Consider the following 72,089-nt stretch of genomic DNA (forward strand, 5'->3'; position numbering starts at 1 on the left):
TGAAGGAGATGCAGTCAGGTACAGTCAATGGACTTGTGGTATTATCATAGAACATAGAACATCGAAAAATACAGCGCAGTACAAGCCCTTCGGCCCTCGATGTTGCGCCAATCCAAGCCCACCTAACCTACACTAGCCCACTATCCTCCATATGCCTATCCAATGCCCGTTTAAATGCCCATAAAGAGGAAGAGTCCACCACTGTTACTGGCAGGACATTCCATGAACTCACGACTCACTAGACTGTTAATCCAGACAGCTAGGTAATATCCTGGGTACCTGGGTTTAAATCACCATATTGGCAGATAAAGGAATTTGAATTCAATAAAAAAAAACTGGGATTCTGAGTCTAATGCTGATTATAAAATTATTGCCAATTATCAGAAATGTCCTTCAGGGAAGGAAATCTGTCATGCTTTCCTGGTCCAGCCTTCATTCATAGGATCCCTTCAGTGTGGAAACAGGCCACTTGGCCCAACTAGTTCACACTAACCCTCTGAAGAATATTCAACTCAGATCCATTCCCCTATCTCACTACTCTATATTTACTCCTGACTAATCCACATAACCTACACTATGAGCAATTTAGCATGGCCAATTATTTGGACTGTGGGAGGAAACCCATGCAGGTATGGGATGAATGTGAAAACTTTGCACAGACAGTCACCCAAGGGTGGAATTGAACCCAGGTCCCTGGCACTATGAGGCAGTAGTACTAACTACTGAGCCACCATGCCATTCATGTAACTCCAGATCACAGTAATATAGTTGAATGTCAACTGGAAACTACTAGCCTGGCTAGTGAGGGTCACATCTCCCCTGAATGAATAATAAATGTGTTTCCTGAGGAAGTCATTATGCATTGTCAAGAAAATTCATCTGAAATTCACAGTGAATTCTTAAGTGCATCGGAACTATTGAAGTCTGTTGGATACTCCAAGACTGTTATCATAGTCAACTATTAATCGTCAAGATGTGGGGGTGTCGGTGTGGTATTGGGGTGAACAAACTTAAAAATCACACAACAGCAGGTTATAGTCCAACAGGTTTATTTGGAAGCACTAGCTTTTGGAGCACTGATCCTTCGTCAGGTGGTTGTGCCAACCTGCTGAAGGAGCAGTGCTCCGAAAGCTAGCATTTCCAAATTAACTTGTTGGACTATAACCTGGTGTTGTGTGATTTTTAACCATCACCAGGGAGACATGCTTCAAAAGAAGCTTAAACTAAGAAATAAGGAGCTGATGTTCATGAGCCATTTACTTGGATAGTAAAGATGGTTACTAGCATGTTTACACTTTTAATAGGAAGTAACTGGTTTTATATATGTGCTGCTTAAAGATGTCAGTCTCTGGATCAAAGAAAACTATTAGTATATCTGGACAGTAATCTCAAAATATTCAGTTCCTAATAGGCTTGACTTCATCAACATTATATCAATAAACATGGTTCGGTTAAGCAGAGGGTTAGTGTGAACTAGTTGGGCCAAGTGGCCTGTTTCCACACTGAAGGGATCCTATGAATGAAAAGGACATGAAGGGAACAAAACTTTTCGAACCCTGCATTGTCAGGAAAGTCCAACTAAAACGCAGTGGATTGGACTTCTGACCACCTGCATCTCTCAGCAAAGACATTATCTCAACTTACAGAGATGGTGTCATTAGCACTTAAAGAGTAGGTGCACTGAAAAGGCACATCAGCAATAAGCACCCCAATAGAAGGTTGGACTGGTTTCATATTGTTACAAGAAGTGGAAGTGTGAGAAAGGCTTCACCATAAAGCTCTTCAAAGGAGCTACTGAGTCATCTCCTGAAGCTACTGAATCCGATTTTGGGATTGATTATTTATTCCTTCAGTAACTTTGAGGTCTTTACTTAGTCAATAATAAACCTTCTCAACAGATCAAGGCTCTTTTTTAGCGAGTACACCGAGGATATTTTTCTGGGGAAGCCTGTGAACCTCATAAGGCACAATTGGCACCTCATTCCATGTATAACATGCATAATGCTTTGAGAATGAGTGTCTATTTATGGGATCTGTCTTTTCTCCTGTGAACACACAAAAAAAATCATAAAATCACACAATTGTCACAGTGCAGAAGGAAACCATTTGGCCCATCTAATGAATACTGTCTTACTGAATAAGCAGTTGCACCTAGTGTGTTTATCTTCCCTTCTTCCTATAATCACTGCACATTCTTAATTTTAAGATTTTAATTTCCTTTTGACTGTAACAGATTTAATATCTCTGTTAAAACAGCAAATAATAGAAACTTACAGAAGCAAAAGAAAATTCTGTTGCCAAAACAAACCTTTGCATTTTTAATTACCAGATACCTCAATTAAAATAGCTGTCAGTGGAATGTCAGTCCAACTTTAGATCTTTCTCAGCTAATGAAAAGTATAGCAATTTGTAGGGGCAAGTAACCAAGGCTCAGCTATATTCTCTGGGCACTTTTGAGATTGACTTGCACATATCAGCTGTTCTCAGTCTTTCAAGACTACAGTCAGAGAGTCATGGTCATAGAATCACACAGCATGGAAGCAAACCCTTCGGCCCAACTTGTCCAAATCGTACAGATTTCCAAAACGGAATTAGTCCCATTTGCCTGCATTTGTTCAACATCCCTCTCAACCTTTCCTATCCGTGTTTCCGTCCAAATGTTTCTTTAAATGGTATAATTGTACTCACCTCCACCACTTTCTCTGGCAACACGTTCCATATCCACATCATCCTCTGTGTGAACAAATTGCCCCTCAAGTCCTTTATAAATCTTTCTCCTCTCATCTTAAACCTATGACCTGAAGAAAAGACCTTGGCACTCACCTTATCTCTATCCCTCATGATATTATAAACCTCCATGAGGTCACCCCTCAGCCTCCTGGGCCCCAGAGAAAAAAAAACCCAGGTTATCCAGCCTCTCCCTTTAACTCAAACCCTACTGTCTCATTAACATCCTTGTAAATCTCTTTTTCTAGTTTCATAACATTCTTCCTATAGCAAGGTGACCAGAGTTATACGCAGTAGTCCAAATGTGGCCTTACCAATGTCTCATACAACGTAATATGGCGTCCTAGCTCCTATACTCAGTGCTCTGAACAATGAAGGCAAGCATGCCAAATGCCTTCTTCATCACCCTGTCTACCTGTGATACCACTTTCAAGGAACTATGTACCTGTACCCCTAGATCTCTCTATTTGACAACACTCAACAAAGACCAACCATTAAATATACAAGTCCTGCTATAGTTTGTCTTATCAAAATGAAATATCTTGAATTTATCTAAATTAATGGCCTACTGACCCAATTGATCAAGATCCTATTGTACTCTTAGATAATCTTCTTCACTGTTTATGTTACCACCAATTTTGGTATCATCTGCAAACTTACTAACCGTATCCTTTATATTCTCATCAAAATCTTTTACATAAATGATGAATAAAAGTAGACCCTGCACTGGTCCTTGCAGCACACAGTTGGTTACAGGCCCCAGTCTGAACAGTAACACTGTGACACCACCCTCTGTCTACTACTATCAAGCCAATTTTGTATCCAATCAGCTAGCTCTCCCTGGATCCAGTGTAATCTAATCTTACTACCCAGTCTGCCATATGGAACTTGCTTTATTAAACTTTAGCCTTGCTAAAGCTCTGCTTTCACCTATTTCTTTGGTCAACTTTTCAAAAAACCCAAGTGAGTTTGAGAGACACAATTTCCCACTCACAGAGCCATGCTGACTCTCCCTAATCAGTCCTCGCCATTCCAAATGCATGAATGGGTCATTCTGCTATAATGCACAATTCATTAATGCAAATTTACTGTAACGTGATTGATGAATTGAGGACACTGTTTCTAAAGAGCAGGCTTTTAAAATGTGGGTTGACTGTAATGCGATTATATCGTCAACAATTTAAGTGCTGTTTTAAAGCTTGATTTTTCTGTAATGTTAGGTTGTATAAGATTGCAATCATCACATTGTAGAAGAACTACCTGTAGATCCTGTTTCTCATAGTCCCCTCCAACAGCTTACCCACCACTGACATTCTCAATAAATTCAATACAATTCAATTCAATTCAATTCAATTTCTGGCTTTTTCTTGCAACCTTTCTTAAATATAGGCACAACATCATCCACCCTCCTGTCTTCTAACACCTCATCCATGGCTATCAATGACACAAGGGCCCTACAATTTCTTCCACGGGTTCCCACTTTGTCCTGTAATACATCCAGTCACATCCTGGTGATTACATTTGGCCCAATTCACTTCTGTATACCACAGAGTGCAGAATAACTTCCCACTTTCTTTTCATATTCATCAGTTCTAATCTGCATCAGCATAGCATTGCTGTAATTAGATGTCTTCTCTGAAGGACAGTTCCACAGCCCTGTATACAAATGCAGGTTCAAGCTAAGTGTCACAATTTGCAGCACATATTATAAATAAATAATTTGATTTCAGCAAGCAAAAAACATTCCCAAACTGTCCAAGTTATTCTGGCACCTAATGTGGTATCATCACTGTCTCACTCACAGTTAGAACAATTACAAGAATTCATAGAAAGCATAGCCCCTCAGAAAGTCACGATGTTGGGTTTTCATTACAAAATGCTTGTTTATTCTTGAAATTTCATCACTGATGTGCTTTGATTTCAAACACTCCGCCTCAGGGAGGCATTAAACAAAGGCGAAGTCAATCTGTGAAAAAGGAAAAGCAGAATCTAACAAATGCTGCCAACCGGTCACTTTTGCACCTTCCTTATGGGTCCATTATCGAGTGATATTGTCAAAGGCTTGCGAGCAAGTCTTTAACCTTCAATTTCCATTGAGGATGCGGCAGGGAAATTAGGGTTTTTCAATAAAGGGAGAACCAATGATGAACTCATCATCAAAAAGAAGCATGTTTACAGCAATGTTAGCTGCTGTGTCTGCCAGAAATTCATCATGTTTATCCCAAATATTTTATTGCTTGCACAAGAATTGAGGGTAGTTGTGTTGCTAATGAGCAACAATTTGCCAGATGTTGTTGATGGTATTTCAAATTATGGATAATGACAGTGTTTGCAATGGTAAGAGGTCGTTACACAGTAATTCTCCTTACAGCGTTCTTGCTGGAGCAACACATGTTGGATGTGTTTATCTGAAATGAGGAGATTGATATTAAACATAAACATGCTGGGGAGGAGAGAGGAAGTGAAATTAGTTCTGTTTTACCTTTTCCTGATTTTGGCGATGGACAAATGTGATTTATACCAAAAGAAAGGACACAAGGTAGCAACAAAAGAATGCTTGAAAGGATGTGACAAATAAGGAGAAAAGAACAGATAACAAGGAGAACAAAATCTAGTTAAGAAGAAAAACTATGTATGAGTAAAAGAGGCTGTCAGGAGGTTTATTTCTTGAGATAACTATATAAAGCCTTGTGATCCTTTGCTGGTGTGATATTCACTTTGATAAGCAAAGTCGACATTTATTTACACTAGATGAACCCAAGGTGAAGACAGTCAGACCTTCTGGGTTGTTTCTGGGGTTATGTTCACCAGAGTTGAATGGGATTTGTCAGTTTGGTGGGGAAACAAAAACAGGCTGCCACAAGGGGTATTTGTTTTTTAAGTGATGGAGCACTGATTTAAAATATTCATAAAGTAACTGTGGTTAATCATAGCTTATGGTCCACCATAAACTTTCAAGAATGCAAAGAGTATTCTTTCAGTTAGCTCAAAAAGCTGGAATAATGAAAAGTCATTTTCCACAGATCTTCCATTCCTCTTGTAAAGTACCTCAGAAACAGCAAATCTTTCACCGATGAGAATTGGACAGTTATTAACAATCCTCCGAGTGCATTTGCCCAAAAGAAAATCTGCAGCTCTTTCTGACACAGCACAGTGCATCAATGCAGCACCACTCATAAACATTTTACTCCAACCATTTGTCCGAGTTGCCCCAGGACCTTTTATACAGTTTGTTAGGACTGAGATTTCTAAACATGATGGTTATCTGCGGTGAATTTCAGATAGCTGATTGGAATAGAATAAACTTTTATCAAGCGTGAACCAACCTTAACATTTCTCATCTCATCCATTCATGGCGGTAATATTTGATTGTGATCTTAAAATCTATGGAGCAGGTGGAGTGGAAAGTGATGTGATGTCTTAACTTGAGTTTGGGCATGAGATGTATTCATTACTGTCATTCTCCAATATAGGTTCAGTCACAACTGTAAGGTCACCTGCCTGTGCAACTGAAGAATAATTAAAGACTTTAAAATGAAGATGTAATCCATTGCCATATAAAAACAGACAGAGGAAATCCAGCTGATACAAACACTGATATGGAGATGCAGCCATAGATAATGCAAAGACAATCAAACACTTAATTTGAGAACATGACAAATATCGCAATTAATTAAATTATGATAATTACTTTGTAATAAAGGGTAGACAAAGAATGAATAATTTATGTGAAAATGTTTCACCTTTCAAATTTGCCATTGCCATTTCTAATAGATTAGTAAAGTGATCTGGTTAAGAACTGATAATAACAACACCTTCCCAAAATGTATCAGGTTCATCAGTCCTCTGCCCTTCTCTACTGCTCTCCAGTTTTCAATATCATAAAGCAATTTGTAATGGGCTGCATTCCTCTCCTCTAGGCTCCTTTACTCTGTTCAGTTACCTCCATGCTCAGCTTTGGCATACACTTCAATCTATCACACAATAATCCTTGACACACATAACAGTTTAGATAGTAGAATCATTGACACAGCAGTTCATCCAAAATCCCTAAATATTTTTATACCAGACTCAATCACGTAGTGCAGATTATGAGCACCCACATATTACGTTCCAGCACCATAAACAGCTTCGAACTGGAATGAGTCACCTGCCACAATCATATGTATATTGCAACCTTTCACATAATGCCATCATATGTTACATCACAGTTTTTCACATACCGCAACCATGGATACATCAAAACCAGACAAATATATTGATCAGCTGGACACAGGCGTCTGCACTAATAACAGGCACACACCACAATTATTTGAATACCTGCAACTACTTGTAAACTGCAACTGCAATTTGTATACTAGCAAGAGACACATAGCTATTACTGTATACCAGAAAGGTTCATAAATTGAAATTACCTATATATCTTTTTTTAAACCAACCTGTTGCTACATGTTATGCTTTACCTCTGGTGCAGATGGGGCTTGAAGCTAGTCCTTCTGGCTCTGAGGCAGGAATACTGCCTTCTGCCACAGGAGCCCATCACTAATTTATCTTTTGCTCTCATTTTCTCTATACCTGGAAGTGCTGTCACATGCAACTGAATGGCTTTATCCAACAGATTTGAATGGAATTTCTCAAGACAGACTCATGCAGATTTGTGGGGATTGATTTTCAGCTTATGTCTGGGAGCCCAATGCTTGGTTAATTTCTAGGCCCTGACCCTGCAAGGCAACCTTAAGATGTAAATAGTCTAACTTGGTGACTTGGTATCAGTTAGCAGGGAATTGAGCATTACAAGGAGGCAGAAGTTACCTTGACTAGATCCATAGCAAGGGCAGACAAGCTAATAAGGTAGCAAGCTGTCTGGCTTTCAGGACAACTCCATACAACCCTGTCATGGTAGGCGCTGCAAGACATGTCAGAGTGTGGACATGGATACCACCATTACATGTGGGGCTCCTTCCACCATGTACGTGGCAGGTACTCATGTGACTCAGCCAACGTTGTCTATCTTATGCGTTGCAGGCAAGGATGCCCTGAGGCATGGAACATTGGGGAAACCAAGCAAAGGCTACGGCAACTGATGAATGGGCACCGCACAACAATCAACAGACAAAAGTTTTCCCTCCCAGTTGGGAAACAATTCAGTGGTCCAGGACATTCAGACTCAGACCTTCGGGTGACCATCCTCCAAGGCTGACTTCAGGACAGGCAGCAGTGAAAAGTGGCCGAGCAGAGGCTGATAGCTAAGTTCCATACCCATAGGGAGGGCCTCAACTGGGACCTTGGGTTCATGTTACACTACAGGTGACCACCATTGCACTATATACACACACAGACATTCCAACACATACATGCGCGCATACAGGCACTCCAATACACACACACACACACACAGGGACATGTACACAGACACTCACACACTCTCACATGCATCCTCTCACAGGTTAGACACTCTACACTCACGCACACACATGTACACTCTCTCTCACAGACACTCACAACCCCCCACCCCAGACACACACAGACACTCTCACACTCACACATGCACCCTCTCAAAGACTTAAAACACTCTACACTCACATACACACACATATACACTCTCTCTCACACTCATACCTCCCCCAACTCAGACAGACAGACACACACACATACATATAAAGACTCACATGCACACATATACGTATATTTTGTTGGGTGAATTTGTACTTGCAGAGTTTCATTGTACTTTGCTCAAAACCTGCATGAATTCATGTAAAACTCTGTTATCTCACTTTTTAGATTAGAATCAATCTAAACATCATGGCATAGACAGAGAAAACAGGGGGCTAACACCTTCAACATATTGTCTAGCTAACACCAATTGTTATAGTTAACCTGAGAATGCAACTATTTAAAAAAAGTTTTGCGATTTACACATGAAAGAAGTGAAACTATCATGGCATTCGAACAGATGAAAGACTCAACAGACAATCAAGGTATTTTTCAATGTATAATTTCAGTTACATCACACTGTAAATTTTTGCTATAAAATCTGTGCTTTATGTTTGCATCCTCCACAACCACCTGATGAAGGAGCGATGGTCAGAAAGCTAGTGTGCTTCCAATTAAATCTGTTGGACTATAACCTGGTGTTGTGTGATTTTTAACTTTGTATACCCCAGTCCAACACCGACATCTTCAAATCAAGGTAGATTTGATTTCAGTTGGCAAGGTTGTGGTTTTTTTTCTATGGTTAATCATCATCTACCATGAGGAGACATTCGCTACTTCATGAAATTGAAGTCTGTACAATTAGTTGGTCATGAAATTGGTTCATTGGCCAGTGTACAAACTTTACAGGTAAAAGTCAATTGCTACAACATTGCCCTGTATTCATAAATGCTTGACCATCTTCCTAGTATCTCTGTTGGAATATATATCTTCAGATGATCTCATTTTTCTTGGTTTCAAGATAGTAAATATGCTTGAAAACTGCCACATCAAATATATCTTCTGTAAACTGCTCAAACATTTGTCGATCTTGTGCTCTAAGACAATGCAAGTGTATTTTATTTTTGTGGACTATTCTTTCATCTAGACTGTCCATCCCTGTAGGGAGCAAGTAAGTCTTGAAAATCCATCAAACCTACCACTATGTGAGGACCTGTTAGAACTGATTATGGAAATAATTACATACACCAAGCCACCTTTTATTTACATGTGGAGAGTCCTTGATACTGACCCAGCTCCTTCAAAGCCAGCTCTCAGGGCGAACAGAATGTTTGATACGCCTGTTCTGGTCTATCAGCCAGGGGTCCCTGATTGGACTCAGTTAACAGCCCCAATCAGGGAACTCATATTCTATAAGGTTCACCTGGCTGACCTCGTTACATCTCTCCAACTCAAAGTCCAAAAGTATAGACCGGTTCTTTTTTCAGTAACTCTGCCTGGGACATTTTAACACCAGGTCAGGTTTTTCCAATTCACCTCTGATTTGGGTGGTGTGTGACACGCAGTAGCTTGCTTCTTGTGCCCGGACCATCTCGGAAGAAATTAATTCTCTTCTTCAGGCAGCAAATGCATCGAGGCTGCAACATCCGCCATGTCCATCTCAGATTCCGAGGTATCTTCAACGCTTGATAGAGAAGGATAACCCACAGGTTTCGGGACAGTTGGAAAGGTTATCAAAGATCAGGGCACGTTTTGCTCCTGCACTACTTGCAAGTTTGTGGCTTTCATATGGTCCACGTGCTTGTTCGGACCTGGCGCATCTACCCGAACTTTATACATCACTGGACCTGACCTTGCGTCGACCACACCTCTTATCCATGCAGGGCCATTCCCATGATTAGTTATTAAGCCTGCATTACCCATTACTAGATCAAGGATAGCCTGTTCCCTGGTTGGTCCCATGGCATTACTCGAAGACTGAGGAAACACTTCAAGGATTTCTTCAAAGCAACCCTGAACATATGCAATATTCCTACCTTCTGAATCTCGGGTCCAAGACCACCAATTTGGAAAAGAAGCATCTGTGAAGGAGGCAACCACCTGATCATTTTTGACAGGCCGAGATAGAGGCCAAGGACCGACAGTGAAAGAAGAATGCAGAATCCAAGCAGCCCACCAACTCATTTCAACAAACACCTGATGGCCCACCTGTGTCAGTGGATTATTCAGTCAGCACAGGACCCACAATACCAGAGTGGAAGAAACATCATCTCCAATCCCAAAGAACTACCTGAGAAGAAGTATTCACTGGTTTGTTGTGTATTTCATGTATTTGACTTAATTCACAGAAGGATAAAGATGACATTAGTTCGAATCTACAACAGGCATACTGGGAGCAGTTTCGAATGTCTCAGCTATCACAAGATTTCTACATACATCATCATAACTGTGAACATTCTCACAGCTTCTATTTGCTTTAGCTCTCAGAGGCTATTCTCAAGCTTATTCAACCAAATGTGGTAAACACAAATCAGTCAACAGTCTCATGTCATTAAATGTAGACCAATTAAACCATTAAACACTGTACGTGTGGCTTTGAACTCTTCCTTATTTTGGATACACACAACAAGGAAGTTAGCCTAATTTTTAGAAACAAGCTGTCACTTTGGCAACAACTTTCTGCGTGAGGATATAAAAAAGCAGCAGCTTGCTGAACAAATGGATCTGCCAAGGATATAACACAAAATATAGAGGGACTATTCTGTTTGGATTAGATGTAGAAGCTTGCTCAGTCACAGTGCCATTAGTTGCTCCAATAGGTGACCCTGAGTACCCTACTTCTCTGGATATTGACTCATGCGCTCCCAGAACTGCAGAAATAGAAACAGGGAAGTAGCAGTGAAACTTTCATGTGATCTTTGTGGAGAAATTGTTGATTAGCAATAGTCTAACCTCTATGAGATAGATAGAAGTGATGTTCCAGGCTCTTCAGATAAAACTTTCTCACTGAAATGAACTCCCGACTGCAGCAAGTATGCTGCCATAAAATTGAGGGGTGAGGCCCATTAACCATCCATTTGTGTTGCTTTCACACATTTTCAGCCAATGTCAGGAAGTCACTGATATTAGCAAAACCCTGTCTAACATATCTTTTTCATGTATCCTGATAATCGACACATTCTGCTCCCTTTTGCACTTTGCTTGTGTATTCCATATGCTTTCATACATTGTTTTACCTGCTTTGTGGATAATTTGTAGTTCAGAGATAACACTGGAGTATTTTATCGTATATAGAAAAGGGAGAGTATTGTGTTGACAGGTCAGCTTTATAATGTTGAAGAGATAATGAGTCAGTATTATTCTGAGGCAGTATTAAACTGATAGGTATTCTTCATAATAATCAAACATTTCTCCAAAAGGTACAAATAAATATGAGTGATATGTACTGATGTGTAGAGTAGCAACCATGAATTCTCAACTTTTATGTACATTTTCTGAGATAGCAAGAGTTAGGGAGCTGCAAGTATGAAAGTCAAATTTGCCTATTGAGTCTATTATTTCTATATTACAGCCCTATCTTTAATTTCATGGTGGTTTTCAGATCATTCAACTTCACAGACTCTAGCAATCAAAGGAAAACCCCCATGCTGATTAACTGAAGGTTACTCCAGTTACTATTAGTGATTAAGTCACTGAAGCTTTTTTTTTAAATCATAACCTTCCAAACTCAATCTCTGACACTTATTTTCACACAAGGACTTTGATCTATGTTCTTAGCTGCGGTTTAAAACCACATACAATGTTTCATTTCTACCATATTTAGAACAAAGATCTTCTTTTACACAAAATTTAAACCACTGAGATTTAGACCCAAGATTGCAAAAATTGAACAGTGAAGTCGAAATAGGAGAAGTTTAAAGGAACTGGATTGTCTTTGCAAAAGATAAACGCAGTCAATATGGAGATATATCCCTTCAAACAAAGCTCAACAAAGCTTTTGGTATAATTATGCTTTTGAATATTTCAAAAATACTCTAGAGTTTTCACTCATAAAGATGTTTGAAATGAAATTGTTCTAAAGATTATAATATACTTTGTAGCCACTGTTATAATGAATGCTAACATAGTCTGCACTGAGTTTTGTCTTGAATTCTTTCTTGAAAGCCTTTTTGAGTGAGTTTAAAGAAAGAAAGAACTTGAATTTATATATGGAGATGTTCACAAACTCAGATGTCCCAAATGTGCCAGACAGCCGTTAGATTTTTAACATAAAACTGGGGCCAATTCCTTGCTCTTTTTTGAAATAGTGCAGTGTAATTTTTTTACCCCCACCCAGGAGGGTAGGAAACCTTTGTTTCTCACCTCACCTAAAGGAAGGTGCTTCCTGCAGTGTGGTGCTTTATCAGTCACATGCTCATTATATGCTCAGGCATCTAGCATGGGACCTGAACCAACAACCTTCTTTAAAATCTTAATATATTGTGACAGCTCTTACAACAAGTTTAATGAATTGAATATATCAGGTCCATCTCCACTGAGAAATTAATATGCATCGAGAGAATATCATAATTGAAAATCACATATGTTAATAAAAACAGGTGGCAAGTTCCATTAAGTATAAAGGTCACTCTACAAAGGAAAGATTGATGACAAGGAAATTCTTACCAGAATGAAAAGACTGCTGTCTACTATGAGTTCTTGCCTGAATGTATCCTTTTCAAACCCAGAAGATCTTTTTGACTATGCTTTGATAAAATTCACACTTAGTGAGAATAAGAGCAGTCAACTTCCACAATCGAGACGTTATCTCTGATGATGATATTACCATGACATAATGGAGGTATTGATTGGACCCCAAGGTGTGTATTACTGATTTACCTTTGTTAGTCCCATCAGCTTAGTTTGAAACACGCACAGGAAATAATTAGAAAAGAACAGAAGTAATACAAAATTAAATGCTGGCATTTGGTTTCTTACATGATACCAGATTACTGTGTCCTTTTATGAAACTTAACTTTTGGTCTAATTTCTCTGACTGGAAACAAATCTCTACCTTGCTGTGTAAATGGTTCAATTGAACAAACTTGACTGCAAGAGTGGCTGATAGTTATAGAATCTTAAAAGAGATGTGTCGGTGCCTGAGTTGTGGGAGACATTTACAATGTCAGTCAGCATGATGTCAGGGAGGAAAGTTTGATGGTCAGTTGTTCTTTTGTTGTTCAGTTGGGAATGATGTTAAGTGAGCAAGGAATAAATCCTATGGATCAGAAAAACTTGGAAAAAATAGGAGAGGAAATGTGGGAGAAACTAGAGAGATTTGAAGTTCCTGTTTGTAGCCTGATTTAAACAGATATATGCATGAGACACCATGACTAAAACAAAAATATTACAGTCAGTTTAGATTATTGTAAATTGATCAATGAGATCTGAATTTTAAATAAAGTTGAGGCAAACGAAATCAATTTGTTTTTCTTGCTGCTGGCTGTAATAGTTCCACGTGATTACCTGGAGTTCTTATTTTCCAAACTAGTGCACTCTTCTAAGCTCTTTTAATATGAAATGTTTTGACTTTAAAATACTGCAAGTTAAGACTGATCATGATAATAAACAAGAGGCAGAAAGGTTATCCTATGCTAGGTTTGACTTTAATCCACCAAAGACGACACATTTTTGCAAAAGTCTTGTCTTTAAACTATCAAAATTCCTTTTCTCGTATGGCAAAATATCTCAACTCCAATACCATTCTGGAGGGCTAGGATAGCTCTTGTCTCCCTTTAGAACCATATCCTTAATTCAATCCCACTCAACCCACACTCCAACAACAACTGATGACGTCCATTGAGCTGTTTTTACCAAAATTGCCTTTTTTTTGGCCCATCAAGCCAACTATCAGAATGTTTTTGATAGCAAATTTCTTCCACATTTTCTCTTCTGCCCTCTTCAAACTTTTTCATGGAATCTACTTCCTGCTACTTAATGTAATTCTCAATATATAGATGACCATCAAACCCTCCCCCGGCACAAAACGGGTTGACAATGTGAATGTCCCCTACTTCTCAGGCACCGACATCTGTCTTTCAAAAATTATAGATTTCAACTATTCCCTAAAAGAGCATCATCTGACCCTAAAACTTCACTGCCATTTCACTTCCAAAGCATATTGCCCATTCCTAAATTTATGGTCAACTTTCCAAACATGAATTACACTAATTAGGTTTCCATTCCGAGCATAGGTTTAAAATGATCTTAGTTTAAATGACATCCACCTTTGCTGATGTTGATAAGATCTTTCTGTCTCAAGTTCTCTCCTCTGTTCTCCAGCTCACTGAGAATGCCTCACTTGGTTCCTTATCTTACTGTAGCCAGAGGATCTCCAGCATTAACATCTCTTTGCAGCTCCACAGCCATGCTGAAGGCAGCATCGCCCTTTCCCCAGATGTTTTGCCGGGGCAGCTATTTGGAAATCTATTTTTCCTGGAGTTCACAGTTGCCAAAGCAAAAATCGATAAAATATTGCCTGCCATCATATTGAAAAAAAATCAGACTTTGTAATATACAAAGCTCTAATCACTATTATGCTATCTACAAGAAATGTTACATAGTATTGCTCAATGATGAATACTATAACATGGAATTAGACAAGCAGTGAAGATTCATGTACTTATTGTATTTTCAAAGCACATTACAATCCAAATTTTCTACCAAATCTTTGCAACATTTCTCACAGGATTAATGTCACAGGACTATTCTGCTCAACACCTACCTCAAAAAGCATACTATTGTCATAAGTATACGTTGATGGTAGACTAAACGGACACCACCAAGAGTGTAAGATTTTACATTTCTAACATAATAGAAAAGATGGTCAGATGATTCTCTTGCCTTAAGCAATTACAGCAGGTACTACAATGGAATAGAATCAAATAGTGATGTACTGTTACAGTGAATTGTGATGTTTTTGATAACAGCATACAATGGTTATTAATAAGGTCCAAGTCCTTATATTGGAAGGGAGCAGATCACCCTTAGTTACGACTGTCAGCCTTGCACATATTGCATTGTCAATTCTTGTTGATTTTCACTGTAAACTGGTTATCTGTACATCCCCCATTGCTAAGGAGCTGACACTTGAGAGCAAGGCAAGCTGTGCTTGTGATAGAGGCATCAATATTTATTGATTGAACTTCTCGGATAGGTGCAGGAGTAAGTTAAGTGAAATTCTTCCAGAACATACTGTGGGTGTGCTGTAAAAATAGGGTACAGCTTGTTTATCCATGATACCTATCTCATGTCACATCTATAAATCCCTTATGGTGCAAGCTACAGGAAAGTCACAACTTTGTGATAACAATGAGACTGTATAATAAATGCTTTTCTCCTTTTTCTCCATAAATCGCCTGTTACTCTGCCACCAAGCTTTTCCATATGGATATTTACACAACCTCCAATTCATTTTATCTTTCACACTATATCTTTATTAAGTTCTCCTCCACCTGCCCTAGTTATTACCCTTCAGACCCTGATGATTCCTTTCACCTTTAATTAAGTTCAAATCAATCCCCAATGGTATTGTCTTCAAGCATTAGACTTCTGTCCTTTCATTGTGCTTTTAGTGGTGTGTGTATTTCTCTTTGATTCCCTGCATTAAAACTTTGCATCTACAGTCTCGATCACACATTATTGTCGCACCATGTAATACTGCAGGGGTGGGTGTGTCAAAAGCACGAATCGTATTTTTAGAAACCAAGGCATGGTTGGAAAAAAAAACATTGCTGCACCAGCAATATCAATTGGTGCACAGTCTCACAGTTTTAATGAAGAGTTCCAGAAAATGAATTAGAAGTTACTTTTGTAATTTATCATGTTTAATACTATTCATCAAAATGTGGAAAAAAAGCTGATAAACTGGGAGAGGTGCTGGTATGATTTTAATATGTGGGAATCCATTCATAAGGAATTAGGCTTGAAAGCATATTAATCTGAGAAAGGTGTAGGGAAATACCAGTTGCAATATTTGTAAACTGGAATTTTAATTTTATGTTGTTAAAATTAAATACTAATTTTACATTTATGCATGTTGTAAATAATAGTGTTATGGGGTTTTATAAGGGAAAAATTATTTTTGAAATTGGACAGAAATTCTCTGTCATAATTCTATTGTGCAACTTCCAGTGTGGCAGTTCCTAATTAACATCTGTGGGAGGATTTAAATGAAATGCTCTAGACGGCACACCATTATGAGAGAAGGCATGCCATTTGGTGAAAGCAGCATCTTGCAACAATTATAACATTCACCATGCTATCCTGAGCTTTGCATAGAGGAAGGAAAACAAAAAAAACATTGCAGTTTAGAAATTAAAGGTAAGATTGAAAAGAAAATCTTGAACTTATATAGCAACTTTCGCATCCTCAAGATTTCCGAATACTGATCGTATTTAATACATAGCATTTGAAGTTTAGTTGGCAACCAGTTTAAGCACTGCATGGTCCCCGAAATGGCAATGAGATTAATCAGTTTTTTTTTATTGTATTGCTTGAAAAATTTATAAATTTAGGACAAATTAAAGCAGAAAGTAGCAGATGTGATTCAAAAATTTGACAAAGGATAAAGATAGCCAACAGTAACTTCGTGACAACGAAGAATTTGTTAATAACATGAAAATTCAAGCTTGTGACAAGAGAAAAGTTCATAAAGTGCTTCATTGTCTCCACATTACTGAGTGCCTCAGAAATTTGGACAAGAAACAAAGGTCTTTGGAAGAAAACAGTGGGCTTTGAAATGTAGATAAGATGCCAAATTTCTCAATACAAACCATGAGACACATGAAGAAATTGCAAATATAAAACAAACTCTAAAAAGTGGCAACACCCCCCCAGTAAAATCTATATTACGTGCATATAATCTGAGCTGAAAGAAAAAACTATGGAGTTTTTTTTATTGGGTGGCGTGGAGGACATCAGAATGAGGCATCAACTTCAAAGTTGCAGAAGAACTACAATGGTATGTGAGGATGATGCAAGACAGACAATTGTGGCACAATGTCAGCATATCTCCAGCAGGAGTAGTTACAAGCTGCAGCATTGGTCAAGGAATATATGTAAATCAGAAGGACGAATGAAATCAAAAGAAATATACTGCAAACGCTGAAAGTCTGGTATAATAACAGGCAGCATTGGTGTAAAGATTGACTGTTAATATATCAGTTCACTGATTTTTCATTTTATAGCTTCTTCTTCTTCTATGAAGGAAGCAGTGATGTAGCAGTAATTTCGCTGGATTAGCAATGCAGAAGCCCAAGTCAAGTTCTAGGGTCATGAGTTAAAATGCCACCATGGCAGATAATGAAATTTAAATTCAATAAAAATCTGGAACAAAGAGTTGATCTAATGGTAACCACTGTTGATTGTCTTAAAAGCCCATCTGATTTGTTAATGTCCTTCAGGGACTAGAATCTGGCGTTCCTTCCTGTCTGTCCTGCATATGACCCCAGACCCATGACAATGTTGTTGTCACTTAACTGGCCTCTGACAATTAGGGATAGGCAATACATTCTGGCCTAGCCAGTGACTTGTTTGAAAATGAATAGGAATCTTTAGTTTCATCTAAATGCTGGCACCGAAACAATGCGGCGCTCAGTACTCCCTGAAACTGACAGCTTAAGGCATTTGTTCAAGTTCTAGATTGACCTTCAATCCCACATCTTCTGATTTGGAGGCAATGGTGAAAGAAAAAAGGGACCATTCCTGTTTTGCATTTATGTCAATAAAGGCTGGGGGAAACTTGCACCACGTATATCTCTCTCCTCACTTTATTCACACACTGTAATCCTTCACAGATAGCTCAATGAGGAAATTCTCCACCTCTATCCTGGTTACTTTCACTCTTTGGTATTGCAAGACAGCAGTGTTTCTGCACCCTCATCAGGCACTCGTCTATTGCCCTGACAAATGGACAAGTCAACTGGAAGATTTTCTCAGGCAACAGCCAAACTGCAGCAGTTTTGCAGTCGCTCCAGTCTTTATATTGCTGCAAGTCACAGAACAGAAATATCCTCAGTGTCTTCAGTGCAACAGCATTCACCTTCCACTAACAATGTGGAAGGCACAGGGACAACATAATCTAAGAGCACTTAATGAAAACAGATATTGCTGAAGAAATTCAGCAGGTCTGGCAACATCTGTGGAGATAAAGCTAAGTGAAAGCTTCAAGTCCTGTGACCTTTCTTCAGAAGGAGTTCGGTGGTAACACTAACAGCTTTCGTGCCATGATTTAATTTGTTTGGATAAAGTGTGCTATATGTTATAAAGGAAAGTGGTGGTGAATTTCAGTTTAACAGCTGTCGGCTTGATCGGGTGAACTCAGTGCAAAACGACTCACAGAACTAAGAATTAAAATCAGTGCTTCACCTTTTATAACTCTGCAATAGCTAATGTTTGCTTTTGTATCACAATGTCTCTTTGATAATCCTCAGTTTACTTTCATCAATGTCCACCTTTCCTGAGTTGCTCCTCCACTGAAAGTCTGCTGTGGTTTTACCTGCCACAATGTCAATGGGATTCCAAAATTTTGATGAGACCTCGACTTAAGTACTATTACCATTGATGTCAGGGGTCACTAACACCATATACATTTGCACTGTTGGCTAATTGGAACAATGAATATTGCATCTCCATCTTTAATTTCTCAGTGTCTCTTTGGAACCCAAGAAAGCTAGTCTTTTAGTCAGCAGCTGAGCTGTCCTTTTTGTGTCTTTGATGGTGATATTAGGTGAGTAAAGTGGGAAAATGTTCAATTCAATTCAAGATTGACATCCCTCACCTTGAATACGAAAAACAAAATCATGTATTCAGTATGATAAATAAGCACTCTCACAAACCCTAATACAAGTGTAGATTAGACTTCATCACCTTGTTGTGTTACCCCAGGCAAAAAGATATGTTGGATATAAAAAAACCTAGGTTGGATTTATTCAGACTGCATCAAGGACAAAAACTGATTTAACAAAGTTACAGAGGCTATTGATTTGTTACCTAGCCCTGAGTGATTTCCGGAGAAAACTTCTACACTTCAAAGTAGAACAAACCTACCTTGACAAATAGATTTGTATCTTTGCAGTCAAATCTATTACTGTGCACAAGATGCTGCATCAGTGTTTCTCCACTCCTATGATGTGTATAGAACATCAACATTAACAATACCTGTCAGGCAAACTAAGTGTTATATATTAGCAGTTTGGTAAGGTTGGCCTCCCATAATATTAGATTGCATACCATCCCCTTGTTTGTTAATTTGAGCAGCTTTGCTGTAAAATTAATCAAAACCGTTTGCCATTTTATCTGCTTCTGATTTTCAAGATTTAACAGCAAAACAGGCAATTGCTGATAATTCATTTAGCTCCCTTGCTGTGCAACTTGGACACATGTCAGTGGGAACTCTGCTATATGTTCAATGACACCTGGCAAATGTGAACAATTCACTGACATCTGCTGTTACAGTGCCTGCATATACTTGAGTGCTGCTGTTGTCTGTTGTGTGTACACTACGAACTGAAGAAGGTGTGAACATACAAATCTGTGCTGGAGAAAGGAGAAATGTTATTTATTTGTGCAAAATCTCTGACAGGTTTTGGTTGGATTTCTACCAAATGAAATTGAATAACTCATTCCCAATTGAATGCCAATGTTTTCTATGCTCTACCTAGATCTATGACTGAATTAATTCTAAAATTGTGGACCATTTTTAGGAATCAGCCCTCATATGCAGGAGTTATTAGATTACTTACAGTGTGGAAACAGGCCCTTCGGCCCAACAAGCCCACACCGACCCGCCGAAGTGCAACCCACCCCTACATATACCCCTTACCTAACACTACGGGCAATTTAGCATGTCCAATTCACCTGACCCGCACATCTTTGGACTGTGGGAGGAAACCGGAGCACCCGGAGGAAACCCACGCAGACACGGGGAGAACGTGCAAACTCCACACAGTCAGTCGCCTGAGGCGGGAATTGAACCCAGGTCCCTGGCGCTGTGAGGCAGCAGTGCTAACCACTGTGCCACCGTGCTGAACTGTAAAAACGTTTTGAACTGCAAAAGATAATCACCATTGTGTTGTGGACATTTGGCAATGTAACCTTTGCTTAGTATAGCCTGCACCAACTTGCTACCTGAGAATGAACAAAAACATCAAGAGAAGAAGAGGTGTAATATATTTGAATTCCCTGAACGCTATGAACATTATTTCAAAACTTATTGGTACCCATTATAATTTCACTTAAACATGAGTGACATTAAATGCATTACAGTATTAAAATAGTGTGGAAAGCACAATTTAGAACTAAGATTATCTGTAATGATTCCTTGAGTATAAAAGACATGGTCTAAGGTCAATTATAAACAATGTGCTAAGAATGCTAGAGATCTGAAAATGCTGGAGAAATTCCACAGTTCTGGCAGCAGAAAAAACAATATTAACATTTTGAGTCCAATGTGACTCTTCCTTGGAATCACTCCTAGTTCCTGTTACTCCATCACATGCATACACTTATCTGATGGCTATGATTAGACTCCTTACACTGTGGAAATAGGACCTTCGGCCCAACATGTCCTTTATATCTATCCTTTCCCTTCTAAATTGAAAATGATGCAAACCTTCTAGGATGTATCCAAAAATCTGAAAGTATTGATAAATCCACCTCATTAAGGGACAGTAAGATGTGTGTGCAGCCTTAGGCCTTATGGTTACTTCCTTCACCTTTCAGCCTTAGCATGAACATTTATATGTCTGTTTTTAATCATATGGGCAGTTAAACAAAGCAAGGTCTTGAGAACATGTGTTGAAAATATAAATAAATGTGACATTTTAACAGGCTCTTCCAATTCCAACAGATGATAAATAAAACTCAAGTCAGAAACCTATAAACTGACAGAATAATACACTACAAACCAACAAATGTTGATGTTGAAAAATATTTAAAGCAAATAAAAAGGAGTTGGTTTATATTTCAGCAACACACAAAATTTCACCCATTCCAAAAGAGTTTGAAAATATCTCTAAATATTTTCACTTTTGTTTTGCTTTTTCTTCTCACATAATAACCTTTCTTCAAACAATTTGGCTCTTTTCTGCAATAAAGTGGCCATTTATGATGCTATGTCATCCTGAAAGTTTGCAAGCAGTGGATTTTGCCACCAGCAGATCTCTCAAAAAATATTAAGTTAAAAATCACACAACAGCAGGTTATAGTCCAACAGGTTTAATTGGAAGCACACTAGCTTTCGGAGCGACGCTCCTTCATCAGGTGATAGTGGAGGGCTCGATCGTAACAGAATTTCTGTGTTATGATCGAGCTCTCCACCATCACCTGATGAAAGAGCGTCGCTCCGAAAGTTAGTGTGCTTCCAATTAAACCTGTTGGACTATAACCTGCTGTTGTGTGATTTTTAACTTTATACATCCCAGTCCAACACCGGCATCTCCAAATCAAAAAATATTAGTTCATTTAACTCTTGCACTGCTTAAGTCTTCAAAATACTCTCATCAGCCCATATTTGTACAGATGTAAGATAGACAAGAAGAATGTGTAGTTGGGAATGAATCAGGAATTTGTTCTCTCAAAATAGCAGTGAGTCAGTCAAGTTTTTTGGACGTTCAGAATGAGCAAAGAGTGTAGCATAAATCTATGAACAAAAACAGAAATTGATGGAAAAGCGCAGCAGAACTGACAGCTGTGGAGAGAAATCAGAATTAACATTTCAGATCAAATAACCCTTCCTCAGTTCTATGCGTTGTCTGTCCAGATGAGAGGATTTTTTGTTTAACCTTTGATGGGATGTGCACATTGTTGGCTAGGCCAGTGTTTATTGCCCATCCCTCATTGCCCTAGAGAAGATGAACACCTTCTTGAACTGCCGCAGTACATATTGTGTGCACATACAAACAAAGATAGGAAACTGTTGTACTCCCCTTGACATCTATTGTCACAACATCCTCACTAGCTTTTGGTGAAAAAAAGAAAGCAGACAACACCTCACAGAAAAAAAAATGTCCAGGTATTTGTTATCATGCATTCTGCATATTTCAGTAGAGATTCTACAATTTCCAAATATGTAATATCCCAATATCACCAAATATACCATGCACATTAAACATGAAAAATTGATCTAGAAGTTAGCTGATGTATTATACATAGCAAAGAATCATCTTACTTTGGCAGCTGGTCAAGAACATCTTTCTCGGGGGTATTGTGAATGATAATGCGGACTGACTGAGATTGTTATCTGTTCAAGCTATTTCTTTAAAATCATTCCATTTCTTCCCAATGTCCAAACATTTAAACACACGTGTTGCTAAGAAGAACTATATGGCCCACGTCTGAGGTATCTATTTGTTAAATGGACAGTTGCAGCTGATGTCCACCATTTGAAACCAACCTGTCATATATCTGGCAATAATAAGAAGATCACTGTCAATGGGAAGAAACTGGCCAGCTCCAATTCAAAGCATTGTAACACAGAGTGAAATTATTGAATTGATGGTGATGGATTACTTTTTAACCGCTAATTTTGACGTCAGTTATGCTGTTGCAGTGAACATGAGACATGATAAGACAAAGTCAGATTGACCCCAATCGAAATTCATTAATTTGATTATTGTGGGAACACAAGTGTTAATTAAGTGGAAAACAGTTCACCTTTGAAAGGAAGCACTTAGAAAGAAATGGAAGGTTTTAAAGTGCAGTAGGAAACGAAATAACCAAGAAACATGTGATTAATTATAAAGGGGAAGAAAGCAGGTTACTGAGACCAATCCTGGTGATTATCGATACTGTCAGCCCAGAGACCATGGTTAAAAAAAAGTCCAAATGACTATATTCTTTTCTGCGTCTTCCATTTTAAATTGTTTTTCTTTTAAAAATATACAAAATATTTATAAAATGACTAAAACTGATCACGTGATCATATCTCTAGAAGCTTCTGAACCCACACATTATATAGACATTCCAGTAAAGCGGATACAGGGGTATCTTCTTCGAGCTCTGGATTAACAAGGTCATCAAGACTCATGAACATTAAAATGAATACTAATACTTTTACAATTACTTCATCACCTCACAATAGAAAATGTAATAAGACATAAAGCTACACTGATCACCCAAAGACCTTGAAATTAGTCCACTGAGATGGGCAACCAGCATCTGAAAAACTTGGCTTAGTCACATAACTGAAAGCGAAGCTGGTTAAATTACTTAAATATACAATTCTGGGATTCTAAGTCAGTTGCTGTTTGACCTCCAGAGGGACTGCAAATTCAGTTGATTGCCTCCCTTGGCGCCTCCATCTCAGTCTCCAAGTTGCTGAATGGAAAGGACATCACACTCAGCCCCAACCCAGTGAGGAAGTTACTCTTTGCTGCTGACTTCTGGGAAATTATAATGTAGGTTTTACCAAAACGTATCATTTATGATCTATTTCCTCTTCTTAGACTCATAGAGTCATACAGCACAGAAACAGACCCTTTGCTCCAACTAGTCCATGCTGAACAAAATCCCAAACTAAACAAGTCCCATCTGCTGCTCCTGTGCCATATCCTTCCACACATTTCCACTTCATGTATCTATCCAAATGTCTTTTAAACATAATTTTACCCACATCCATCACTTTCTCATAAAGTTGTCTGAGTGCTTTTGTGTGTGCATTGAGTAGTGAAGCTATTGCCTCATGCTGAGAATATTTTGTGAATCAACCCTGTCTTTGATTTCACCTTAAAAGGTTTCTATCATGGGTGGGAATCTGAAAATCAGAGTTTTGGAAATACCCGCCAGCCTCAAGAGACAGGGAATAAAATGGAAAACAGTAAGTAAAAAAAACACTTGGCTGACTCAGGCTTATGATGGATAAGGCAAGCATAATTTAATCCAACCCGATTCCCCCTTCAGCCATGCTAAAAGAGTGTCAGAAAGAATCAGAAATCTCGAAGCTTCCTTTGATTCCATTGTGATTGTGGTCATGGAAATGCAATAACTTGAAACAGGATCCTTATCAATCATGAGAAATATCTGCGGGCCTCATAACCATTCACAATGGCCTTTTAAAGCAGGTCATAGGGACGCCATCTGTTAGGGGTGACATTGTCTTTAATCACTGACAGCGTTGACCATGTTGGGAGTAATGAATCCCTTATCACCTCAGGTTGAGAGCATAGGCTCCAAGATGTATCAGAAATACATACCTTTGCTTTGTTTCCTGTTGGACAGCTGGATACGTATATTGGACAGCAACAATGTACTTTGCAGCAAGTCAAGAACACCTTTTCTAGATGTATTGTGAATGATAATTCAGACTTTCTAGAATTGCAGGGAAATATATCAAAAGTTATGTAATTTCCCAGGGCATCTGTTTAACACTCCAGGTGTGAAGAGACACTAGGGTATTGTACTGTGTGGGTAATGTCGAAGCCTTTACATTAACTGGTTGGGTTAAAGCTGAGAGTGGTGGAATATGCTAGTACTGTTAATTAGGACACAAGAAACAGGAGCAGGAGTAGGCAATTCAGCTTCTCGACTCTGCTCCACCATTTGGCTGCTCCTATTTTGGCTAAATACAGAAGTGAGGGGTGAAAGGGAGCAGTATGTTTTCACTGTGGGGTTAAATTACAGTTTGAGGGACAAGGCTGGGCATTGTGCAGAAAATTTAGATTTGTGGGTAGCATCAAGCAAGTGAATGTCTGTGTGGAGTTTGCACATTCTTCCCGTGTCTGCGTGGGTTTCCTCCAGGTGCTCTGGTTTCCTCCCACAGTCCAAAGATGTGCAGGCCAGGTGAATTGCCCATGCTAAATTACCCATAGTGTTAGGTGCGTTAATCAGGGGGAATGGGTCTGGGTGGGTTACTCTTCAGAGGGTTGCTGTGGACTTGTTGGGCCGAAGGGCCTGTTTCCATACTGTAGGGAATCTAAGCTAATCTAATCATATCAGTGTACTGTTCATATTTCCATGATTCTCAAATACAATCACAAACATTGTACCCTTGCCAACATCCTTATTCATTCTATTCAAGTCTGAACTCACACATCAATTCAACTGTTATAGCATACTCAGACTGGAGGTTTATGTGTTCCTCACATATGCATTCCACATTCAATTGATCAATAAACAATGTCAATTTATTTGCTGTCCTCCAGCATCAAATATTTTGTATTGGCACAGGAGTTGGCCACTCAGGGAACTAAAGTAGAAACTTTTAGCTTACTTGGGTTTTCTCACTAATTTTGTCGAGAAATGCTGACTTTGACTGCAGAACTGTAAAAGATTAGTTATATGTTATAGTCATGGTAATGATATGGTCGTTTTGAACTTTTGATCATGAAAATCAGTGTACATCTTATATTTGAAGGTATTTTATTTCAGAAGACTGTGATGTGTGTGTGTGTGATTATACATAAACCAAGGTGCATAGACTGAAAGATCCCTACTCCAAGTAAACCAGAACAGATTCCACCCGATGAACAGGCAATTTGGTGATGATGTTCAAATGTCATGCTCATTACTCCAAATTTCCTGGATCAACGCATGATTCACTTATTCGACATGATTTGTATGCGATGACACTATATGAGATTAACAGTGTGCAGCAACAGCTCTTGACAGATAGAGGTAATGGACTGAAACCTTTTATGGTGATGGTACTAGTACAAAGCCACAGAAGACAATTAGATCAACTGTGCATATAAATTTGAATGTTGGAACAGAGATGTCCAGGTAGATCTACTAATGCTTTATTATATCAGCCGGTGACAGAAAGAAAGACTTTTGATGTACATTAGGTGAAATGTAATATTCTGGTCAATTCAGCTTCTCATTGAAAATTAGTAAATGCATATGATAGAATAGAGCACGTGAAGCTTATGATGCACACAACATCAGTGATACATTGAAGATTTGCACAATAAAATTGAAGTCATGTCACTGAAGAAACTGCACCTTGTTGAAGTAATGAACTGTTCTTTGACGTGCAGTTTATTGAGATTAAATTATTCATAATAATGCCCATTATATGTGATTTGTAATCTTAACATTATAGAATAGCTACCTTATTTTAAAATCAGTCAAAGGGGATTTAATTGTCTTTATAACATGTGAAACATATTATACGCTCCAATCTCATGCATGTACTTTCAGGCACTGGCAAGGCAGGAGTCCAGTGAATTTACAAATGACAGGCAAGAGACATGTTCATTATTGAGAATCTCAAATGAAGGGTAAACTGGACAGGGAAGTCGGATAAGTGAGGGGTAAACCAGGAAGTAGTATTTGGTGTCAGGCTTTTAAATTGCAGATGGAAATAAGTGAACTCAATCCAGCAAGTCAACCCTGATGCAATGGGGAGTACGGAATGCCAGGAACAGCACCAAACATGTCTAAAAATGGTTGTTGAGAAGGCTACGGACCCTCACAACATCCCGACAATAGTCCTGAAGATTTGAACTCCACTATAAGCCATGCCCTTTGCCAGGATATTTCAATGCAGCTGCAGTACTGACACCTGCCTGACAATATAATTTCTTTTCATTCATTCATGGGAGGCCAGCATCTATTGCCCATACTAGAGGACAATTCAAAGTCAACAAGATTGTTGTACATCTGGAGTCACATTTGGTCCAGGCCAAGTAAGGAAGACAATTTCCTTCCCTGAAGGGAATTAGTGAACCAGATGGGTTTTTCTAACAATTGACAATAGTCATCATTAGATTAGTAATTCCAATTTTTTGTTTGTTTTCATTGAATTCAGATTCCATCTTCCAACTCAGGTTCAAACCTGGGTTTCCGGGATATTACCTGGGTCTCTGGATTAACAGTCCAGTGATAATACCAATTGGCCATCTGTGGATGAGTGCCATGCCTCTAGGAATTCCCTGGCTGTTCTCTGTTTGGCTTGTCCTATAATAGTAGTATTGTCCCAGTCAAACTCATGTTGCTTGTCATCTGTGAGTTTGGCTTCTAAGGATAGCTAGTCGTGTTGTTTCATGGCTAGTTGGTGTTCACGGATACAGATCATTAGCTGTCTTCCTGTTTGTCCTATGTCGTGTTTTGTGCAGTGCTTGCGTGGGATTTTGTACACTACATTGGTTTTGCTGTCTCAGGCTTGCTGCAGTGCTCCAGTGAAACTCAGCACTTCATTTCTACTTGGGAACCCTACAGACTCAATATCAGCACGGTGGCACAGTGGTTAGCACTGCTGCCTCACAGCGCCAGAGACCTGGGTTCAATTCCCGACTCAGGTGACTGACTGTGTGGAGTTTGCACATTCTCCCCGTGTCTGCGTGGGTTTCCTCCGGGTGCTCCAGTTTTCTCCCACAGTCCAAAGATGTGCAGGTCAGGTAAATTGGCCATGCTAACTTGCCCGTAGTGTTAGGTAAAGGGGTAAATGGGTGGGTTGCGCTTCGGTGGGTCGGTGTGGACTTGTTGGGCCGAAGGGCCTGTTTCCACACTGTAAGTAATCTAATCTAATCTAATCGAGTTCAATACTTTAGGGCCTGAACTCTCCATGGTCTAGCCCCTTACCCCACATACCAGGCCTTGTTAGCATGTAGTCTGTCATTACACACTATCTATTGTTAGCCACTAACAGCCACCATTCACATCTCTTCACCCTCTCAGCCAGATTGTTACCGACTCCTTTGTCTGTCCAACTGGTCTTCTCTCTTTTTGGGCTCTATCCCTTCTTATCATTTACTCCTTACCCCTATCTTTTGCATATAAAGCAACGTTTACCGAGCTACCATCAGATCTGAGGAAGGGTCACTAGTCCTGAAATGTTAACTTTGATTTCTTTTCACAGATGCTGGCAGGCCTGCCGAGTTTTTCCAGCTAATTTTGTTTTCATTAAAATTACTGCAGATTTTTTCAAGGTTGTACACAATAGTCCAGTTGAGAAATCCTGTTACACTTTCTTCTACAAAGTCAATATAAAAATCCTCCAGTTTACCCTTTCAGAGCTTATAGTGTCATTAATTTCATCCTAATGCTCCTTTTCAGTGAACAAAGTGCAAAAGTATCATGTTCGCACTAGATTGTTGAACAAATATCCTGACGGGGAAATATTTGTGGTAGTTGAACAGCAAAAGTGATCATAACTTAAAACAAAAACTCACAAAACAAATCTAACCTTCAGTAATCTACATTACTGAAACGTGATTCACAGAAATGTCATGGTAAAAATTGCATAAAGTAAATTATGTTTCTTGTAAGGACGTCAAGTGTGTTTGTTACAATAGGAGTACAGAACAAATAAAACAACCTTAGTGTAAATAGTAGCTGTAGGTGTTGCATTGACCTGAACTTTATACTAATCCATCTTTAAGACTTCACTAATTATTTTGCTTCAAAACAACAGGCATCATTTGAATAGAGTTATAGAACAAGCTTAGATGCACAATTAGCACAGCTAGTAGCAGAGAGCTGATATTCTTTCATTTCTCAATCTGTATCAAGCTTAGCCTCCTAGCATTCTTCTAAAACTCAACACAGAAACCCCAAAGTCGCTTGTTCTTCCATCAATTCTTGCCCAGGAATACATGAAAGGAGACAGGAACAAAAAATAGAGTTCAGGCATTGGAGAAAGTTGGAGGTGCATGGTTACATCATCTGTTGTTTATAAATCAGAAAAAAACTACGGAATATTAGGGAGATTGAGACTAAGAACACAGTTTAGGTATGCACACGAGAACATCGGTAGTGTTTTCAGCCCTGGCTTGAGTAATGGCTATTGTTTCCATCATTAGAGGGAGAATTTCCACCTCTTCTGGTTTCTTTCCAATTAGCTGCTACTGCCTCTGGGTAGAAGCCATTTTGTTATGTCAAAGAGTTGGAAGTGAGTCAGGCAGTATGGTCTCTTGTAGTGTGGCTGTCATGCTTGACTAGATAGAGCTAAGTGTGAGCTAGGATTTGTTGATGTCAGGCTGGCACTTGCGAATGCTAAGTGTTTATAGGTGAGCTGGAGCTATGAATGTTGGACATGAACTGTGATTACATATTGATAGCTTGGTGGATGAGTGACAGGGATATTGTGCATTAAATAGCGTGTGAGGCAGACGCAGGAGAAGTGAGAAAAAGATTTATTGGAATGAGACCTGAATTAAGAGATTATACCTAACACTAAAGATTGAACAAGCTTGGATTCCTTTCTCTTGAAAGAAAATTATTAAGAGGTGACCAGACAGTAGTCTTTAAATTTGTTAAAGAGTTTGAAGGCTAAATATAGAGAAGGGCATTTTCTGTTTAAACATAAAATGGTTGCTGAAAATTTCAATAGGGAATGCAGAAGAAATACATTAGCCTCCTTGGTTAGGCCACTGTTGGAATATTGCATGCAATTCTAGTCTCCTTCCTATCGGAAAGATATTGTGAAACTTGAAAGGGTTCAGAAAAGATTTACAAGGATGTTGCCAGGGTTGGAGGATTTGAACTATAAGGAGGGGTTGAACAGGCTGGGGCTGTTTTCCCTGGACTGTCGGAGGCTGAGGGGTGACCTTATAGAGGTTTACAAAATTATGAGGGGAATGGATAGGGTAAATAGACAAAGTCTTTTCCCTGGGGTCGCGGAGTCCAGAACTAGAGGGCATAGGTTTAGGGTGAGAAGGAAAAGATATAAAAGTGACCTAAGGGGCAACATTTTCACACAGAGGGTGGTACGTGTATGGAATAAGCTGCCAGAGGAAGTGGTGGAGGCTGGTACAACTGCAACATTTAAGAGGCATTTGGATGGGTATATGAATAGGAAGGGTTTGGTGGGAAATGGGCCGGGTGCTGGCAGGTGGGACGAGATTGGGTTGGGATATCTGGTTGGCGTGGACAGGTTGGACTGAAGGGTCTGTTTCCATGCTGTACATCTCTATGACTCTATGACTCTATAAAGGATCTACTCTGCATCAGTAATTTTCCAGCATTTGGATGGGTATATGAATAAGAAGGGTTTGGAGGGATATGGACCAGGTACTGGCAGATGGGACTAGATTGGTTTGGGATAACTGGTCGGCATGAATGGGTTGGACCGGAGGGTCTGTTTCTATGCTATACATCTCTATGTCTCTATGACTCAGTGTGATTGTCCTCTGGACACTTCTGCAAGGTTTATGGAGACAACAAGTGTAAATTCATATAAGTGGAAGGTAGATAATCACATCACAGAAAAAGTAGAAGGACCTGTTTATAGGTTTTGTTAAATAAGGATGCGATTTGGTGTTGCCTATAGATTTTATCATTACATTTTTAATTCCCAAGTCAAAGTCATCCATGGAAGTGATAAACCCAAGAGTAGTCCCACACAAATCTTGCAGTACACTACTTCCAAACTTTTGCAAGTCTTGATTTGGTAAACCATAGTCGTTGGAATTATTGCTCTTTCTACATTTCAAATGAAATAAACCTGCAATAATATCAGAGCATTTGAGTTCTTTCTATTGGGAAACCCTTTTCAAAAGGACTTCCTTTATCCATATTGTCTGGTTCTCCCACTTACCCAAAATGCACAAACTTAACTTCCCCAGTTGACCCATCATGTCTGCTTGCCCCTGCCCCACCAGATTTATCTCCCCATATCTTGACACCGTCCTGTTCCCCCACTGGTTCAGGAACTCCTCGCATACATTGAGGACACCATTCACACCCTACATCTCCTTCATGACTTTAATTTACCCAGTACCCAACGCCTCATCTTCACCATGTACATTCAGTCCCCATACACATCCATCCATCATGGTGAAGCCTTCCAAGCCCTTTGTTTCCTACTCCGCCACTGACCCAACCAGTACACCTCCACCGACACACTCATTCGATTGGCGGAACTGGTCCTCACCCTTGACAACCTCTCCTTTGAATTCTCCCATTCCCTTCAGACCAAAGGGGTAGCCATGGACCCCTGATGGGCCCCAGCTATGCCTGCCTCTTCATTGAATACATGGAACAGTCCATCTTCCGTAGTTACACTGGCATCATTCCCCACCTTTTCCTCCATTACATTGATAACTGTATCAGCGCCACCTCATGCTCCCAACTGGATATTGAACAGTTCATCAACTTCTCGAACACCTTTCACCCTGACTTCAAGGTCACCTGGACCATTTCAGACACCTCCCTCCCTTCCTGGACCTCTCCATCTCCATTTCCAATAAATGACTCAACATGGACTTCTCCTTCAAACCCACTGACTCCACAGTTACCAGTAAAAATGCTATCCCTTACTCCCAATTCCTCCGCCTACACCGTATCTGCTCCCAGGAAAACCAATTCCACACCAGGGCATCCTAGATGGCCTCCACTTCAAGGACCGTAATTTCCCCTTCCATATGGTCAACGATGCCCTCCAGTGCATCTCCTCCACTTCCCGTAACTCTGCCCCCTGAGCCCTATCCCTTCAACTACAACAAGGATAGAAGCCCTCAGTCCTTCCACCCCACTAATCTCTGGATACAGCACATAATTCTCCACCATTTCCATCACCTACAGTCAGACCCCACCACGAGAGATATATTTGCCTCCCCACCCATATCAGCATTCCACAGAAACCATTCCCTCGGTGACTCCCTCTTTAGATCCACATTCCCAACCAACCCATCTTCCTCACCTGGCACCTTCCCTTGCCGTTGCAAGAAGTGTAAAACCTGCGCCCACACCTCCACCCCCCACCTCCATGCAAGGGCCTAAAGGATCCTTCCACATCTGGCAGAGATTTTCCTGCACCTCCAAACACCTCATCGACTGTGTTTGTTGTCCTCGATGTGGTCTTCTCTACGTTGGGAAGACAAGATTCTATATTGGGGAGACAGGACACCTACTCATGGAATGTTTCAGGGAACATCTCTGGGGCACATGTACCAAACAACCCCACTGTCCCGTGGCCGACCACTTCAGCTTCCCCTCCCACTTCACCAAGGACATGTCGATCCTGGGCCTTCTCGACCGTCAAACCCTAACCACCTGATGTCTGGAGGAAGAACGCCTCCAACCACACAGCATCAATGTCAATTTCACCAGTTTCCTTATCTCCTTTCCCCCACCTCATCCTAGATCCAACCCTCCAACTCAGCACCACCCTCTTCATATGTCCTAAAATTCCATCTTCCTTCTCACCTATTCACTACACCTTCCCCTCCGACCTATCACCATTACTCCACACCTGCATCTATCACCTTCCCATCTTTCCCCCAGCCCCACTCGCACCTTCCTGTTTATCTCTCAGCCCCCTTCACCCCCCACCCGCACCCCCAGACTCCACCTCCTTGCCCCCCCACCCCCCTCCCCACCTCCTCACATTCCTGATGAAAGGCTTATGCCTAAAATGTCTGTTCTCCTGCTCCTTGGATGCTACCTGACTGGCTGTGCTTTTCCAACACCACATTTTTCGTCTCATACTTCAATTGGCATCAAGAAAACTTGATTTCTTGTTCTCCAAAACTGATGTGCAATCAATAAATAATGTGAGTAACACACACTCCATTCCTGACATATAATGGCAGCACCAATTTAATGAGCACCTTGTGACTACACAAACAGAAATCTGAAATATTGCCCTATTAAAGAAACTTTTATAGGGTTATGGGGTAAAAAGATGGCATGGGACTAATTGGCTAACTATTTCAAACTGACAGGTATGACAGAATTGTAGAAATGCTAAAGTGGAAGCAGGTCATTTGGCCTATCAAGTTCACACCAGCACTGTGAAGGGCATCCCACCCAGACCCACCCTGTCCTTCTAAGCCTGCATTTCCCATGGCTAATCCAGCCAGCTGGCACTTCCCTGAACATTATGTGCAGTTTCACATGGCCAATCCATCTTACTTGCACATCTTTGGTCTCTAGGAAGAAACTGGGGTACCCAGAAGAAACCCATGTAGACACTGGGAGAATGTGCAAACTCCACACAAACAGCCTCCGGAGGGTGGAGTCGAATGCAAGTCCCTGGTGCTGTAATGCAACAGAGTTAACCACTGAGCCATGATGCCACCCCAATGATCCAATGATGGTCCAATGATCTCCAAAGGTGCAGTCAGGTTTAACAATTCTCTCTGAAACAACAAAATTCAGCACAACAAAAGAGTATTGCATTAGTCATGTCATTGCTGTTGTTTTATTGGCTTTCATCCAAATTTTGGAATTTATCATTTTTGGAGCAGTTGTGACAGTCATCATAATTTAATTCTAAGATCCAAACATTTTGTGACAAATAATATTATACCTTGCACCAAATTGAAGGCAGAAATACAACTGGTAGATTACAGGGATGGCCATAAATGGCATTTGCTGACATTGAAAAAATAATTTGAATCTCTTATCTGGATCACTATTTTGTAGCACATTGAGAAATATTTGATATCTTTCCGTGTACCCCAGCTTTTAAGCCTAGAACCATTCTTCCTGTCTCAACTGTTCTGAACAAATCTTATTGCCTTCCAATATATTTTGTCACTTCAGGCAACCAGATGATGTAGATGGAAAGTGTGACTATGACCAATGTAGGGTTACAGCAAGTACTCAAATTGATTTAAAACAACTCCACGCAGATTTTGATCAAGTACTTGACTCCAGGCAATATCTAATAAAAACTTGTATGTATTCAACTACAAAAGATCGACACTGATTTAAGGATTTATATCTATGTGATAAAATCTATTTTTGAAGCTCGCGTAAATGTGTTTAAAAGTCATCAAAACAAGCCACTAGTACATTGTCCATCACAAGCAACGTTCCACAAAAGGCAAGATTCTTTGTCAGTGACTGAACTGCAGCTTTTTCAAGCTTGCAAATGCACATACACAGTGATTAACTTTTTGGAAGGCTTTGTGAAATTTCAGATATTCATAAATACTAATCCCAATTAGCCAAGGAGATTTTCATGGTTCTCTATCTTTAAAAAGATCAGCAAGTACTGCATTCCCATCTCCCTTTCATTATAATACATTCCCATTTCTTTCACACTATACTGACAGGCAGGTGCTTACAATTGGCTGTTTTGCAATCAGAATCATGGGATATTGTGAATTGAATGAAAATGAATGAAATTGAATTGAATTAGATTTATTGTCACATGCACACACATGAGGATAGTGATAAGGATACAAGTCACCACTTATATGCCATCTTAGATACAAAGGTATCTGGGTTCAGAATCTTAGATATAAGATTGTAGGCATTGTTTGGTAGGGTTTCTTACATTGCTTTTGACAATTTACACAATCTCATTCATACCAGTTACATTAAGTGTCTGTCCCATTCCACACTAAATCTACCTTGTACATTGTCTTGTGTGCACTTTGAAACATTGTTGTTTGGAAAATTACTGATGCCGAGTAGATCCGCTTTAGAGTCATAGAGTCATAGAGATGTACAGCATGGAAACAGACCCTTCAGTCCAACCTGTCCACCCCGATCAAATATCCCAACCCAATCTCGTCCCACCTGCCAGCACCTGGCCCATTTCCCACCAAACCCTTCCTATTCATATACCCATCCAAATGCCTCTTAAATGTTACAGTTGTACCTGCCTCCACCACATCCTTTGGCAGCTCATTCCATACATGTACCACCCTCTCTGTGAAAATGTTGCCCCTTAGGTCTCTTTTATATCTTTCCCCTCTCAGCCTAAACCTATGCCCTCTAGTGCTGGACTCCCCGATCCAAGGGAAAAGACTTTGTCTATTTATCCTATCCATGCCCCTCATAATTTTGTAAACCTCTATAAGGTCACTCCTCAGCCTCCGACGCTCCAGGGAAAACAGCCCAGCCTGTTCAGCCTCTCTCTATAGCTCAAATCCTCCAACTCTGACAACATCCTTGTAAATTTTTTCTAAACCTTTTCAAGTTTCACAACATCTTTCCGATAGAAAGGAGACCAGAATTGCACGTAATATTCCAACAGTGGCCTAACCAATGTCCTGTACAGCCACAACATGACCTCCCAACTCCTGTACTCAATACTCTGACCAATAAAGAAAAGCATACCAAACACCTTTTTCACTATCCTATCTACTTGCTATTCCACTTTCAAGGAGCTATGAACCTGCACTCCAAGGTCTCTTTGTTCAGCAACACTCCCTGTATAATTGATTGTTGAAACAATACAACTAAATGGTGTAATAAATACATTCAGCAATCTTGACTCATGCTTTAAGTGTATCTGCAAAACCCAATGTAGAATCCAATTTTGTGAAAAACTTGATTATTGCCACTTTTGCTGAACTATTTCATTCATGAAAGAAATTGCATAGATTTATCTTTTTTTCTATAACAGCGTGATCCATTATATAGTCTTATTTCTCCAATTGCCTTGGGAACAATAGCCAGCTCTAAGCACGATTGTGTTAATTCTGTCAATGACAATATGACCCCCTTCCAATTATGCCGAGAAACTGAAATTTTACCTTTCCCAACAAAGGATAAGGAATTTTCCTGGGATTGTAAAAACAGCTGGGTTTAGTGTATTATTATAAGAAAATGTTATATTCTTGCTTTTATTCGCCTTTGTCTTTGAATAGCACTGGAAACTCCTGACAAAATTTTCTCTCCACTTCATTCTGAAGTGCTGCATCCAATCTATCTAACAGGCCTAGATAAATACACGAATTCTGCTTGACAATGAATTATTTCAGTTTTTCAGTGTAGATTACCTCACTGACATCTCCTTGAGGTTTATGGTGATTTGTCTACATACCTGAAAATCTATACTCCTGGACCTTGGAGTTTTATGTTTGTTGGTCAGACTCTCACAGACTTCAATAATGAAACGTTTCAGACTAAACTCTGCTTCAAACACTTGTGCCTTCAAGCTAATGGCCCACAATCTGTCTTGACTCTCTTTGACCTTATCTAGAAATGCTCTCTTCACCTTTTGTTTCATACCTTTAATTTCTTGATTTTTTTCCCCCCAGCTATACAGTTTTAATTTCTTTGAAGAAAACATCTTCTTTGTGTTAGGGGTGATGAAGGCGCTACAGTGTTTTTTTTTAAACTTTGACACTGTTCATACTACCCCACTTAGCTGCTGCTGCTAGATATTCTTTGTGTTTGTGATTTTGGTTTTATCCACACCTTGTACAACCTAATATGATCAATGATGTTGATTTGTGCTCTTTGGGCATTTTGGTGATTTTTCAGGAATAAAACAACACCATTTTGAGGCCTAACCATCCAACCTGGTCAGAGAATCCCTGAATTTTTTTTGCAGAATTATCAATTTTGAGCCCTGACTTCTTTCTATGCACTGACCTGCTCTATCTGTTCTGATGTTAAATTTTCCTTGGATTGGAGAAGTCTGACAACTCTTTACCTCTCTCAGTAACTAGTATATGGTCTCAAGTTAATGCACCTTTCAAAGCTTCATACCTACAACATTCTACTGTTCAATGGGAATCCACTAAAAAGAGTTCCATTGATTCTCCCAAATCACTGTTACTAAATTTCTTTTGAAGCTAAACTGTGCATTGAATGTTTTAATCAATGCATAATTCTGAAGCTTCCACTTTCAAATCTTCTACTTTTGGATTTGAGTGGACTTTCTAAATTATCAAATGGCTGTAATAATAGCAGATTCTCTACCAAAGATGCTTTTCCTTTGGAATATTACACCTCATTGATTTGGGTGAGAACTTGGCTTCCTTTCCTACTGTCAAAGTGTTCTGTTTGCTCTCCGTGCTATTGCTAGTTTGTGGTTTGGATTCAATGGTTCTTTTCTTGGCCTTCTCGTTTTCCAGCTTCCTACTTTGAAAGCTTCCATATTCCATATCCTGTCTTTTGAGGTTTCTTATCTTGTTCAGTTGTGCCTTTGAAGTCTTCTGATGTGTTATCCTGCCTTTGGCATCCCCCTATTTCAGGTGTGTCCTGTTAATTGGTTGTTTTGTACCTTCAGATCCTAGCTCTGGAGACTTTATTTTCCCCTACATGCCACCATGTTTTCTCTTGTGCTTGAAGCTAATACCACAATCTAGACTTTGAGATGCTTTTCATGAGTATCTTGTTGTGTCTGATATTGCTGTGTCCTTCCACTTCTGACGTATTGTAACAATCTTTATTTACATCTGTATATTACAAATGACTGAATACCGCTATCTAGGGTAGTGTCCAAGACTGTCCATTTTACACACTCCTTCTAGTCAGATTCTTCTCTCCTACTGATCTCAGAGTCATGCCGCCAGCTACATTGTCATCATTTGCATATCTCATTGTACTACAGCTACAGGGACTCAACAAATTGCCCTTAGATTGTCTTGTACTTCCAGTTATTCTTAAGAATAAACTCATGGAGTTTCATTTCTGATGACAAGTGCTTTACTTCCACCTTGTTGTGAGAGTCTTGTTAGAAGCATTAAGAAAAGTTCAAAGTAGTTTGGGAAATTTAATATAACATTTTAATAGATTTTTTTTTGGTCATCTTTATATCTTTTCCTATTTTCACATTTTGAAACCATCATCTTTCACTGGGTGTAGATGCCACAGTATCTGTATTGCAAAGCAATGTTACACTTTTCATGCCATTGGAAACCCATTTAATACTAGCCAGAGCCAGGTGATTTAAAGGTTATAATTCAGTCACTGAGAACTAAAAATACTTTAAGCGCAGCAAAGGCAATTTGTAAATGTCAGCATTTGAGATTGAACTGTGAGCCACTAAACTCAGTGTATTTGTTTCTTTTTATATACAATAATACAAATTTCTATGTGTACCTTTTGAATGTACCAAATACATTGTGATGTATTTGGTACAGTGTGATGGAGGACCATAGTTTTAACACAAGTTCCATGTATCATCATGAAAGATGGCACTATTTTGAAAAGGAAATTGTGGTGGTAGAAAATGCTGTTACCACCAGTTTACTTTTTTATATTGACTGTCATTTGTAACAGTAATATCTGCTGATTTACTTTTTACTATGAATTGTATGTAATGTAATTAATGCACACTGCCATATAAAAACATGACTATGTAAACATAACTATTACATCTGTCTTACATTATTGTTGAAACTATGTTGATAATCTGATAAAATATTACTGTTAGTAGTTAGTTAATGGGTTTAAAATGTTCAAGTTTGGCACCTTTAAAATTACAGAAGAAGCAAACTCTACAAAGGAATTAGATGCTGACAGATGATTACCGTTTCAGACATTCTGCAAGCAAAACACCAATTAATTGGCATTGACGGGATAAATGTTCTTGTATCATTTCCATGCCAGCGGTGATATCCTTACTACCATATGCCATAAGTTACGCACAAACCTGGATCGCTACCAATCATCCTCTGGTAGGGAACATAGGAACTGCCACAGATTCTTGTGTCACAAACTGCAAACTCCAAGTAGCCAATTACATGGTATCTCTCATTCCACATTATGCAACAGTAAATGAAAGGCCGCAGATGAATGATGAATAAGAAACATCTATTGCATCCAAAATGAGAATCAGAAGTTATTCATTGAATCTGTATTACTGAACAATATCCTTAGGTTATATACATAACAGAATTCACACACATTGAAGTTCATGCTCATCACCACAATATATTATCTTCATTGAATTCCAAAGAAAACCTTTCTATCAACAACCAGGCTAATACCCAAAGCATAGTTATTGTTACAGTCAACACATAATCCTTTCAACCTGAGCTAATTAGCTGTGTTTGATCTGTATATGTGATGTGTCAAATATTTGAGGAGTGACATGTAATGTTGCTCTGTTTTTCTCCTCACCTACATCAGCAGACCTCCTGAGCATTTCCAGCCCCTTCTATTTTATTTTTATTTCAGGTTTCCATCATCTGCAGTATTTTTGCTTTTGATAACCCATACAGGTGTACAATTCAATCATGGAATGCAACATCGAAAAACACCTTCCAGGTGTGTCAGCGTGAAAATTATGCTCTGAAGAATTTCAAGGAAACTTTCAAATGACCATTTGTATGATCAGGTTTTAGTAGATATACTCGAAGAAACAAATTGGTTTTGGATCTTAATGACGTTTGTTAGATGGTCAATGTTTCCATTCAGTTGTAAACTAAATTGTGTGTTTTATAAACATAGCATTGGTGGTGAACCATTTTTAAATGGTTCAAAAGCGAAATAATATTTAGCTTGTGCATCAAACAGGTGGGGTGACAAATTTCAGAAATCCATTTAAACAAATGACTCAAAATATATCATGTAATTCTTTTTTTTTCACAAAGATTGTTACACACCTTCTCTCAGATTTGGTGTTTGTGCCTTCTGCACTGCTTCTCAGTACATGTTTTGTTGGCCATTTCGGACCATCTACAAAAGCATTGGTGGTGCAACTGCCTGAGGGAATAGAAGGAATCAAGTTACTTACCAACACTGAAAGATCATCATTTTTTTTGTACATCCCTCATGCAGAGAAATCGGTAATGTGTCTTATGCTTGAACTACAGCAGCATTTGTGCTAAATGTGGATTCTCCTGCTCTATTAGAAATTCCAGCAATTTTCCACAGTGACAATGAAGGATCAGTGATAGAATTCAATTCATATTGGTGTTTGAATTCATGGAGAATTGCAAGTAAGGTATTACTCCTCTGCTCTGTAGATCACATAGGACAGAAGTACTGTTGAAAAAAACCTACTGCCCTAAAAGCACTTAACACCTTGTACAAATTATGTTTAAATTATCTGTGTTCTTTGCTAGGATTGCTCTTGGGAATATAATTCATTCTAATTTATCAAAACTGTTTCCTTTTACTCGACTGTACACAAAGATTATCTTCAACACAACTTTGAAAGACCACTTACAATCTTTTTCAAAACAAAAATAAAAATACTTAAGCAGGACAGGTTTACAGGGTTCAGCAGTAAATTTAATTTGCTTTGGAAAAGGAATTTAAAGACAATGACTTGTGACGAAAAGATTAGGTTAAGTACCGTATTCAATTCCTGTAATGCAGGTGCCATGATTGCACGTAACGATCAAATGAAAACAAACAATGCTCAGCTGAATTTCCATCACTTGCTTGAGTACCACCTGACCAAGTTAAAGCTTGAGCCTTCAAATTAGATGACACAAGGTTCAATCCCAATTTCTTCATTCCCATGTGTTGGCTGGTAAGAGTGACAAGCAAATTGCACTTGGGTAGCAGAAGTGCTGCTCCGTTACTGACATAAATCCATTGTAAGCATTAATTGGACAGCTGCAGTCCTGAAGCCAGTGACTGAAAATGATGAAAATGGAAGTGTTTTACTCGTCGCCCTAGTTATTCCATTACTGATCTGCAGAACAATTTCTATTATGGGTATTGGAACTGGGATTATCCAGTAATATAAATAAAAACACGGACAGAGGTGTCTGAAAGTGTGGGAGGGGCCTGGACACATCAGCAACTTTTAAACATGGAAAATAATTAATATTTACATGGGAGGCCAAAACTACAGGTTATAAATGCAGCTACCTATAAGAAAATTCATAAGAATCCTCTTTGGTCAAAAGTGTGGAAAGCATCTGAAACTCATTACCATGGAAATTTATTGATTTGGGTAGCATAGAAACATTTAAAAAGAAGCTATAGAGAGTAATAAAGAAAAGAGACAAAGAACATAAGGACAAAGTCAGGTAGGAAAAGGCTTGTGAGGAGAATAGACACATCGGTATAGACCATTTCGGCTGAATGACCTGTTTCTGTATGATACATTCTATGTCCGTCTATTTAAAATCAGAATTTAGATCCCACTTGCAAGATGTGCTACAATCTTGAAACTCCCAGATTGTAATACATACAAGATCGAAATGCTTATGGTTAAAGTACAGAGAAATATATGGTGGCTTCCTGCCTCTATTCCTGATAAAGGGCTTTTGCCCGAAACATTGATTTTCCTGCTCTTTGTGCTTTTCCAGCACCACTCTGATCTAAACTCTGGTTTCCAGCATTTGCAGTCCTCACTTTTGCCTATATATAATGGTTGTCAGTCAATCCAGGATTGGCTATTTCTATCTTTATGTGACCATGCCCTCAGTATGTTGGAAATACTCTGACTGGCACAAATGTCCTGAGGTTGCATTCTGTCACTTACAGCCCTTTCTCACACATACTGTCCTATCAGAGCAAATTTACTCATGTCAGATAACCCAGAAGTACATTTAGTACAAGGGTTATTTTAGTTACGAATTTGAAGCACTGCAGAAGAGCTTCCTTCTTTGAAACTCTTGGTATACATAGCATTAATTGGTTATGATGAGTTAATAAACACCAAATCTTTTTTATTCAATACATGGGAACTATACAATATTTCATAAAATTTATCATCTGTATTTTTAGAAGATTGCTGTTTCCTCATTTTTCATATATCTCATACATGTAAATACGTTCTACCAACATCTTGCCAGTCAGTTCCATTGTCATGGTGGAATGGAAATCTTTCTTTTGATAACATGTTAAACTAAGGATCTTTCTACTATAAGACCATAAGATATAGGGGAAGAAGCAGCATTCGGCCTATAGAGTCTGCTTTGAAATAGAGTAGGATTATGGGTAATCTGATAATTCTACACCACTGCTTTACCCCATAACCTTGAACTCCCTGAGTGAAAATCTGTTGATCTTAACTTTGAATATACTTCACGACCTAGCCTCTTCAGCTTTCTACAGTAAATAATTCCACAGGTTGTCTATTTTCTGAGAAGGAAAAGATAATGTTCTTCTTGTCTTGAAATTAAATGGGTGACACCTTACTCTGAGATTATATCTTCTGATCCTTGACTCTGCTCATTAAACATAATTTGCCTCTCTATTGCTACGGAGAATGCACCCGGTTTAAAGTTTGAGCAAAGCCTGGCAATCAACTATTAATCAACGTTATTCGATGCAACATTAATTAATCTCTGTGGAAACACCTCAATCAATTCGAATATGGTTATCAACTAATCGGCCATCTCATTATCCACAATAAATATTGGTTTCCCCCTTGAATTGATATTCTTGTGAATTGTCCACAGTAATTCCTAAGGAAAATAGGTGACCCATCTGAACCAGGTATGAGAAGGTTCATCTTTGTCAATGAACATCCAATTTAATTCAGGCTTGATACAGGAGCAAACTTCACTGTATTATCTGACAAACCTGCTTGGCTGACAAACAAAGCTCCAATTTACATAATGGATGTTCCTTGGTGAAGGTGGAGCAATCCTCAAAATTAAAAAGAATGCTAATATTGTCATTTAGACATCATGAAAAAATCATTATTTCAGAGAACTTGCACATGTCATTTAAGATGGTATGTTTCATTTGTAAAATTTGAAATTTGATAAACAGGGTGAATGTTCTTAGAAAACAACGACTACAGACCAGCATTGCACACATTAGCCAGAAAAAGGCTTAATAAGCCTCTTAAGAATCTTTGTTGAACCCAAGCAACTGTACGCCCCAGTTAAAATCATTTACATTCGGGCTCAACTCTTGAAGATTCCCAGTGATAGGAGAAGTGCCCTACAAATTAAGAAAATTAAGTCTGACATTTCAGATGTAAACTGTTTTACTCTTTCCTAAAATACTAAACAATATATAAAAAAGTAAAGCTTCACAAATGTTAACTAATGTTATATACTGGGAGTGTAATTTCTTAGATGTGCATACCTTTGATCAAAGATGACACGCCAATGTCACTGGCCATTCCATTTGAATAAGGAACAGAGTTATCTATCACATGGTCCATGAATCCAACTTCATATTCTTTGAATAATGGTGCCACTTGATAGACTTCACAACACGATTATCGTAATACTCTTTTGAGTCTAGCAATTAAAACTATTTTTGTAAATCTGCAAAGTGATGAAGTAAATCAAAGAGACCAGCATCTGATTTTGATTGCAGAAATATAATAGAGATATTCAAATCTTAAGCACAGGGCAGTTTTGAGCTGCCTTATATGACCACAGCAAGTATATTTGTTCACGTGAGTTGAATTAAAGCTGCATCGTATATTAGGGATTAATCCATTGCCCTATTTTAAATCCAGCCATGATTGCAATACAAAGGCATAAATTGATAAAAGGCAAGTTCAGGATTTATGTTTAACTCACTTCACACAAATAAACCTCAACACCTGGGTAATGGAATAAAGTAATATCGAGATGTGGTTATGTGCTCTAATAAAGGCAAAGATTGGACAGGCTCCTGGTTAAAAATGAGTCAAAATGGCTACATAGTCTGCTTCACCTGTACCTAGCAATGTGATCTTTATGAAGGAACTTGTCTTAGGTGAGAATCACATGTCCAACAGTGATAATGCTGCTTTGGAAGATTCAACTTGCCAATCATTCAATCAATTCGGTACAGGAAACCTAGCTTGACCACGCCACCTAAAAAGAACCATTAAATCAGTTGTCATTATAATCGAAAAAATCATGGTCATCTTGAGACAAATGCTTAAAAGATTACACTCCAATCCTACTTATCCCATGCACAAGAGAAATGTGTGAGATGTAGAAAGAATGGAAATATTTCACAGGCAATTTCCCATAGACACTCTTTGAAACAACACTTTCAATTAAACATTTTCAGTTTTGACAGAATGTTTAGTAAGTTAGGTCCTGATTACATATTTCATGAATATGCAACATAAAGTTAAATATTCTGATAATTTCTGGATTTGTGTGTTTACTTGAAATGAATTCCCTGTATTGTTATCAATACTGGCCACCAGTAATTAGATATTTTTTCTTTATTTTCTTTACATGAGACTGAAATGAGTTCAAGTGTAAAACTTGTCAAAGGCAGGAGCTCATCAGAAAGCATGCAAATGAATGCCATAAGTATTATTAAGTACTATTTAAACCTGAGCATTTTGCAGTCTACCTACAGGAGACATGACCAGACTCTTCAGAATGGGAGAAGGGCAACATCAGCTTCAGTAAGTGTACCTAAATCCTGGGGATTTTGATTTTGATTGGATTTGATTTATTATTGTCACATGTACCTAGGTATAGTGAAAAGTTGTGTTTTGCATGCGGTACAAGCATATCTCACTATACAAAGTGTATAATAGTGAGGAATACAATGCTAAGGCTGCAAAGAGGGTGCACAGCCAATGAGATCTTAAAGTTGAAATTTGAGGGGTCCATTCAGAAGTCTAATAACAGCAGGGAAGAAGCTGTTCTTGAATCTGTTGCTACAAGTGTTTAAGCTGTTGTAACATGTGTTTAAGCTGTTGTATCTTCTGCTTCATGGAAGAGGTTGAAAGAAATTATAAACAGGGTGGGATAGGTCTTTGCTGATGTTGTCTGTCTTCCCAAGGCAGCATGAAGTAGAGATGGAGTCAATGGAGTATCAGGAATTAGTAACAAAATATAAAAAAAAATCAAAGGTTATCATCTCTGAAGTAATACCTAAACCATGTGCAAACTGGCAAAAAGATTTCAAAATTAGGAAAGTAAACATATTGCTACAGGAGAGGAATGGGAAAGAAGAGTTCCATTTTGTGGGGGCCTGGCATCAATATTGGGGCAGCAGAAAGTGTACCATTGGGATGGGGTCTACCTGTGACCAGGAACCAGCATTTTGGCACAAAGGATAAAGAGGGTGGTACAAAGTAATTTAAGTTCATTAAAAGGGTAAACAGTTCAGGAGAGGTTATTAAAGTTTCCAGAACAAGTAATAGGACAGAAAGTATGGAAATGGTCAGAAAGCTAACTTCAGGCACAGCAGATAATGGGACAGCTATGAGAAGGGAGGCCATCAATGCACAACTGAAAGTGTTGTACTTAAATGCACAGTATAAGAAACAAGATAAATGAGCTTGTAGCTCAAGATTGAAAGTGGCTGGCATGTCATTGTGGGCATCACAGAGATGTGACTGCAAAGGGATCAGGGCTAGGAACTAAATATCTACAGATATATGAACTATCGAGAGGACAAGCAGATGGGTAGAGGGTGTGTGGTTGCTTTGTTAGAAAAAAACAGGAAATTAAATCAATAGCAAGCGATCAAGTCAAACGCTGCAAACAAGAATGTCCTAAGGCACGGTACATTGGCAAAACCGAGCAGGAGCTACAGCAACGGATTAATGGACACCACGCAACAATCAACCGACAGGAGTGTTCCCTCCGAGTTGGGTAACACTTCAGCAGTCTGGGACATTTGACCTCGGACCTTCAAGTGACCATCCTCCAAGGCGATTTCGGGACAGGCAACAACACAAAGTGGCCAAGCAGAAGCTGACAGCCAAGTTCAGTACCAATGGGGATGGCCTCAACCGGAACCTTGGCTTCATGTCATTCTACAGTTGAACCCTCTGCACTACACACACACACACGCACACGCGCACACACACACACGCACACACATACACAGACACAAACACTCACACAGACCCTCTCTCTCACACACATGCTCTCTGTCATAAGCTCACATTTACACACTCACACACTCTCTCACCAAGTTATAGCCTTTACACTCACACTCATACACATAGACACACTTTCTTACAGACACTCATACCACCCCACACACATATAACTTTGTGGGGTGAATTTGTACTTGCAACATTACATTTTATTTTGCTCTAAAACTGCATGGATCCCTGTAAGATTCTGTAAATCCCTTTTTTTAGAAATAGAATCAGTTTGAACATTGGGGCACAGACAGCCTCACACAGGGCACCTCACTCCTTCAATGCATTATCTGGGCCGACATGGCACCTATGGTTAAAGTGCACTTGAGAATGTAACTTATAAAAAATACTGCTTGGACATACATATGAAAGAACTGAAAGCAACATAGTCATTTTAAAAGATGAAAGAATTAACAAACAATCCAGGTGTTTTTCAATACTGTACATAATTTCAGTTGCACCACACTGTAAACATTTTGCTATAAATTCTGTGTCTTACAATCTTATACACCACAACCTGCTCCTGATGAAGGAGCAGCACTCTGAAAGCTAGTGCTTCCAAACAAAGCTGTTGAACTATAACCTGCTGCTGTGTGATGTTTAACTTTGTTTTTCTTCATTGTAGCAAAACATACATTGACCATGGAAAGGTCCCAGCTTATTGATCTTTTACATCACAGGCTCTAAATAAACAAGTACATTCATGGAATAGATTATCCTGAAAAGAATTATTTACAGTGGATAACCCTCACTTAACCCTCACTTAACCCTCTGGGACAAAGATAAAACATTGAGAGCTTATTTGAATAGAGAAAGCAGGGTCAACATTTTAGGTCGTCCAATGACCCATCTTCAAACCTGGAACATGAAGTTGAGTTCTGAAGAAGAGTCACTGGACCTGAAACATTAACTCTGCTTTCTCCCCACATATGCTGTCAGACCTGCAGAGTTTCTCTAGCAATTTCTGTTTTTGTTTCAGACTTCCAGCAACCACTGTTCTTGGGTTATTGTTTGCTGTGAATTCCAATTCTTGAATTCCAACCCCACTATCTCACATTGTTTGTCAGTGTGGGAGAAGAGGGAGAATGGAATGGAATTACACTTTGCACATCATCTAAGAGTAAAACTGCTTTTAGTCAGAAGCTCATGCGTCAATCTGCTTCTTGCATTGCTTGATGAATATTTTGAAGGAGACTGCTGGGGTTTTAATTGACTGAATTTGATGATACTGCTATTTGTGGATGTCCTTAACTCAGAGCCAGGTGACCTGCATTCAGGTCCTACCTGTTGTAGAGGTGTGCAGTAACATCTCTGAACAGGTTGACGAGAGAAGATCGATCTGAATAAAAGTCCACATTATCATGTGGATGCTAACAGCACTGTCTGCTGAAATAGACTTTTCTTTAGATTGAAGATGCTTCAAATTGTTGACTTTGCAAATGTGAGTTCAATTCTGTTCACAGTCAATTGACTAACAGTTGAAATTTTACATTTGTTTAGTGATACAAAAACACATTGTAATGTTTCTCAGGATGCATTTTACATAATAATGTAACTGGAGAGTCACACTGAGCCCTAATTCCCAACTTCTTAATTTAGTGCAAAGCTGGGTACCAGCACTGAAGGTAAAAACAATTACTGCAGATGCTGGAAACCAGATTCTGGAGTAGAGTGGTGCTGGAAAAGCACAGCCGTTCAGGCAGCATCCGAGGAGCAGTAAAATCGATGTTTGGGCAAAAGCCCTTCATCAGGAATACAGGCAGAGTGCCTGAAGGGTGGAGAGATAAATGAGAGAAGGGTGGGGGTGGGGAGAAAGTAGCATAGAGTACAATAGGTGAGTGAGGGAGGAGATGAAGGTGATAGGTCAGGGAGGAGGGTGGAGTGGATAGGTGGAAATGAAGATAAGCAGGTAGGACAAGTCATGGGGACAGTGCTGAATTGGAAGTTTGAGACTGGGGTGAGGTGGGGGAAGGGGAAATGAGGAAACTGTTGAAGTCCACATTGATGCCCTGGGGTTGAAGTGTTCTGAGGCAGAAGGTGAGGCATTCTTCCTTCAGGCGTTGGGTGGTGAGGGAGCGGCGGTGAAGGAGGCCCAGGATGCTGACCCCACCTTCTGAGTAGCACTGTCTTGATGATTCCAGTCTTGAGGACTTATGGCCAGACACCACCAGCAGGTGGCAATGGCTGGAGTGAGCTTGAGACTGAGGAATTGGTCAGCATCTGTGGAATCTTCCATCAGTGAACAGTGCCTTTATTAGATTGTCATCGACAGAATTAGAGGCTTCAAGGGTATGTTGAAATAGATTTCATGTTGGTAGTATTATCTGAAGGTAATATTGATTTCCACAATTGGCGATATTGTCAGTTGTTCCTGTCTGTGTTGTCAAGCTCTTCTTTATGGATTGCATTTGGTGTTTCAGAATTTGCATTTCTTGATGCGCCACAGTCAAGTTTTGTTCCAGATTAGCCACTTACAACAAATCTTCTTGGCATTTGTTTCGTTCTTTAAGACTCTCTAATTCATTTTGAAGATTTTAGTTTTAAATTACTTGAATTATTTTATCTGTATCAACATTTTGATCCTCTATTGATTTGCTGCATTTTTATCCTTTATAACCTGCTTCAGTAATTGAAATGAAAATAAAACATAGTGGAGACATTCAGCAGGGTTGGTAGTATTCTTGGAGGGAGTTACAATTTTACGTCTGATGTAATTCCTCTTCAGCAAAGAAAAGGATGGAAAATGATAGTTTTTTTATGCTGTTGACAGACAAAGTGTAGGAATGAGAGGAGCAGACTATGACGCTTTTCAGAGTGGAAAACAAAGTGAGTGTTAATGGTAATAAGGAACAAATTGAGGTATAAAATGGGTGTAAGTGATAGATGTGAAAAGGAAAAAATGGGTCCGCTCTGAGTGTAAACCCACAAGACACAAACAAGACATTGATGGGTTATAATCAAAATGCTCTGAAGTTCAATTCAATGTTGAGTCTTGAAAGCCTTAAATTTCCTAAGTAGAAAATAAAGTGGATTTTCCTGTTTGTATTGGGCTAAGTTGAAACACTACAACAGGAACAGGAAAGAAAAGTTGGCATGGGAGCAAGATGGTATATTGAAATGATTGGGGTGATTCTTAGTGCCAGATTGGATGCCTGCTTTGCAAGACATCTCCAATCAATGTTTAGTCTCACCAATGCAAAGGCGATCAAATTATGAGCAGTGAATACAGAATACAGTGAAGTAGATTCAAAGAAATCATGCCTCACTGGAAAGTATGTTTGGTGCCTTGGACTCTAAGGAGAAAGGAATCGAAAAGGCAATTGTTACACCTTCTTTGATTGTACCGAAAGGTGCCATGTGAAGAGGGATGCTGAGTAACAAAGAATGAAAGAAGAATGAAACACAGGAGGGCAGGATGCTAGAGTACATTAGCGGGTAGTATTGCAATATTGCCTTAAGACCTGGACATTGAATGAGCCAAGGACCAAGATGTGACTTCATGACCAATTGGCATATGCAATCCTACAGAAGCAAGCTGGAAGAGAATGTGTCTGTCATTATCTGTAATCATAAATTGTAATCTGAGTTAAGTAAAACTTCATGAGACCTTCAAGTAAACTGAATCCATGCTATGTAATCCACATTGTTCACCAACAACACTAGAAATATGATGTGGTAATCAACCCAAGTGACTTTTCTTAAGAAATAGCTTTTTTTGGAGCGGCTTCTGGTGGTGCTCACTAAGGAACAGGCAATACTGGATTTAATGTTGTGCATTGAGGCAGACTTAATAAAGGAGCTTAAGGTGAAGGAACCTTTAGGAGGCAGTGATCATAATATGGTAGAATTTACTGTGCAATTTGAGAGGGAGAACATAGAATTAGAGGTAACAGTATTGCAGTTACATAAAGGCACCTACAGAGGCATGATGGAGGAGCTGGGTAGAATTGACTGGGAGAGGAGCCTAACAGGAACAGCAGTGGAACAGCAATGGCAGGAGTTTCTGGGAGTAATTCAGGAGAAACAGCAGAGATTCATCCTGAGGAAAAAGAAGGACAGTACAGGGACAATGAGGCAATCATGGCTAACCAGGGAAGTCAGGGACAGCATAAAAACAAAATAGAAAGCATATAATGTGGTGAAAGATAGTGGGAAACTAGAAGATTGGGAATCTTATAGATGGCAACAGATGGCAACAAAAAAAAAGAAATAAGATGGTAGAAGATTAAATATGAGGGTAAGTTAGCCACTAATATAAAGGAAGACTGTAAGAGTTTCTTTTGAAAATAATGGGCAAAAGAGAGGCACAAGTGGAGGATGATGCTGGAGAAATAGTAGTGGGGAACAAGGAAATGGCTGAGGAACTGAATAATTACTTCGTGCCAGTCTTCACAGTAATATTCCAAAGAGTCGAGAGAGTGAGGGGGCAGAACTGAGTTTGGTGGCCATCACCAAGGAGAAGGTGTTAGAAAAAAACTGAATGTCCTAGTGGTGTATATATCACCTGGACCAGATGGACTATACTCTAAGGGAGATATCTGAAGAGATAGTGGAGGCATTAGTGACGATCTTTCAGGAATCACTAGAATTAGGAAGGGTCCCAGAGAACTGGAAAATCCCTAACGTGACGCCCCTGTTTAAAAAGCCAATGGATGTTACCTACCTGGACTTCAACAAGGCTTTTGACAATGTGCCGCACATGAGGCTACTAAGTAAGATAAGGGCCCATGGTGTTAGAGGCAAGATGCATGGATAGAAGCTCATTTGTCTTGCAGAAAGTGGAGAGTGTGGATAAAAGTGTTCTTCTCTGGATGGCACCTGGTGACAAGTGATGTTCCACAAGGTTCAGTGTCGCAACCATAACTTTTCACTTCATACATTAATGATCTAGATGAAGGAACTGAGGGAATTCTGGCTAAGTTCACAGATGATACAAAGATAGGTAGAGGGACAGGTAGCATTGAGGAGATGGGGAGGCTTCATAAAGGTTTGGACAGGTTTGGAGAATCAGCAAAGAAGTGGCAGATGGAGTACAATGTGGGAAAGTGTGAGGTCATGCACTTTGGTAGGAAGAATAGAGGCAAGGACTATTTTCTAAATGGGGAGAAAATTCAGAAGTCTGAAGTGCAAAGAGACCTGAGAGTTCTCGTCCAGGACTCTCTCAAGGTAAATTTGCAGGTTGAGTCAGTAGTTAGGAAGGCAAATGCAATGATGGCATTTATTTTGAGAGGACTTGAATGTAAAATCAGTGATGTACTTCTGAGGCGCTATAAAGATCTGGTCAGGCTACATTTGGAGTATTGTGCACAGTTTTGGGCCTCATATTTCAGGAAGAATGTATTGGCCCTGGAGCGTGTTCAGAGGAAGTTCATGAGAATGATCCCAGGAATGAAATGCTTAACACATGAAGAATGTTTGAGGATTCTGGGTCTATCCTGAATGTTTAAAAGGATGAGGGAGGATCGAATTGAAACATACAGCATACTGAATGACCTGGACAGAATAAATGTTGGGAAATTGTTTCCATTGGTAGGAGAGATTAGGACCCAAGGGCACAACTTTAGAGTAAAGGGGAGACCTTTTAGAATGAAGATAAGGAGAAACTTCTTCCACCAGAGAGTGGTGAATCTATGAAATTCATTGCCATAGAAGGCTGTGAAGGCCAGGTCATTGAGTGAATTTAAGATTGAGATAGATAGGTTCTTGAATATCAAGGGGATCAAGGGTTACGAGGAGAAAGCGGGAGAATGCGGTTGAGAACCTTAATAGCCATGATTGAATGGCTGTGCAGACTTGATGGGCTGAATGGCTTAATTTCTACTCCTATGTCTCATGGTCTTAAATAAAGGCAGTGATGTGACTTGAAAGCAGCAGAAGGCGGCTTTAGATCAGACTTGATTCAGTGCAGAAGTTACATTTAGAATGTAATCTGAGACAAGACATCACTACACAAGCATTGAGTGCTTTATTTATGAAAGAAAATTCAAAGAAGCTCAAGCTGCAGCAGATAACAGCACAGAGAAGAATTTAAATAAAAAAGAAATAGTAGCTGGATTGCTGAAACTTCACATAGAGCAAGCCTATACTAGCAGGACTATAATCAATCTCCTATGTATTTAAAGAAGATGAAGCATGCTCTATAGATCTGGAATCAAACGGACAAGCAGCAAAAATAACAGTCATTGGAAATGCACAGTTGGACAGAGTCAACACTTCAGGCCTGTCACAAGAAGATGAGAGATCCTACTTTTTGTGGGAAATGCTGGAAAATCATCTTTTTGTAAATGTAAACTTTATAATGCGCCATCTAGAACTGATGTCTTACAGTCAGCAGTCACAAGAATTAATTGATCCGTTTATCAGTAAATAAGATCATATGATATGGGAACAGAATTAGGCCATTTAGCCCTTTGAGTTAGTTCCACCATTCAACTATGGCTGATATTTTTCTCAACCCCATTCTCCTGCCTTCTCTCCATAACTGTTGATCACCTTACTAATGAAGATCTCATCTATCTCTGCCCTAAATACGCTCTGACTTCCCCTCCACAGACTTCTGTGGCAATGAAATACCTTGTCAAGGCAAAGTCTGCAGGTTTCCAGAGGCTGAGCTGTCTGAGCAGGTAAGGAACTAATTATAGCTTCAATCTGTATTGTAACTTTCCAAAAACACCTCTTACCGAAAGGGAAGTTCACAACATTGACATGCTGATTAAAGACGACTGTGATGAGAAGTGTAAATGAATATATCATAATGTTTGGAAATTAGATTGTTTTAAAAGAGAAGCAATTGAATTTGGGTTAGTGGTGTGGTGATATCATTTAAAAAGGTCAAGAGGTCATTCTGGAACAGTGATTTGATGCACCAATTCCAAGCAAAGAAATTATTTTTTCAAAATGTATTTATTCTGTAGGCATCACTGGCTGGTCAGCATTTATTGCCCATTCCTAGTTGCCTTTGGGAAGGTGGTGGTGAGCTGCCTTCTTGAACCACTGCAGTCCACCTCCTATGGGTTGACCCTCAATATCATTAGGAAGGGAATTCTCTTGATTGTAATCAAGGGCATGGGGGAATATCTGCAGTGTCATTGAAGGAGGATATTTATACTTCTTACTTTATGATAGGCAGTGTTAACATATTAATCCATTTGTTTTATTTTTACTTCAGTTCAGAAAACACCAGAAGTTTCATTCACTCAGATTAGTGGAGATTAAGTACCTATCGTAACAATGTATTTGTGCCTAGTTTTTGAAGATTCCAAGTGGGGAGGGTTTGGGACAGTTTGGGACATCTGTCCTGAGGAAGGGTTGCCAGATCCAAAAGATTAACTCTGATTTCTCTTCACAGATGCTGCCAGATCTGCTGAGCTTTACCAGCAATTTCTGTTTTTGTTTCTACTTTAAATATATGTGAAGACTGAGCTTCCAGCCATCTGGAATAAAAAAATCCAAAAATTCACAAACCCCCAAGTAAAACATTTCTACTCATCTCAGTCCTAGAGAGTACCCTCTTATTTTTAAATTGTGTCACCTGGTTCGAGACACCCCAGTCAGAGAAAACGTACTGCAGTACCCCACTAGTCTCCTCATTCCTGATGAAGGGGTCCAGCCTGAAACATCGATTTTCCCGCTCCTGGGATGCTGCCTGACCTGCTGTGCTTTTTCCAGCAACACACTCAAAAAAAAACATAGCTCCTACTTTTACCGTGTCTATCCTTATAAGTAGTTTGTAGGTTTCAATGAGGTCACCTCTCATTCTTCAAAATTCAAAATAAAAATAAGCTATATTTGCCCAATTTCTCCTCATCAGACAGTCTCGCCTAGTTTCAATGCACTCCCTCTGTGATAATAATATATTTCCTGAGATAGGGAAACCAATACTGCATACTGAACTCCAGGTGTGCTCTTAAAAAAAACCTGCTGTACAACTGATGTAAAACTTCACTACTCCTGCACTCAAATCCTCTTGAAATAAATGCTAATATTTCACTAGCAAAGTTTTATAATAGATTACTGCATGTGTACTACGTTGTTTAGCAGCTTATTGACAAGCTCACCTATGTCCCTTTGTACACCTACGCTTTCTAACCTCAGCATTAAAGAAACACTCTGCATATCTGTTTCTCCTGGTTTAGTGGACCCCACCACATTTTCCACATTATATTCCATTTTCAATATTCTTACTGTCTCACTAAGACTGTCCATATCCTCCTAAATTGCTGAACAACTTCATCACAACACATATTCCTGCTTAGGTTTGTATCATCTGCAAATTTGGAATTATTCCATTTGGTTCACCATGTTCACCTCATTGATATATATTGTGAATAGCAGGGGCCGAAGTACTGATCCTTGCGATACCCCACTAGTCACAGTCTACCTATGGGGAAATTATCCATTTATTCCTACTCTCCATTTCTGTCAGTGAACCAATAATTACTCCACGGAATTTAGTCCATTAATAATTACCACCATTCTCCTGAGCTTTAATTTTGCTAAGTGTGTGTGTGTGTGTATGTGTGTGTCTGTACAGTATAACAACTAATAAGTTCATCAAATATGATTTTTCATTCACAAATCCAAGCTGGCTATATCCAAAATAGCATTATTATCAAAGTGTCTATTTATCCTATCCTTCATGAGAGGAAAAATATTGGAATCTATTATTGATGCCAGACTAACTGGTCTATAGTTTTCTGTTTTCTCTCTTGTTATTTTCTTCAATGGGTGGAGAGGGGTGACATTTGCTAGCTCCCAATTTTCAAGAGTCATCCTAGAATCAATGGAATTTTAGAAGTTGATCACCAATGCATTGACTATCCCTAAAGCCATCTGTTTCAGCACCTTGGGATATAAAATACCTGAACTTGGAAGCTTATCAGCTTTCAGCCTAAATGGTTTCTCTCTTTCTTATTGATACTAATTTTCATTAATTCCTCATTCTCTCTAGTCACTGAGATGCCTAATTCAGAGAGATTTCTTTCATGTCCTTCAGTGAAAATAACTCAAAGTATTGTAATCATTTAGCTTTTCTGTCATTTCTCTGTTCCCAGTTATGTAACTCATCAGTTTTAACATGTGCATGTTGCAGCTGCCCCAAAAATAGTCTGAAAACCTCAGAAATTTGATATGTTCCCTCCTTCACCAGTTGTCCAGCTATGTATTCAATCAATCAATTCTCCTCTTCTTATGTTCACCAGCATGAGGCAATAGAGTTATCCGGAGATTACTGCTCTTTTATTTTCTTCCTAATGCCTGAAAGCTGCTTACAGGACCTCATCCTTCTTCCTACTTACGTTGTTGGCATCAGAATTAAGAATATTTGAGCTTTCCAAATTGGTAATAGTTCAATCCACCAGAGTCTGAGAGGAATCATAAAACTGTCTTCACATTTCAAGAAAGAGAAGCTGGAAGGAGTCAGTTAAGTCGAAACATGGAGTCAAGATAAGTCTTTAGTTTGTATGGTCTTGAGTCTCTGTAATGAATAAACTTGTGTGAAATGGTGAAACATTGCTTTAATGCATCTGTAGCTATCATTCTAAAATGAATTTTTAAAAATTAATTATTTTATGCAGTAAACCTATGTCAAAGCACACCTGTAGCCTTATGCAAATATTGTAGTGTCCAGCCACTATGTTAATTTACTGCAAAAGTTAAACATTAAATCTATCAATCCAGGTTTCAGTCTGGGTTCTGACTTGTCCAGTCATATCATCAGCTGGGACTGTACCAGTAGTTGGGATCATAGCATGGGAGAAAATATGAAGTCACTGTAACCAAAGTACACAATTTGCAGACACTGTGGCATAGGAACTAGGATGCGGGAACAGATAAGCTGTGTAGGAAGTGTAGTCTGTTGCACTCACCTAAAGCTGCCTTGTTTCCTAAGAGTTTTTGTAAGTCATGCAGTGTAAATAATACTGGACTTTTCTATGTAAGAAATCTGGTCACGGGCATGCAACCAGAATTAAACAAACAGTATGTGCAGCTTACAGGCAGCAACAACTGCAAGTACACCAGACATCTGTCCAAACAAAGCACATATAGACCAGAGTGAAAATAAAGTACCTTTAACCAAAAGATAACACATTTGCTCCATTGTGAAGGTGGCGCATTGTCTGAAAAAGTCATACAGTTAAAGGTTTCCACCACGATTGTCATCATAAACCAGAAAACCATTGTCAAACAGACAATCAAACCCAAAGTTGACATGAAGCTAGTGCAAGCAGACAGAATTCTGAAGGAAATTTCCTGGATCAGTGAAGTCAACATAAAGCAGCAAAATTAGTTGGATGTGATGTGACACCTAATTCTTGCATTACTACTTTCATGAAGAAATGCAGCTGCAGCAATTCTGCAGGGAAACCATAAGTATTTAACCGATGGATCAGCGATAGCAGGTAGGCTAATGTGCACAGATCTCAGTCTTGTGATCATCAACAAAATTACCAAACGTCACAATAGCAGCAGAGGAAACAAAGACAACTCACATTGAATCAGTCCAGCACTGTTAACAATTGTATCCAGACACATAAAGTTGTAAGAAATGTCAGCGGTGATGCTGTCTTGCACCTCAGAGAAAATGCACATAGTCATGTGGTTCCTTCCAAAAATGAAGCAACCATACATAAGAGAAACTTGAGAGTGAGCTGGATGACAAGGAATGTTATGGTATAATCTATTGTATGCATCAACCAAAGGGTCTGTTTCCATGCTGCACGTCTCTATGACTCTACGACTATAAACAAACAGTTCTGCTACATGTACATTGAAGAAAGACAGCAGAACCAGAATCTGTTTGGTCTCAAATATTTTAAACTATTTTTTAAAGGAGATGTCCACATCTAGAATATAATTCAAGTCAAATATTACATGCTAAACATTAAATAATGGCCTTAAATTTTAGATCTGCACAGTATTCTCTTCAGCTCAGTGTTAAGAAGGGGACAGTCAAACTACTATTCAAGTCTGATTGAGTTCACCTGAGTTTCTAGCCACTACTCTCTTTCCCATTCTGAGCTCAAATGAATCAAGCTGCTCAACATGTTAGGTACAAGTAATACTCGAGATCAAAGCTTACCCTCAAGCTTGTATGAAACACTGCTTCTCTGGTAACTTCATCTGGATCTCATCTGCATGCCTGAAGCTGATGTGTTTTGTTGCTTTGACCTCTTGTGAGGTGAATTACAATATTTTATTATAAATTAATCCAAGCTCCGTTCTCAGACAAACAGACAGAAATTGTAGCAATATTTATGTTTGAAGATTTTGTTTTAAAATCCCTGGTCACATCGTGTGTAAATGTTGCCTCGTATCAGTTTCTCATGACAGATTCTCCAATTTGAAAAAGACAGCATAATAATTATTTTCAAAAATGGACTTGGGTCTAATGCTGAGTAACTGCTCAATTCAAAAATTGCTGGCAATCAGTCATTCCTGTGCGGAATGAGGCCACATTGGAACAAATGCCAAAATGCTTCTTATTTACTCTGAATGACTTGCTCCCTCACGGAATATAATGAGTTACACTGTGAGATGACATTTGCAAGAGAAGATGGTTCTTTGATTTTTCAACAAAATTAAAGAAGCCAACATTAAAAGAAATGTTACATGACTATGTTTTTTTGCTGTTGTCATAGTAATATTTCTCCCAGTGAAGGAGGAAATTGTATTTCATTTATCAGCTGATGCAAACTTTGAATAGAACAGCCTGCATCAAATGTATCCTTTTCAAACTTATTAGTGCAACAATTTAAGTTAAATGATGGCCTTCTGTTTAGATCCCAGCAGTATTTCAGTTATCTGGGGCTGAAGGCATGGCGAGCGACACTTTGCCAATAAATTAAACTGTCAAGGAGCAATTTTCACTCAAGAGTAGCACTATCGTATGTTGCGATTGCCATTGTACGGGCAGCATGCAGCAACATGCCAGCGCGAGTTCCCCACTGACCTAAAATAAAATTGAGCAATTATGTTTGAAATCAAGCCAGTCGCAGCTACTATAAAAGAAAATGCATTTGGATTTTGATGTATTAACCATCAGGAGAATTTGTGAGGGGTAAAAAGAAACAATGCAGATAGAAGTTTGATAGAAACTATTGTCTGACATTGAAATCAAAAAATGAAATCAAACTGGCAGACCCAATAATGTTAACTTATTGACACAATGGACAATGGCATGTTCTCCACAGGTTCCTGGCCACAATTGTGTTTCACACCAGGGAGGCAGAAAGTAAGTGTACTGAAGCTGATTTAAACAATATTGTCGTCCCAAGAGCCTCGTTATGTTGCAGTTCAAGAGTAGTGTTGGAGCAGGTCAGTTGCAAAGTTAGGAAAGGACACTTAGTGAAGAGTTTCTGTATGTTTACGTGAGGGTGAAATGAGGAAGAGGAGAATGATGAAGAATGGGAAATCTGGAATAAGGTGAGGACGAAAACAATGGTGAGCAAGATTAGAAATATCTAGAGAAAACCTCATGAGATAAGAAACAAGTATTACGATGATTCCTAATTTGTTTTTTCCACAGCAGCTTCTTCTTAGCCAAGATGTTATAGATTCTTTATTCCCTTCTTCAGCTCTTCAACCACCCCGCCACCCCCCCACCAATCCCCCCCCCTCCCCACCCCCCCCCCCCCCCGCGCTCCCCCCCAACGGTATTCCATTTTAGTCAGCTAACATTTTCATACTGATTAGAAAAAACAGCAATTGACAAAGCTCCTTAGCTGCAAGATTTCACCTAATCTAAAACTGATTTAATAATGTGAACACTGTCCCTCATATAGATAAGAAAGGGCAGAGATCATTCCTTCGAACAGATAGAACCTGCGTTGCTAATTGGAGGAGGAAGCTGGACTCATTTTGTCAAGAAAACACTTTGCTATCTCTCCAAATAAAAATCCCACTTCACATGAATTGGATTCATACAGATTTCCTTTCTCAACTCTGACTTATTTATTGTATCTAACTTATAACTGATCCTATTATTATATTATTATTATTGATCCTATAATTGATTGTAAATACATTTGTTCACATTTCTTGATACAAGGATCTCTACAGAGATCAACTAGAGTATTTTAATTTTCCAGATTGATCCTGTCAATATCAGATGCAATAAAACAACACTTTGTGCTTTATACGCCAGAAACATTGCCAATACATCCAATGACAGCTCATCAAAGCCACCAAAATTGGGAGCATCTTTGGACAATAGGAGCCCAACTTTGGATTAAAGTTGAGTAGTAGGTGGCCAAGTTGGGTTTGTTGAGTAGTTTGGCACAGGCTGGTGCTGTCACCTCAATCCAACAGTTAGTCATTCCTATGTTTATAGAGTTAGAACTTATCATAGTCACAATCCTAGGACAGCTAAAACTGATAAACTAAGTATGCAAGTTAGCTCGCTGAGCTTGAAGGTTTGTTTTCAGACGTTTTGTCACCATATTAGATAATACCATCAGTGACAGTCTTTAGTGAAGTGCAATTTTTAACAAGCTGCACCCTCGTACATTCCATCACTCAGGAATGGGACCCTTGTGGAGATAGAGGAATGCCTTATTTTGTGGGAAAGAAGCAATAATTCATTCAGAGGCCAAGTGTAGCTCCATTGGCTGGGAAGTTGGGGTTGGAATAAGGAAATTTGCAGATGAATGTCATGCTTAGGTAATCATGAATAATATATCTGTGGATTAGTTCTAACGTAACATTCAACTGAGTGTCAGGTGTTTTCAACTGGGTGAGGCTTGTTCAGCCTTGCTGGTCACAACCAAGATCTGGGCTTTCTATGAATCACACTAAAGGCTGAAAATAATGCAATCAACACATTTTGACTAACAAGAGGATGTCTAATACGGATAGTGAATCTCAGTGTGTTACAATCAATGCTAAACGTTCTTCTTCGGCTAATCACAAAATAGATTTCTTCCCCTTGGACTTCTCATACTCACATTTGTGAGGACTGCAGATGCTGGAGATCAGAGTCGAGAGTGTGGTGCTGGAAAGGCACAGCAAGTCTGGCAGCATCCGAGGATCAAGAGAATCCGAGGATTCCTGATGAAGGGCTTATGTCCGAAACGTCGATTCTCCTGCTCCTTGGATTCTGCATGACCTGCTGTGCTTTTCCAGCACCACACTCTCGACGTCATATCTACGACTTATAATTTCCTTCGGTCCCATTTTAGCAAGAGACATTGGTCTGATGTACCAGTCTTGTAGAGTTGTGTGCCTTGTAGTTCTTCATTCCTTATCCCATGATTTGACACCCAAGCTTTCTGAGGGTCCTTGTGTTATGACTGATCTACTCAGAAGGTGAAAAAGGTAGTAGTTATCTTGTTTGGTCTCCCTGAACAGGAAAGCTTTATTGTAATGAGTATAGTCTTTCTGTCCCTCATCCAGCTGGTATTACGGGACAAAAGGAACACCTGATCTTGAAACGTTAGCATCAGGTGAACTGCTTTCTAATTTAAAAGCCACACAACATCAGGTTATAGTCCAACAGGTTTAATTGCAAGCACTAGCAACCACCTGATGAAGGAGCAGCGCTCTGAAAGCTAGTGCTTCCAATTAAACCTGTTGGACTATAACCTGATGTTGTGTGATTTTTAACTTGGTACAAACCAGTCCAACACCGGCATTTCCAAATCATGCTTTCTAATTGACTTTGTTAGAATGTAAAACAGCACAAGACAGGAACAGGTCCGTTAGCCCACCATATCTGCACTGATCATAACACCATTCTAAGCTAGTCCCATCTGCCCGCGTATGGTCCATATCCCTCTATTCCCTGCCTGTTCATGTGCCTAAATGCCTCTTAAACATTGTTATCATGCTTGCTTCTACCACCTCCTCTGGGAATGTGTTTCAGGCACCTACCATCATCTGTGTCAAAAAACTTGCCTTGTATACCATTAGACTTTCCCCTCTTACCTTAGATCTATGCCCCTAGCACTCAACATTTCCACCCAGACAAAAAGACTGACTATCCATCCCTTTTATAATTTTATTTCCTTTGGTCAGTTCACCCCTCAGTCTCTACTACTCTAGCAAAAATAATCTAAGTCTAACCTCTCCTTAATACACACCAAGGAGGAGAAAGCAAGGACAGCAGATGCTGGAGATCACAGTTGAGAGTGTGGTGCTGGAAAAGCACAGAAGGTCAGGCAGTATCTAGGAGCAGGAAAACTGACATTTTTGGGCATAATCCCTTCATCAGGAATGAGGTTTGTGGCCCCAAGGGGGCAGAGAGGTAAATAGGAATGGGGTAAGGTGGGGGAAGTTAGCTGGGAATGCGATAGGTCAATGAAGGTGGGGGGTGAAGATGACAGTTTGGAGAAAAGGGTGGAGTGGAAGGTAGGAAGGAAAATGGACAGGCAGGGCTGTGCCAAGTTGGAATGTTGGATCTGGGATAAGGTGACAGGAAGGGAAATGAGGGAACTGACGAAATCCACATTCATGGTTGGAGGGTCCCAAGGCATAAGATGAGGGGTTAGGTGGTTAGGGTTTGATGGTGGAGGAGGCCTAGGGCATGCATGCTCTTGGCAAAGTGGGTGGTAGAGTTAAAGTGTTCGGCCACAAGACAGTGGGGTTGTTTAGTGCGTGTGTCCAAGAGATGTTCTCTGAAACATTCTGCAAATTGGAGCCCTGTCTCCCCAATGTTTATGAGACCACATTGGGACCAATGAATGCAGTAGATGTCATGTGTGGAAGTACACGTAAATCTCTGTCAGATGTGGAAGGATCTTTTGGGGTTTGGATGGAGGTGAGGAGGAGGTGTGGATGCAGGTTTTGCACATCTTGTGGTGGCAGAGCAAGGTGCTGGGGTTGGACTGCAGGTTGGTGAGGGGGCATGGACCTAACAAGGGAGTCATGGAGGAATGGTCTCTCTGGAACACAGATAGGAGTGGGGAGGGAGATGTATAACTGGTAGTGAGGTCTGTTTGTAGGTGGTGGAAATGGCAGAAGATGATGTGATGTATCTGGGGGTTGATAGGGTGGAAGGTGAGGACCAGAGGGTTCTGTCCTTGTGTCTTAATACACACCAATGCAAGCAACAACCTGGCAAACCTCTTTTGCACCCTCTCCAAAGCTTCCATGTCTTTCCTGTAGATTGGCAACCAGAACTGCACACAATACTTTAAATGTCCCTAACTACAGATTTGTACAGCTGCTCCATGCCAACTTTATATTCAATGCCCCAACCAATGATGGCAAACATGCCGAACACCTTCTTCACCACCTTATCCATGTGTGTTGTCTCTTGCAGTTATCTACGAACTTGCACTCCAAAATCCTGATGTATATCTGTGCAACTATATGTCTTGCCATTGACTATACACTTTCTTCTTACCTGGCAACAAAGAACAGCACAGCAAAGGAACAGGCCCTTCGGCCCACCATGTCTGTGTTGACCATGATGCTATGCTAAACTGGTTCCATCTGCCTGCACATGGTTCATATCAGTTTATTCCCTAACTGTTCATATGTCTGTTGAGATGCTAAACTTTGTTAACATATGTGCTTCCACCATCTCCTGTGGCAGTGTGTTCCAGGCGCCTACACCCTCTGTGCAAAAACTTTCCTCACACATCTGGTGCCCTGGTTTCCTCCCACAGCTCAAAGATGTGCAGGTTAGGGTGGTTTGGCCATGCTCAACTGCCAACAGTGTCCGGGGATGTGCAGGCTAGGTGGATTAGCCATAGGAAATTCGGGGTAACAGGGAGTGGGTGGGAGTATGGATCTGGATGGAATGCTCTTCAGAGGATTGATGTGGACTTGATGGGCCAAATGACTGCTTCCACACCATGGGGATTCTATGATTCTATGACCTCCTTTAAATTTGCCCCGACAATGGCTTGGGAGATAATCTGAAGCTGGTGATGAGATGATCACTGTCCCTGTTGGCTGGGGTTTGATGTAGTTTAGTATTTGAAAAGCTTTGTCTATCCTGGCCTTAGGACCAACAACCTGTGTTTTAACCTGGTTTAAAACCTGGGCCGCTTTTCGCAAAACTGGGATATATCTGTAGTGAAACCCTTTGATTAAAATGATAAGTCTTCAGAAACTTGGGGGGGGGGGGGGGGGGGAGGGAAAACATCTGAACTGGATGAATGGGACTTCATTTAAAAGGGGAAAAAGATCAAGTGGAAAAGATATAATCGTAATAATGATTAAAGGCAATTAAAGTATTATTTTGAAATGAACCTTTCTTGAATCCATCACTAAAATTATAATACTTTGACTCTTGGTTTGCTGAAGCCTAGTCAAGGAGTTCTAAATTTTAAGTTTCCTGCTTCAATTAATTCAAAAAGCAAGCAAGGGAAGTCTGTTGAAATGTTGTAAATAATGTATCTCTGGAGTGCTCCAAAAATCAAAGCAAATTATAATAAAAAGCAAAGTAGTCAGAACCCCTCCATTGAAGGCATTGAACTAAGAGCACAGAAAGGGCTTTGTGATACTCTGCAGGGGAACTAAATGGTCTATTATCAGTGAATGGTGAAAGCTCCTGCAGTTTCTCAGAAAGGCAAGTTGGGGCAGTTCCTCTCATCTAACCCAACAACAATAAATACAAAATACAAACTGAGCAGCCGAACTAAAATACTTTGCTGAGTACCAGGCACATGTAATACACAACTGCACGTAATCCTGAGAACACTCCTCATCCCAGTTTTCCCCAAATGCTCTCGGCGAGGATGGATTCAGTGTGCAGCAAGAAGGCTCAAATCAGGAGATGTCAAAGGGCCTACGACCTGCTGAATTTTATCAGACTACATTCCCTGAACTCATCTAGTTCAGGCAAATCAGTTTATTTCACGTTGGAGGCAAACTCATTACCTGAAACCTTCCTACCACAGTTATGTTGGTGGAGTGGATATCAACACATGTATGCTTCATATTCAACCTCAACGTGACTTCAAATATTGGTCAAATTCAAGTGTTCCAGGTCACATACAGTTTTCAGACTTGGATTCAGGATTTTTACAATTGCATTTTGCCGATATCACAGCTGCCTTTTTGTTTAAAATCACAGAACAAGTCAATTTAGGCGAAGAGGCAATTTATTAACTTGGAATTACAGCAGTTCTTTTACGAGCAATTTAGCTAGATTCATTTATAGTATATTACAAAAGTGACTACATTTCAAAGGTACTTAATTGGCTATAATACACTTTGGAATACCCTGAGGTTGTGAAAGGAATTATATAAATGCAAATTCTTTCTTTCCACAAAAAAATAACAAGTGGACACATTTTCAAAGGGATGTGAAATTCAGCTATTGTTTAGAAAAGATTATAGGTACAAGACAGAGGCATGTAACCTACTTTCTTGTTCACCAAAGAAGGCTGGGGGACAACTCAACACTCAAGAGAAAGTCTCAGGGAAACCTCAACCTCAACATCAATGCAACAGTGAAATCTGCATTGTAAAAGTCTGTGTTTCCAGATAAACATGATGGTGACAAAATTAGAATTATAATTGGATTTTATTGTCATGAGTACTCAAATACAAGGATACAGGAGTACAGTGAAAAGTGTACAAAGTCGCCATTCCCGGCTCATCTCACTACAAAGGTACCTAGGTATAAAATCTTAGGTACAAAGTTGAGAAAAAAAGCAATAAGGTTGAGAGTTCAGCATTACAGTCCTTCTTGGGCCAAGGGCCTGCTGACACTCAATGCTAGACTTTCCCAACAAGGGCTCACACTCCTCCAAGGGCTCAATCGTTCCCTTGCACTGGGCCATCTCCCCTCCTCACTGGGCTCAATCTCTCCCCAACACTGGGCCATCTCCCCTCCTCACTGGGACATCTCCCCCCCACCCCCCGCACTGGGACATCTCCCCTCCTCACTGGGCTCAATCTCTCCCCCACACTGGGCCCTCTCCCCCCCCCCCTCACTGGGCCATCTACCCCACCCCCCTCACTGGGCCATCTCTCCCCCGCCCCCCTCACTGGGCCATCTCCCCCCCCGCCCCCCTCACTGGGCCATCTCCCCCCCGCCCCCCTCACTGGGCCATCTCCCCCCCGCCCCCCTCACTGGGCCATCTCTCCCCCGCCCCCCTCACTGGGCCATCTCTCCCCCGCCCCCCTCACTGGGCCATCTCTCCCCCGCCCCCCTCACTGGGCCATCTCTCCCCCGCCCCCCTCACTGGGCCATCTCTCCCCCGCCCCCCTCACTGGGCCATCTCTCCCCCGCCCCCCTCACTGGGCCATCTCTCCCCCGCCCCCCCTCACTGGACCATCTCTCCCCCGCCCCCCTCACTGGACCATCTCTCCCCCCCTCCTCACTGGACCATCTCCCCCCCCCTCCTCACTGGACCATCTCCCCCCCCCTCCTCACTGGACCATCTCCCCCCCCTCACTGGGCCATCTGCCCCCCCTTCACTGGACCATCTCCCCTCCTCACTGAGCTCAATCTCTCCCCCACACTGGGCCATGCTCCCCTCTTCACTAGGTTCAATCTCCTCCACCACAGTCCTTCCCGGGCTCACCTCAGGCTCTTCTGGACCTCGATGATGCCAGAATGCTGCCAGCTGCCAGACTCCTGCCCGCCCCACGAGCCACAAGTCACCGAGCACAAAGGTCCCTTTCCGAGCCCCAGCTTCTGTAATGTTGCAGACCACAACGTCTTCCATTCACCTCCGTGAACAAGCGCTTTCCAGAAGGTCAGTAAAAGTAAAAGCAAATGAGGAAGCTCAGAAAAAGAAAAATGAATGGCGAAAAGAAAATAAAGAACACAAAGGAAAATGGAATGGATGAGCTCTAGGCTTAGAGACCAGACACTGTCAACATCTTTTAAAATCGGAAGGGAAAGTCAGGAGCGTTCTGGCCCGAATAGGAAAAAAACTTTGTTCAAGCCATATAACAAAAGTTAATTTAAAACTGTGGAGCTCTGTCATTTCTTGAAACACATGATACCTACTTTCTGCTGCTAGGAAACCTCCACTTCTTGTAGCTCACTGAGAGACTCTTGTGATGGAAATGCAGTACTGCAGCATTTGACAGGGATCAACCCAGTCACACAATGTTTCCTGAAGCCACCATACAAAGGTTACAATTTTGGGGGAAAATGGTGGCGTAATGATGATGTGACTGAGTTTTTAATGTCATGACCCAGGCTAATTATCTGGGGTAGAGATTAAATCCCACCCTGGCAGGGAATGGAATTCAAATTCAATTATTTTTTTTAAAAAGGCATAGAAGTAACATTCCTAACTCCAGACAAGGAGGTTTGAGTTCAAATTCTAACTGCCCTGGCCATCTGAAATTATGCACAACAACGTACAGAGGTTACAAATTCTAGGTAAATGTCATCTTGGAGATTTAACCATGTAATTTCCTGTCTTTAAGTACACCAATCAATAAAGCAGCCTTTTCCCTGATTCAAATATTTATGTAGCTCAAATAAAATTGAATAACAATGCCCCTATGATTCTGTTTCCCTGTGTTATTTGCAGCAACTCTCCAGGAGATTCATCTTCAATTGATGGTATCTCCAGAGCAACCCTACACTAAACTTTGGAGCATATTAGACTTCTGTCATATGTAAATCATCAAATCAACAATTGATAGATGTGGATGGTGGTCACATTCCAACTAACTCACATGATGACTTTTTACAGACCTTCTACTTCTGACTGACCTTGGCTTTCAGTGTAAATAGGAGGATATTCAATAGCCTGGAAGATATAGATATCTTGGTTCTATGTATCAATTTTAGCCAGAGACTCTGACACTCATTTCTTCAAGGCTGGTGTTTATTGGAGGAGTGGAGTTGCGTGGGGGTGGGGAGTAGAATTGGGGTTGCCTAGGTCATGATTTCTATCTCCTATGCAAAAAATGGATGTGGTCCACATTATGAAAATTGGTGAGCCTCAACTCACACGTCTATCACACTCCCTGTATACATGACTGAGTCATGCCTTTGCAAGGCCAGGCCGCATCTTCATCATTATAAAATGTTGTTGCTGTTTCACAGGAGTGATAACAAACAAAATTTGACACTGACAAGACACTCGCACAGGTGACTAAAAACTGAAAGAGGTAGATTTTAAAAATTTTCTTTAAAAATCAAAGTGGGGTGGAACATTGGATCGGTTTAGGAACAGAATTCTAGAATGTAGATCCTCGGAAATTGAATGAATGGCCACTGATAATGAAGCAGTAAAATTTAAGGACGTGCAATAAACTGGAATTAGAATCAGTTAGGTTAGTCTTGGAGGAGGTTTGTTGAACTACATTACTTGACAATGATTTCTGGAGCCAAAAACCTTTGAGGTAACTGCCTATTCATATTCTGAATACACTTAACATAATTTTTATACAGTTGCTTATCTCTTCAGAGTCTCTCCATTATCATCTGAGCTGTTATATCACAAAAGACAGACTTATTTACCGACTCAAATAGACTCTTACACTCTACGTCTTGCGCAAAGTGTTGGGCTGAATCTGACTTTTTTGCCTCAGTATCGGTTTTGTTGAGTTTCCATGCGGGATTTCTCATTGCTAGATCTAACAAGATCTCTGGCTGTTCCTGACTAAATTTGCCTCATTAACTACTTATACTGCCCCACGGCATTACTCTCAGCTCATTTTAGTCTCATTTCACCTCTCACTTGACATAAAACAACTGGGTTGCCTCAGAATTGACCAGGGACATCTTTGTACGGTTGTTGTACATACAGAGCTGCCCTCCCAGTTTGACCTGGACGTGGGGAAGAAGGGGACATTGGTGCCGGACCTTGTGGGTAAAGTGCTGCTGGATGGAGTCCTGCAGAGTTGAGACCTCCTCTACCTTCATGACCAGCACAGAAGGTCATGACACCACAACATGCCAACCTGGTCATCGCAACCAAGCCAGTGCCATTCAGTCGTGTGGAAGAATGCTCAACCTCAGAAGAAAAAGGTCAATTACCTTCTCCATTCTTCCAGGGTACTTGCCACAATCTTCTCTCTGGTAACTCATTACTCACTGTACCTCTGTTACTATATCCACCAAGCCCCTCATGCTCTAACCTTCCCTCATTCATTCTTATCCCAATAGCTCTATTCCTAGTTGAATTCTACATTGCCTACTCACTTGCTCAGGGCACCTTTCCATCCGTATCAAAAAAGTATCAGTTGTGCTACACCTTCATCTTCTTCAATATCTGCCTCTTACTCATTCCAGGGGAAAACAGCCGGCAAAAGAGCATCTTGGGTGTTGGGCTGCTTGAAATTCAGCTCTGCACATTTTATGAGGATAGAATCCTGACATTGACCACACTTAGCAGCTATCAAAGCCCCTTGGCTGATATCAGAGGCTGCCCTTGACTTACTATGCATGGACCCCTTTACTCAAGACTACCTCCTTTGACTTGGCTGGGGATTATTGATATCTACAAAACACTTTCCTGTGCAGATCTGTCACATTTCTCATCATAGCCTACATTGTCAGGCTCCTATAAAATTTTAGCTGATACCTGTATACAATATATACATGCTCCTACATCAAGTAATACAGAGACCTTGTAGGATTTTTGGAGCTAGAGGAAGTTATGAATATACAGAAAACTGAGGCCCGAGAGAGATTCAAAAACAATACAAGAGAAATCTTCCAGAAATGTTACAACAATTGGTTCTCTCTTGTTTTCTCAGGAGTTTTACTGGTCTCCCAACAAATGAGGCAGTTTCAGCCCCAATTCATTTGGTCTGTTCGGAGAACAATGGCATTTCTCTTTAGAGTTATTGACTGAAACCAAGACTAATATAATCACTAGCTATCTAAAAACTTCAGTTCCTTCTCTCTCTCATTGGTCACAATGTTGCACCTTCTACTTGGTCACTCTGCACATTAGTTATTACTCACCTTGTCTACAATCATCAGAAATGACTGTTGGTTTGTTCGGATGTGAAAAGTGTTTGACAAAAGGAGCAACTATCTGAATTGCCAACAACAATTGTTGCCTATTTATCAATGTTTACAAAGAAACCATTGATCATTTAAATGTTTTTTAATTACATTTCATTATTTCATGTAGGGGAAAAATAAAAAACGAAGCTAAATAGGATTAATTTTTATTTACATACTTCATTCTTGCAATAAACACTCACTATTCATTTAATTTTTAAGATGCTCAAACTCTTGTGTCTTGATTAAATATAATCCTTTAAGCCATGTCTTCCCTGAAAATTAAATATTCTCTTCACTAGTTTTATTAATGCAGCACAAAAAGCAAAACAGCTTTAGATTTTAATGGAATTATGTAGTGACACAATGCATTGGAGGAAAGCTTTTCTTGATAGTTTAAATAAATTACTTAAAGCACAACAGGGTTCATGGCATTCTTTAGAACGGAATTTTTTTCTGTGCCAAGGGACAATATTAGCTTGTTGTTTTACTGTTGAATACTGCAACAATAATATTGGCTACAGCAGTAATTATTAATGTCTTAGCCAGACAAGGGGGGTCTGCATGTGGAATGCTAGATTAGTGCTCATTAATTTTAAAAAAAAGAAAATAAAATCTGTCCATGTCACCATTTCAAATTACTATGACATGACTTCTTCCTAAAGTACATGGACTGTAATTTGCAAGTGAGGGTAGGATCATACCTAGTTGGTTAGTTAGTCTCTCATATCTGAATTGCCAGAATCATGTTCATTTGGATGATGTAACAGTAGGTGCACTGCTGCACGTAGATTCAGTTGCTGTCAAGGTCTTCAGAGCAAAAGGGGAGGAAGCTGACATGTTGAAATTATCAAGGAAATGAGGAGCAGTTGTAAATCATGACATAAATTTAAAATAAAACTTTGGCTATGACGTGATTCCTTGAAATAAATAAATACAGACTATCATTCAGAATTTAAATGTTAAATACTTTTCTCTCAGTGATAAGAATAAACCATGGCTGATATTTCAAGTCTTTGAAACATATGCCAGGCACTCATCATATTACTGCAGAAAATTTCTTTATATTCTTTAGCTCGTTGAAAGATAATGTAGGCAGCTGTTTTGCAGAAGATGTTTTCCAGTATTGTGTTTTGATAAATGTTGCAAACTGTGTGTGTATTATCATTTCTTAGCTATGCGTTATAAGAAGTAAGAGTGAAATGATGAGGGGAGCTCAGTCCCTTATGTCTTCATCACAGTTGATTAACAAAAATGTAGATGTCTTATGCAGATTAATTCCTTCTCAGCAAACAGCCTTGCTGAATTGAATTGAATTAGCTTTACGGTCACATGTATCAATGAGTACAGTGAAAAGTTTACACATCACCACTTAAAGCATCATTCTTATGTACAAAGGTACCTAAGTACAGCTTCGTTGGTTACAAAATCTTACCAAATAGAGAAATAAAATGTCCGGCATTGCAGAAATAAGAGCCCAGAGCAGCCGTCCTTCAACCCAGACCATCCTGACACCCAGCTGCCAGTCTGCATCGGGCCCTGGCTCCAGACCTCGCTGGGCTTCACCTTAAGGAACATAAGGCTGGGAGGTTGCTCTGGTATGTGCTCAAGACCAGGTGATCACGCTGAAGCCATGCCAGGCTGAGAGACTACCAGGCTTGGGGGTGGAGGGGGTGTGCTACTATGCCACACTGGAAGGCCACCATTGGTGGGGCTGCTATGCCAAGCCAGATGGCCACTATACCAAGCCAGGAGCACCCCTTGTCATGTCTGCACCGAGACTGGGAGTCTTCAGAGGCTGAGAGTCAACCGGAGGCCAGGAGTTGCTGTTTCTTGCCAAGAGTTTGCTGAGTTTTCCAACTTATTTCTAAAAGCTTTACAATAACATGGATTAACACGCATGTGTAGAACATCACAAAGCCCACACAAATGCCTGATAAGTTATTATGAGTCGTTACAAGCTAATTCACTGGATGGTAAACTTTAGGAGCAGAATAAACACTTGTTTCACATCTCGCCCAATATTACCCAGATGTCTTATCTGATCCGATCAGTTTCCTGACGGGAAAGCTAGGCTAAGATTGTGCTGTTCCTCCCTAAGAGAAGCTGAAACTAGGTTTTTCTTCACTAAAACGTTTTTAAGGGATAGATAATGTAGTATGCAACTCCTACATCACATGTTGTACTTCATATCTATCCTGTTCCATACCATAACTATTAAATCTAAACTATATGCTGTACATCTCTATGACTCTCTGACTCTATATCACTGTGGAAGGCTCTGAGATGTAGGGTAAGAGGATAGCTGAAAATTATGTCTCTTTCAGTGAGAACTAATTTCAGAGACAGTTGATGAGCATTCACTAGTTTGAAACCTATTCAGCTGATCAGGAACAAACTGTATCCCTTTAAAGATAACCAAAAGTATGACCACCTGAGATAGGCAAATTAAAACATTTCAAGAAATTTGACTTAAACACTTTGCAACACAAATATCTTGAAGCATTATACACAATGGAATGATAATTAACATAAAATGTCATTCAAGTTGTTGTATAAATCCCTGTGTTACAATTTTTACACCCTTGACAACCTAAAGAAAAATAAATTTGACCAAATACTGCAAGATCAGATTGCATATCAGCAATAGAATACCTGTCAAAATCCCATTGCTTAATTCAAATTGGACCTTTCTTCCTCTGATTAAATATTGTACCTGAAGGCCTTTTCTAATCTAAACAAACTTTCCCTTTCCTAAAACTAGCAATTAAATCCTACCATATCTGACTAGTCTTAAGCTCCGAGGATTTGTGTATATTATCTAGACCCATCTGTAGACTGTCGGTATGTAATACTGATTCTCACATCTGATTAATGCCTTCCCACCTATCACTTTACTAATACTTAAAACAATCTCTGTACTTGTCTGAATCATGACAAATGCCAACACTGCAGCTTTCAATGCAAGGACACTTTCAGATAACGTACTCCCCACTGCCCACAATTCCCTTCATTGGACTATCTTTCTGCAAGGGTTTAATAGCTTATATTAATCACAATGCTGGTATTATTTTAATTTACAAACAGTGGTACATTACATGGAATATGAACGTTACCGTTGTGTTGTTTTTGTTTCAAAAATAAATTATATTCGGGAAAACAACTAGTCAAGACAAATATATGGGAAGCATTTCAGGTTGTAAGTTTGAATAAATAATACAATGTTTCACTAAGTTCATCTTGGCAAGAGATAATGTAGGAAGTGTAGGAAGCCACAGGCTAAATCTTATATTTTGGGGCTAAATGCAATATGTGGTGGATTTTTTGGAGGGACTTTTGTTGAATCTTACCAAATCTACTTGATTAATGGCATACCTACCCCCAACTTACCACACACTGCCAGTGGTAAAACAATTGCCAGTTAATGGATACCTGCTGAAAGATTGGCATCTTTAAAAGCATATTGTGCATCTGGGCAACATCTGTTAGTCCAAAGCTGCATTGCACAGTTGTTCACTTGTGATGAACCTGGCAGCCAAGAGGGTAATGGTGGCCTGCTATGTGGGCAGGGGCATGGAGGCCCTGCTGAACAGGGTGCAGCAGAAGTGCAATGTCCTATTCCTCCAGAACCAGCAGAGAAGGTCACATAACTGGACCATGCCAGCCTGGTCCAAGGTT

This window comes from Hemiscyllium ocellatum, chromosome 16, assembly GCF_020745735.1.
Source record: "Hemiscyllium ocellatum isolate sHemOce1 chromosome 16, sHemOce1.pat.X.cur, whole genome shotgun sequence".
NCBI classification, from domain to species: domain Eukaryota; kingdom Metazoa; phylum Chordata; class Chondrichthyes; order Orectolobiformes; family Hemiscylliidae; genus Hemiscyllium; species Hemiscyllium ocellatum.